Source organism: Sus scrofa, chromosome 11 (genome assembly GCF_054392235.1).
Source record: "Sus scrofa isolate SSC_HxYL_T2T_F1_AM1 chromosome 11, Sscrofa_HxYL_maternal_Yorkshire_Landrace_v2.0, whole genome shotgun sequence".
Classification (NCBI taxonomy): Eukaryota; Metazoa; Chordata; class Mammalia; order Artiodactyla; family Suidae; genus Sus; species Sus scrofa.
In genome coordinates, this window is record NC_139393.1 from 66372109 (window position 1) to 66444197 (window position 72089).

The window sequence follows — 72089 nt, forward strand, 5'->3', positions numbered from 1 at the left end:
AGTTATGTACAGGTATACCTTGTTTTATTTTGCTTTGCCTTACTGCGTTTTTTACTAAATGAAGGTTTGTTGCAACCCTATGTTGAGCAAAGCTATGGGGGCTATTTTTCCAACAGCATTTGCTTCACTTTGTATCTCTGTGTCACATTTTAGTAATTCTCACAATATTTCAAACTTTCTCATTATTATTATACTTGGGATGATGATCCATAATCAGTGATCTTTGATACATTTACAACTCACTGAAGGCTCAGATGATGGTCAGCCTCTCTTAGTAATAAAGTATATTATAATTAAGGGATATACATTGTTTTTTTAAAAATGTAATTCTGCTGCATACTTAATAGACTACAATATACTGTAAACATAATTTTTATGTGCACTGGGACTCACTTTATTGCAACATTCACTTTACTGCAGTGGCCCAGAACTGAACCTGCAATATCTCTGAGGTGTGTCTGTATTTGATTGTTTTACCTCCATGCCTCTGTGATCCTTGACTGTCTGAAGATGGATAACCTATGATGAAGATTAACCTCTCAAAGTTATTTGACTAAAGTAGGCTTTGTTCAAAAAACACCTAATGTTATATAGAGTCAAGAGTTTCTCAAAACATTTCTTGAGAATCTTTTGCCTAGATAAATGTAAAACAACTACTTTCTAAAAATTCTAGAAAATCTTAAATACTTCAAAAATTATATTATATCCTATAATTTGCCTAATTCAATACAAAAATAAATAAGACAGATATTCTCATGTGCACAGAAGTTGTATAAAAACTATACATTTTTATTTGGTGACATTTAATGAATATCATGTATGCAATTAAGACACGGACTATGTCATACATTGTTAAAAGTTTAGAATATTAATGATTAAAGTATAATGCACTTTGTTTTCCACATTTTCTACATATTCGTATGTTGTAAATTAATCTCAGTATTTCTATATTAGCAGTACTCCTACAGGACAACAGAATATTTTTAAAAATTTGGATCTAAAAATAGAAAATTTCAATAAAATATACATTTAGTTACTACATAAAATATACCTACAATGACTCAGCTCAGAGCCCATACAAATATTTAAAATAAAACGTTGATTCATATCTTTATTTGCTTGATTAATAATTTTAGACCTGAGCTTTGATATCTTTGATGTATTTGATTTTCCTCCTTAAGATTTCAATAATCAATATATATTACAATATGCCTAATTGGAATTGGGCCTTATATCTTGATGTGTTGTGGAAAGAAAGACTAAATATTAGAAGTCCAATGCATTATCCATAGTGCAACATAGTTTGACACTAAATATCAAGAAAAAGTTCACATAATGAAAAATGTATAAAAGAAATAGAAGAGGAATAAATGACCATTATAAACAGTTACAAAACATATAATTCTCAAATCAACCCTAAAATTGAAGCACATATAAAGGGGTTTCACTTCTATGTATTATTTTTATCTTGGGTTTTATAATGGACTGGTCAATCTAAGTCATCTATCAAGAATGGCTAAAGATACAGGCTTTTAGAACATATTACTGAGTGAGAATTTCAGGCAGCATGATGGTAAAAGGCATAGTTTGGAGGAGGAGGATCTACTGAATTCCTTTCAGGTTGTCTCTTCCATTTTTTATAAAATATTGGTCACATTTAGATGGTTCAACGTCTTTCTTAATTTGGTGGTAATTTTTTTTTTCAAATTAGAGGCAACTCCTTAATTACTCTAGAGGTGGATCTTATTTAACAACATAATGAGTATATTACTGATTCTTAAGGGACTAAAAAAAAATAAAGTATCTATAATAATTTTATGTATTTATTTTTTTCTTTTTTGTCTTTTAAGGGCTGCACCTGTGGCATATAGAGGTTCCCAGGTTAGGGGTTGAATCGGAGCTACAGCTGCCAGTCTACACCACAGCCACAGCAATGCCAGATCCAAGCTGCGTCTGCCACATACACCACAGCTCATGGCGACACAGGATCCTTAACCCACTGAGCGAGGCCAGGAATCGAACACGCATCCTCATGGATCTTAGTTGGGTTCATTAACCACCGAGCCATGATGGGAACTCCTATAATAATTTTAATGCATTAATGTATATTTCATCATATATGATCTACGAATATAGCCAGTAGTGTTGGATTGATGAATTAGTGATTTTCTGATATGTTTCTATTCTTATATAAACTTTACTTTCCATTGTTTATGGGTTAGATTCATTGCTATTACATTGGCCTGTAGCTAATGAAAAAGACTGTTATATAAAAATACTTTCATAACCCCAGAAGAACTTTATTTTGAGAATTTTAAGACACAAAAGCATTATTAAATACTACTGGGATATTAAGCAAGGGTAACTTATCTGTATTAACGGTGATGCAGGAGAATCATAATTCACAGGTGTCCTCTGGGGTGTCTTAAATTCTGTTGTAGACCCTCTGAAGACCAGTGGAAAACCACAACCATTGCCCTCAGGCTCTAGTGAGAGATTTGTCTATTTTTGGTGTAATAAACACCTATTTTCTGTAGCTGACAATTATCCTTAGAAAAAATGAAGCAAAATTCACAATAAAACATTTTTAAATTTCACCATATACAATGACTCTGAATCTTATCAGCAATAAATGCTGTGATACCCCACCTGCCTAATAAATAGTACCATACTAATTTTTAAAGTTTGTCTAATATTTGCTTTAAAAATAAACTACCCTGAAAATACATTGAACAAAGGTTTTAAGAATTGATCATTATACACAGAGTTTCATAAGATGCATTTGTAAGATTAAATTAGCAGAAGTCTATTGCACTTTACTTGGAAGGGAGTGCTTTGTCAGGCATGTTTATCTGTTATCTCTTAGCATAGCAATTGTCAAACAATAGGTATCTTGGTCACAGCACTGCTGAAAAGGGAAAACATCCAATTAACATTCCAAGGAAATGTTTTTACTGCTGCCAAAAGCTAAGATAAATGTATAATACTGAAAACAACTTTTCAAGATTTTTTTCTAAATCATTCTGTCTCTGTTTTAAGGTGATCAAATCATGTTATTTTAATTTGCTGATTTCATTTTTTTCTGCTACTTGTCATCATTATAATTTACCATTCTGATTAGGTTAGGTTACAGTCCAGCAAGCTCTAAGAGTTTCAATTTCTTTTAATCTCAATTTGATTCCTCGGGAAGTTGAGGACGGACATCTGATATGTATAGTCCCTGATGGTATTTTCAGAAAATAGTACTTTCAGAAAATCAACCAGTCTAATGCACTGCATTTTTAAATTTAATTCTGTTATCCCTTCTGTTTAATAGTTAAGAATTAGACTGGTATAAAATAAAATCCTTATCTGACAGTCACTACGATGACGTTTCAGAAACCTACCAACCAACTCTCATGACACTGCTCATAATGATCCACATATTTTGCAATTCAGGGAATTCAACACGCTGTGAACAAATATGAAATGACCAGCAAAGTTTATTACTTTCTTAAGATATTTAGGAGATTTATATCAGATAATTTACAAAATTTGAAAAGTGCTTATTTAGTAAATTTAAAATGAATATTAACTGTAATTATTTTATATTTCTCCATATGTATCTTTGTGGTGATTTACTTTAACTGAACTCATTGAGGAAAAGATGCTTTTCTAAAAATATAAAGGTCATTTTACCCAATGTATTAATGTTTTCCATTGTTCCATGAAAGAAGAGGTTTCTACATAAACTATTTCACTAAATATTGCACAGATCCATCCATCTATCTATCTAAAATCTCACATGGAATTTTAATTCACACAAATTGCCATTGCATCCTGCCCTGCTATATATAGAATACAGGAGTATATATGAACACAGATGGATAAAAGTTCTAGTAGCCTTCCAGATTCAGAAAAATGGTGGTGATGATGATAATGATAAAGTATCCTTTCTATTTTCCCAGTAATATAAGAAGCAAGGTTATACCTGAGAGATATGGCGGGAGACTTTTATGGTGGTGTAAGGAGTCAGAAATATTTCAAATGTGTAGTATATGAGTAGGAGAGATATGATAGTAATAACTTGGGGGGGAAAAAAAGGACAAGTCTGCATGGCTAATTTTTCCTAGTCATTTTTAGCTATTTGTAAGCAGAAAGTAGATTCAGTCATGACTGGGGGGGCTTTACCAGGTGAGGGCATGGACAGCAATAAAGACAAGTGAGCTGAGAATATGCACAGAACTTTGGAATCTAGTGAATTTATAGGCCAAAGCAGGCTATGGAGAATAGAAAGTCCATTAACAGGTTGTCCAAATAGGGTCAAGGAATTTTGGAAAAGGAGTTAACAGTGACGGAAAGCTGGGATTGAGAGAATGAAGTGATTATAATCTAAGTACAAGTAAGAATGTGATTATTGGTGTTGATATGGTCTAGGGTATTTGTTGGCTGAAGTTCACTAAAGGAATAGACAGGATGTTCTAAAGTTCATTAAAGAAATAGAAGTTCACTAAAGGAATAGACTTTGACCTTAATACAGGTCAAAGTATTAAGAACCCAGGGTTTTGGAGTTCCCGTCGTGGCGCAGTGGTTAACGAATCCGACTAGGAACCATGAGGTTGCGGGTTCCGTCCCTGCCCTTGCTCAGTGGGTTAACGATCCGGCATTGCCGTGAGCTGGGGTGTAGGTTGCAGACACGGCTCGGATCCCGCGTTGCTGTGGCTCCGGCATAGGCCGGTGGCTGCACCTCTGATTAGACCCCTAGCCTGGGAATCTCCATATGCCACGGGAGCGGCCCAAGAAATAGCAACAATAACAACAACAACAACAAAACACAAAAGACAAAAAAAAAAAAAAAAAAAAAAAGAACCCAGGGTTTTGGAAAAACTGTAGACGCTGAAGCTACAAAGAATGATGTTAGGAACACGGGATGTTTCACCATCTATTTAGGAAAATTCATCATGTTTATGAAGAGGCCTAACTAAAGTTTCTATAAATCATTCTTATGTTGCATTATTTCCCTGTTTACTAAATAATTCTTGTTTGCATAAGGCTTAATAATTCCCCAAAATATTTGAAATTCTTTCATTTACTCAATTTTTTTTCAAACCTACGTAGTATATGAAAAATAATTTTAGAGAAAAGGATATAAAGATTCAGTGCCTGACTCTATATTTAAATGAAGTTTGTTTGTTTTTAATTTTTGTAAGATATTTGCTTTTTAAAATACTGCAGGTTAATATTCCCAGGGTGTTGAGGTACTAACTCTTGTTTGAAGAATCATGTTATCTTGAAAGTCAGACTTTTGCAACATGGTGCTAATGAACTCCATCTAACTGAATCCTCTCTAAACCCTGAATTCAAATTCCTGCTGCCTTCTTTACACCTCCTCTTGCATGTATGCCAAATCTCAAGCAGTTGGTGTCCAAAATGAAAATAATTGTTCATGGAATTTGTTCACCTCCCACCCAATTTGTTTTCCATTTTCATAAGTGCATCTTAATTTATTCTTTTGTTCAAGACATAAATTCAGGTGTCATCTTTGATTTCTCCATTTCCCTACCTTTCAACTCAAGGCCTGATTCAAAAAATATCTGAGGTTAGTTAAATCTAACTTTATTGCTGCCACCCTAGGCTGGGCCCACATAACCTAGATCCAGGATTTTTACAAAAGCTAATAACTAGTCTCCTCAATTCTTTTTTTTTTTTTTTTTTTTGTCTTTTTGTCTTTTGTTGTTGTTGTTGCTATCTCTTGGGCCGCTTCAGCGGCATATGGAGGTTCCCAGGCTAGGGGTTGAATCGGAGCTGTAGCCACCGGCCTACGCCAGATCCACAGCAACGCAGGATCCCAGCCGCGTCTGCAACCTACACCACAGCTCACGGCAACGCCGGATCGTTAACCCACTGAGCAAGGCCAGGGACCGAACCCGCAACCTCATGGTTCCTAGTCGGATTCGTTAACCACTGCGCCACGACGGGAACTCCTCAATTCTTATATTAATCCATTCACCACTGAGAAGTGTGAGGGAGCTTCTTAAATTACAAATTGTATTATATACTTATTAGGAAGAAAAAAAAAAAACCTTCTGTTTTCCGCTGTGACCTTAATGTCTTGCATAATCTGACCCAGGTCTACTGAAGCCTAAGGAATGAAAATGTTAACCCTTGTGATGCCACCTGTTACCTCACCATCAACCAGTCACAAAATTGTGCATGAGCTGATCATATACCCTGAGACTCTCCTCTCTCATCTTGTCTTTAAAAATACTTTGCTGAATCTCTTGGGGAATTTGGGCTTTTTGAGCCCTCACTGTCATGAACTCCCCGCTTGGTGACCTGCAATAAAGGCTGCACTTTCCTTCTCCACAACCCAGTGTCAATAGATTGCCTTCAGAGTGCTAGGGCAGCAAATTCAAGTTTGGTTTGGTAACATTAGCATGTCACCTACATTTCTTAACTTATTTTTAACCCTTTTATTCTTTATGTGTTTCATTCTGCTTCATTCTGAACTTATTTCTGTATCACAACTTAGCTCCTGTCTTTACATTTAAATCTGTTCACATTTCTGGAATTCTGCTTGGTGCTTATAAAAATTCACTTGTCCTTTTGTCCTTCTCTTGTCTCTTTGTTTTCATATCCTCATTGAACATTTAAAATTAATTTAAATTTCTATTATACTATTCAATAAACTGATTTATGTTCCAAAACAATGGCATAAGCCTAACATCTATTTGATCATAATTGAACAAAGATACTGGAATGTGGAGGCCATTTATGATCACGGCCACAATAGGCAATTACTATAATTATGACTTTAGGTTCTGACACTCTTAATCAGTTCTGCTCTGTGCCCCCATATATCCTTATGCCCCCTTCTTTTTCCCAGGATCCTTTCATTTATACCAGGAATTGATAAATCTCAACAACGGTCTATGGAGTGGTTGATTTCATGTGTCAGTTTCACTGGTCATGGGAAACCCATACAAAATATTAGTCCTGGGTGAGGCTGTAAGGGATGTTTCTGGGTGAGATTAGCATCTGAATGGATCGACTCAGAAGACTGCTCTCCCCCAGTGTGGGTGGGCATCATCCAATCACTGAGGTCCAGAATAGAAAGAACTGAAAGCTGAGGAAGGAGAACTTTGCCTCTTTTTGCCTGTCACACTGCTGAATGGCCGTATCTTATCTTCTCCTGCCCTGAAACTGGCATTGACCACTTAGGCTCCCCTTGTTCTCAGGCCTTGGAACCAGACTGAATTATATCACTACGTCTATTGGGTCTCCAGCTACCAGAAGACAAATGGTCCAATTTTTCAGCCTCCATATTGTGTGAGACAATCCCGCATCATAAGTAAATAAATAAATAAATAAACTCTGATTCTCTGCGAGGGAATAGAAACAGAACTCATTTTTGTGTGTTTACATGACACCCTGCAACTTCGTTTAATTTATTTGCTAGAACTAGAGTGTTCTTGTGGTTTCTTTTTTTCATTTTCTATATACAGAATCATGCATCTATGAAGATAATTTTTTTTCCCTTCTTTTAAATGGGTACTCCTATTTCTCTTTCTTGTCCTCTTGCTCAGGTTAGAATTTCCACTACAACACTGAACAGTAAGTGTACAAAGGGGTATCTTTGTCATGCTCCTAATCTTAGGGGGGAAAGCTTTCAGTTTTTCACTATTAAGTTTGATGCTAGTTGTGGCCTTTTCATAAATGCCTTTTACCATGAGGTAATCTCCTTTTACTATAAGGTTTCTGAGTGTTTTTTTTCAAGAAATATTGTTGGATTTTTTTTTTTTCCAAGTGACTTCTGTGTCAGTTAAGATGATCATATTTTTCCCTTCATTTTATTAATGCAATATGTTACATTGTATTGGTTTTCTTATTATGAATCACTCCTGCATTCCTGGAATAAATTCCATTGGACATGGTGTATAATCCTTTTTATATTCTAGTGAACTCGATTGTTTGGTATATTGCTGAGGGTTTTTGACTCTGTATTTAAAAGGGATAGTGATCTGGAAATTTATTTTCTTTGGTAATGCTGGCCCTATAAAATGACATAAAATGTGCCCTCCTCTTTCAGTTTTTTGGAGAAGTTTAGAAAATTTGCTGTTAATATTTCTTTAAATGTTTAGAAGAATTCAGCAGTGAAGCTATATGGTCCTGAACTTTTTTTTTGTTGGGGATTTTTGCTTTGTGATTCAATCTCTTTACTTGTTTTAGATCTATTTTTTTTTTTAATTTCCATTTGAAATTTATTTTCTACTTCTTGAGCCAGTCTGGGTAATTTGTGTGTTTCTTAGAGTTGTTCTATTTCATCTGGTGTATTTAATATTTTTGGTATCCAAATCTTCATAAACTTTTCATAGTGTCCCATAAACCTATGCTCAGTTTTGTTTTTGACATTCTTTTGTTCTTTGCTGTGCTTCAGTTCATAAAATTTGTATTAACCTGCCTTTGATTTCACTGATCCTATGTTCTATTCTAAATTTATTAAGAAGGGAGTTCCCCTTGTGGCACGTCAGAAACGAATCTGTTCTTTTTTTTTTTTTTTTTTTGTTGTTGTTGTTGTTGTTGTTGCTATTTCTTGGGCCGCTCCCGCGGCATATGGAGGTTCCCAGGCTAGGGGTTGAATCGGAGCTGTAGCCACCGGCCTACGCCAGAGCCACAGCAACGCGGGATCCGAGCCGTGTCTGCAACCTACACCACAGCTCACGGCAACGCCGGATCGTTAACCCACTGAGCAAGGGCAGGGACGGAACCCGCAACCTCATGGTTCCTAGTCGGATTCGTTAACCACTGCGCCACGACGGGAACTCCCTCTGTTCTTTTTTTTTGCTATTTCTTTGGGCCGCTCCCATGGCATATGGAGGTTCCCAGCCTAGGGGTCAAATTGGAGCTGTAGCCACCGGCCTACGCCAGAGCCACGGCAATGCGGGATCCGAGCCAAGTCTGCAACCTACACCACACCACACACACCACACCACAGCTCACGGATCTTAACCCACTGAGCAAGGGCAGGGACTGAACCCGCAACCTCATGGTTCCTAGTCGGATTCGTTAACCACTGCACCACGACGGGAACTCCCCAGAAACGAATCTGACTAGTATCCATGAGGATGTGGGTTCAATCCCTGGCCTCCCTCAGTGGGTCATGGATCCGGCATTGCCATGAGCTGTGGTGTAGGTCACAGACGCAACTCAGATACTGTGTTGCTGCAGCTGTGGTGTAGGCTGGCAGCTGTAGCACCAATTCGACCCCTAGCCTGGGAGCTTCCATATGCTGTGGGTGTGGCCTTAAAAAGCAAAAATAAATGCATAAAATTAAGAAATAAATTTATTAAGAAAAAAATTTTAGTAAGTCCCAACAATGACTTGTTGATTTCAAATATTTAATTTTTTTTTCAGTTAGAATTACTCTTTGGTTCTTTTTTAGAGGTGATATTTTTGTTTAAATTTATCTTTTTTATTCACTCAGTCTATCTAATAGTCAATGTTCTTTTGTCTAATTCCAATAACTTCACTATCTTGGAGCCTACTTGTGTTGTTGTATTTGTTTCTCTTGATTCTGAGTAACATTTATCTTATTCACTGTGTGTTAGCCTTTCCATATGAAAGAATTTTGGAGCTAAAGTTTTGTGATTTCTTTCCATAGAGAGTGCAAGTATTTCTATTAGGAAAATAGAGTAAAGGTGCTAAATACTTTGATCCATTTGGAATTTTGCCAAGTCAGGGCTGGGTTGTAGATTTAGTTGACTTAAGTTCACCTGTGGTTTTAAATGACTTAAAGACAGAACTGTTGGATAACTGTCTCTGCCTCTCCAACTCAGTCCTCATCCACAAGTGTTAACTGAGCACTCAGCAGTATCTCTGAAGGTGAAAACCAGATGGAAAACAGTCACATGTTCTAATCTGGTCACAGGCCATTAAAAGCTTCTCTAGTTTTACGTTTCCCAAGAGTCCTTTTACATGGTGCAAGCCTGATCTTCCAGTAGTGCTCAAGATTAGATCTGCCCACAAAAAGGAAAAGAACCACTGCTCTCAGTGTGAGCAATGGTAACTTTCTACATCCGAAACAGAAAGAGGATTCCTCTTCACTTTTCTGACATGCATTATTTTTCACATTTTAACATCTTTGACCATGAGTTGCATCTTAAATCCATGCTGCAATTGTTGCTGGCTGTCGGTCAGAACATAATTCTATCATCTAAGCACGAATGTGATATATGAACTTGATTATTATTTTCATATTTTTGAAATCTCAATTGACTTATGTGTACTGTTGTTACATATATGTTGTATTTCATTGCTTTTCAAATGTCTTTTAAAAGATGATATTATAAATTAGATTGAAATACTAAGTCATTTTAATGTAAAAAGGCACTAAAACAGACTTAGGGGCAGCAACTTGCTATTAGTGAAGCAAATAATCATTGTCAGAATAATCATTACAATTTAATCATTTCTTTCAAAGAAACCACCAAGTGCCTAATGAAACCAAGGGAGATGCCTGCAAGCAGATGAAACTTTGTTACATTTTATTATTGAGATATGTGCAAAAATAAGGCTTATTATAAACTGAGCAAAGAGACTCAAAACAGAGGAATTGGCAAAATTCCACAAAAGAGATGAAAGAGATTTTAAAGTCATGAGAGGCTGGTCATATATTGCTCAGGACCATCGCTAATGCATGAATGTCAATTTGTCAGAGAATTCCTGTGCCTTAGGCAGAAGGGGCTTAAAGTTTAGATATATGCAAATCTATTGAGAGAAATGATGAAGTGTTAGAATATAGGAAGTACCAGCATCCAAGTTTAAAGAATAAGGGGTCAGTGTCTTGGAAAAGCATTCTGGAAAAAAAAAAAAAAAAAAAGGTGAAATGCCATTTTAAGAAATGCTACATCACTAACAATTGTTGGATTGCACCAGAAGGTATTGTGCCAACTATACTTTGATGGCACAAAGATTATAAAGTTAGGACAAAATATCACTAATGACAACAAGCAGGAAATCATTTAGAAAAGTTATTCATACTCAGTGTAAATATTTTAAAGACTTCTTTCCTTCTTATATATGCACAGTGTCTATGTGTTAAAAGCTTTCTAAATATATCTAACCAGCACTTTCTATAAATAGGAAACATTTAAATAATAAAGAATAGTGTAAAAGTTTAATTTGCAGACATTTTCTTTCTCAATGTTCTTGATAATGTGAAATTACCTATTATCACATAATGATAAGCATATACACTTCATATTTTTGAAAATGAAGTTTCCTATTTTAAGTCATATTTTCTGTTAACGTCTGCCTCAACTAACAAAGTATAAGCTCTGTGAGGGAGGAAATGAGGTGGTATTTTTCAACGTATTATGACTAGAATTTAGCACCATCCTGATACATTCCAGGTGCTACATAAAGGTTTAAATAGTGAATTAATGTGCACATTATGGAGGTTTGGAGAGGACTATTGACTACTATATATGGAGAGAAGAGTAAGAGGGAAGGTACGTATAATTGAGATAGTGTTCACAGCCTCTAGAAGATACTGTTGGTATGGTGAGTAGAAGCTAACATTAGGGGAATGTGCAGAAAAGAAGTCTTTTTAAACTATATTTAAACTGTTAAGAAAACTAAACTATGTTCCCCAAAGAAAATAATGCATATATAGTGTTTGTATGATTTCATGTCACTGTCTTTTCAAAAGTATTACTAGGAAATTAAAATCATTAATCTCTACTCATATTCCTTTAAAATTCCTTATTATTGCCTTAAAATTCCTCAACTGTTCCACAGTATTTTAGAGATTGAATGATTCCATGGAGTAACCTGAGAAGAGAATTTGTTTTAGCTTCTGAAATGGAAGTTCTTATATTGTTTGAATCAAACTCCTCGATTTCTTAAGTGATGAATTAAATTGACTTCATTTTATGCAAAACAGGGATACACTTACATAACTGAAACAGCCCATGCTTCATTCATTCATGAGCCTTCAAAAATATTTATTTAATACCTAGAGTTCCCTTTGTGGCTGAGCAGAAACAAATCCGATTAGGAACCATGAGGTTGCGGGTTCAATCCCTGGCCTCACTCAGTGGGTTGAGGATACAGCGTTGCTGTGAGCTGTGGTGTAGTTCACAGACGTGGCTTGGATCTGGCATTGCTGTGGCTCTGGCGTAGGTCAGTAGCAACAGCTCTGATTAGACCCCTAGCCTGGGAACCTCCATATGCTGCAGGTACAGCCCTAAAAAGATTTTTAAAAAAATGGCAAAAAAATTATTTAACACCTATATCAAGCACAGTACCAGACACTGTTGTTTTAATGGAAAATAATGAAGACCAAGTTTCTTACTTACTTTATATCATTTTGTGTCTTGGGGGACAGGTATGAAAATAATAAGGCAATAGAAGTCAATGAGAAGCATTATTAATGAAACCCAAGGTCTGAGAAAGACAACTATTGGGAGAAAGAGTCTACTTTACTTAAAATTTATGCCAGGGTAGGTCTCCTGGTGAAATTTTATATTTCAGTTGACATTTAAAGGATAAAATGTAAAAAGCTATAGGAAGAGCTAGGTAAGGAGGTATTTTCAGGAATAGATGCCACACATAGGCAAATATCACAATATGGAAAAGGCCTAATATGTTTAAAGAACTGAAAGAAGATCTAGCTATAGAATAAGCTATAAAGAATATCATAAAATTAGTTTGGGGAAGGGGAAAGATTAAAAAAAAACAGAGTCTGATGAAAACAAAGCCATCATAGCGGATATTTTTAAATGTCTGACAGTGCTTAAGCTTTGAGGTAATAGGAAAAAAGAGTAGACTAATGTATCCACCACTGAAGCAGATTTAACGGTGAAAACAACTGTCTGAATATAACAAAAAGCTTCCAAGGCAGCCTGGACTTCAGGGGCCAGGTGACAATGTGAACAGAAGCTCATTGAGCTGAGTGCAATTTTCTGCACACCACTCTTCCTCTTGCGTATTTTCTCTTTCTTCTATGGAGAAAGAGACTGAGAGAATCTGAAAAGAAAAGGGCTTCTGGGAGACAGAAGCAAGAATAGTTTAGGCTACCCAAGAGGAAATAGAAGTTGCAGTTTAGGGCTGTCAAGGCAGCTAGGTCTTGAGTGACCAAGATATTGGAGGTAATGGAGTAAAATGAAATGTCTGACACTCAGTATCAGTTTTCCCCTTCAGAGATTTTTCTGGTTAAGTTGCAAAGGCAAAAGGTTTAGTTAGTATTGTTAGGATTTTGCTATTATAACTGTGGAAGTAATATTTAGGATTTTGCTACTGTAAATATAAAAGTAATAGTTTGATTTATAAGTATGCGCACATTTACAAATTGATATATATTTATATACACATATATATATATTCACACAACACCCCTTCCACATTCTTTTGACTTTCTCTAAGTATAACTTGCCTAGCCACTCTAAGGTAACAACACTTTCCCTTCTGTGCTTTATTCTCTTCACAGCAATTTCCATTATCCAATATACTATATATTTCAGATACTCTGTGTGTGATTTCTTTCCATCCACTGTAGAGTTTCGCTGGGTTGCATAGTGCCCCCACAATTCATGTCCTTCCTGGAGCCTTAGAATGTGATCTTATTTAGAAAATAGAGTCATTCCAGATGTAATAAGATTAGGTGATACTGGAATACAGTGGATGATTAATCCAATATCCTTGTAAGAAAAGGACAAAGGACACAAATAAAATGTGAAGTGAAGATGGAGGAAGAGAATGGAATTATGAACCTATGAACTATTTTCAGATGAGGAAAGTATTTTTTTTTTTTTTTGCTTGCTTCTTTGAGTCACATAGTTTAGTCTTGGTCTAGAATTTACAGTAGCAGTTACATTTTTTAAAGCCTTTGTTTTTAAATAATTCTACATTGTAATATTTTCCTTTCTCTTCCTTCTTTCCCATCCTCCTCTTTCTCCTCTTCTTCCCTCTCTTCCTCTCTTCCTTCCTTCTTCCCTTTCTTTCTCTTTCCCCTTCACTTTCTACTTCTGTCTCTGACCCTTCCTTTCAACAAAACTAAAGAGGGAATTCACACTTGCAGGTATTAATGAGTTACAATCTCTTCAACATTTTTGATCAGCTTCATAGTAACACTAAACTTTTCCTCAATTTTTTCATACTTATCAAATAGCATGTTACATTCCCTTTCAATTTTGTCAAATGCTTTTTACCAATAATTTTTTTCATAATGAAAATTCAGAACTTTAAATAGTTCAATTTATCATTATCTCATTTATGTTTTCAAGTAACACAACATCAACTCTTATGTTACTTGAGAAAACATTAATTTTGCATTCATTTTATGACTATGCCAAAAGTTATTTTGAACTTCCTATATATCTTTCTTAAAATTGAAATATGATTTTTGCAAAGCCTAATATTTAATTTACTCATTTTCTTACCACCCTCTCCTCTTAAAGACCATAAACGTCATGTAAAGTGAGTTAATAGAACATTTTTGAGAAGTGTTAATCAATAATAAAATCATTATCAAGTCTGAGAAGATTAAATTTTATTTTTACTCAACAATGAACAGTATAATTTATGAAATTTTTATTATGTCATGGTCAATGGATTTATCTTCAAACATTTGCTAAAATTTCAGTAGAGGCTATTTGCCGATTATTTAAATAGACCAAGAGTGCAAACTTAACATACTTCTATTTCATCTGGCTAAGCTCTTTCCCACCCATTATTAGAAGCAAGTGCCTGGACATTATGCATCTTTAATTCATTTTTGGGGGATATTATTTTAGAGGCAGTGAAGCTGCTCTGTGAAGATAAAGTTTGGACATCCTGGCTTATAATATGCTGTACCTGATTTTTGTATTACCTTTTATGTCTACAGAGATTTGCATCCATTATTATGGTAGAATGCCTACAGATTACCTTTGAATATCTAACAGTGACATGTGCTTTTGATACATTATGGGTAGGAGATTTAATAGACTTGAAAAGCTTAAATTGTATTAAACTTTTATTAACTAAGGATTTTCTCTATATAATTGAATAAGTCACAGCTCTGACAGCTAACATGACTTAAGAAAGATTAAATCTTCACAGTAAGTTAAAAATAACTTTCATATTTTAAGTTAAGGAAATAAGTAAGGGGAAATAAACTTTCAGTAACCATCATTTCATATTTTTGTTGGGAGTTATATTTACCAATATAATTTGTGCTCTAAATGATCCTACATAAACATTATTTTAAGTACTTGTCTTCTTGAAAGTAGGTTTGGATTATGAATTCTGATGTACTGTAAGCAACACAAACTCATTTTTATTTTATATTAAGCATTTCTGAAAATTTTTTTGTGCAAATAACTTTGGCATATTTCAATGTAAATCATATCATATTTTCTGATTTTTTTGCTATTGTCTGTTAAATAAGTCAAACATTACCTTACTACATTCATTGACTTTTTTGTTGTTAATGCATTTTTATGTTACTTAAATTCTAAATTGTATGTGGATGAGACCAAGAAAGCCTTTGCAAAAGCTTAATGTGTTTAATTGGCTGCTGAATTTCTGAAATCTCATATTGAGTTGCAATTTTACCGCAAAATACCAGGCTCCATTGTTAGTTACTAATTGCCTTTTAGGAATTATGTAATATAATCTGATACAGAGTTTGAGTCAGCAATTATATATATATAATGAAGAAACAGTAGTATTAAACTACTCCTGTTATGCTTTTTCATGGATTGAATTTTCTTCACATGAGATGAGATCTCCCTTGTTTTTTTATTTCACATCCTTCTCATCATATTCATTTTGCTCTTTTTTTTCCTTATCTTTGGTTTTTACTCTCTTAGCATTTAACAGTGAAGCCAGCATTAACACCAGTATTGATGTCAGACATTCCACAGCTCCAAACTTTTCCCCACCAATATTTATCTATTTAAATTTGGAAAAATGATTCTATTCCAACAGAATTTCAAGTTCAATCTTAATACTACCAATTAGTGATACTTATTATTATAACCATTTCACAGACGAAGATTAGAGAAATAAAGTGAGTACCCCATGTCACACATCTATTAAATAACAAAGCAGATTCTAAAAGCTATATTGTCTTAAAAATATCGTTGTCTTTTGGTATCTGTGGGCGATTATCTCCAGGATCCCCCATGATACCAAAATCCAAGAATTCTGCTCAAGTCTTTTATGTAAAATTATTTTATAAATAAAAACATAATAGGTAGTTTCCGTTGCAGCTCTGCAGTAATGAACCTGACTAGTATCCATGAGGATGTTGGTTCAATCCCTGGCCATCATCCCTGGTAAGGATCCAGCATTTCCATGAGCTGCAGTGTAGATTGCAGTCAAGGCTAGGATCCTGCCTTTCTGTGTCTGTGGTGTAGGCCGGCAGCTACAGCTTTGACCCCTAGCCTGGGAACTTTCATATGCTGCAGGTGAGGCCCTAAAAAGAAAGAAAAAAAAAACATAATAAAAAAGTATTTGCATATAACCTATGAAATCCTCTCATATACCTGGAATAATTTCTACACTAGTTATAATACTTAATACAATACAATGTGAATGTCATGCAAATAGTTACAAATACACTGTAAGTTCTATGTAAATTGTTACCAGCACATGGAAAATTCAAGTTCTGCTTTATGGAACCTTCTGGAATTTTTTTTCCAAATATTTTTGCTCCATGTTTGGTTGAATTCATGGATGCAGAACTCAGGAATATAGAGATCTGACTGTACCATGCTATTTCTACATGATGAGGTATTTTTAATTAAATTAAATGGCAACTTAAAGATGAAATATATATTGTATATAATTATGTCAAAATTATACATTATATATGCTGAAGTGTTATTGGCCAGTGATCATGTTTTGAGTCCTAAGTGTTATGGAGGAACAGAAAGAGAGTAAAGCTGTTTGTGGCTATACTTGAAGTCATAGGAGCTTTATCTGGAAAGCAACTCACTTCCAATAATGACATGGGCACCAGAGACAGTCTCATGGAAATGAGATGCACACACAGGGCACAGTGTTTATAAATGCGATTGTGGCAGTTGAAGAAGGAAGGGGATTGGAAGTGAAGAAGTCAGAAAGATCAAACTAGAGATAGTATGTTCCCTGATGGATGAATCATCCTGTGATGGGAATCCCATGGCTAGCATAAAACCAGAAATCCAAAAAGATAATATTTGGAATTTACGAAAGCCTATCAGATATTGGCAGGGATTTTACCACATGGTGGAGGATACAGACTTTCTGAGGGAAAGAGCATGACTTAGGAGGTACGATAAACACATAACAGAGCACTTCACTGGCATGAAGAAGGGAGCATGAACATGGGCAAATGAGACATAAATACACTGGCAGTTTCAGAGCATAAGTTGGCATTGTGAAAACTGAGCAGATATGGAGCTGGTTAAAACTCCTTGATTTATCTTCTCCTGAGCCAGTGATTGGTCTAAAATCTGAGCCTGCTTACAGAGTTACTTCTTCATGCTCACACAATACTAATTAGAGGATACAAAATTCATACATTATCTTTTAAATCATTTATTCACCTGTTTCAATACAAAATATGTATTGGTCAACCTATTCCAGTCATGTATTGATTTATGCTCTTGGAGCCTGTAAACGTATTAAATGCAATACTTGTTTTTAAGAAGCTTATTATTTAATAAGGTATCCAGAGAAGAATGCCTTGGGACAGACCCATACAATATAGTGTGATGCATTTAGATACAAGTTCAAGGAAGACAAAGAAGAAAGGGCATTCAATCCAATCTCTGGGAGTGGCTAAGCTATTTGGAGGTGAAACCTGACCAAGGTCTTGAAAGTAGACTATCCATTTTCTATTTGAAAGGACTAGAGAATGCAACCTTGGTAAAAAGATCTAAAAATCAGACAGAATATACTCATTTGGGAAGTCTGAGTAGTGCAGTAGGTCTGGAGAACAATCTACTAATGATAAAAACAAAAGAATTGGTAAAATATGAGGCTGAGAAATTATCAGCAACCAAAAAAATGCCATAATTAACATACCAGTTAATTTTTAATCTCTCTAAAGACAAGGGGAGATACATACATAAGATATGGGTTAAAGAAAGGTTTCTTTGCCCGCCAAGTGAAAGGCAAACTAAGGAAGTGTAAAATTAAGAGGGGGAGAATACTTGGTGAGAGTCTAAAAATGGTACTTAGAACAGATGCCACATAGATAATGGTAATGATAGATAGATAGATAGATACATAGATAGATAGATAGATAATAGATAGATAGAGACAGACACACACACAGATGGAGACAGATGCTGTCTGTACCAAGCCTCATCCCTCTGTGACTGGAAAACAAGGTCCCATTTCCTTCCATAACCAAGATATAAATACTTGAGCTTCAGACAGCCTACTTGTCAAAAATAATTCCACCAACAATTTCTACTCCAGCAATTTGTGAGAGTTTTCAAAGGTTTAGCCTCATGCGTGTTCAGAAAAAGAAATCTTTCAGGTTGTTCTCAGGCTTACTTATTATCCACAAACTTGATGTTTTTGTTGTGACTCAACAGCCCAGTCACAGCAACTCTCTCTCTCTGTCACTGCTGCTTCTATTTCTCCATCAGAACCCAGAGAGGTGACTGCTTGCTTCTATACCCCTCGGTACAATCAGAACTCTCTCCCAATTCCCCAAAGCACAAACTGGTAGCTGCATATAACTTTTAATGAGTATTTTCTGACAGTCCAATGATGATGAAACAGCATGCAGTACAGAGAACCAGTTCTCCAGTGTTAGCAGCATAAGAATCACCTGGAGAGCTTAAGACAAAGATGTCTGGACCCCCACTCCCAGTAACTTTGTTTCAATACAGCTAAGGTAGACCCCAACATTTCTAGTACGCTCCCAATATAGTCCACAGAACTTATTCTGTAGATCTAGAGTGAGGATCTACAGAATTAACGTCCACACAGAGCTGTAACCTCATGTCTCAGAATTCTAAGACCATCTTGTTCTATCTGCCCTTAAATCTCACAGGAGATGTAGATCCAATTCTAAACTTAACTGACCTTCTCTATTGGAAATCCTAGTAAAAAGAGCTCAATCCTTGTCCCTGATGGCACTCCTCCCATTTCATGCCCCAAGTTGTTATTTTTTAAAGATGAATTCTAATAGAATGTTCAATTTCCTTCAAGGAAACCCCTACCTCTAAAGGTATACTTTTTGAATGTAGTGGACTAGGACAGCCACAGATATTTTGTCATTGGTACAAATTTTTATTCCATTTATTTGCTCAAGTATCTGTTAATGGTGGTATAGGAACTACCACATGCTTCCAAACACTGTATAAAACTTAATTCATTTAATTTTCATGTATATTTTCTGAAGTAGATAATAAATTCCATTAACCTTTGTTACAAATATTAAAAATGAAATACAAAGAGAATTAACACATTTTCCAACCTCACACAGTTATTTAATGACAGAGAATATCATTTGGTTCCATACTTCATTCTCATAGCTATTATCTTATGATCTCTCTTAAGTTTGGTTTGTGGCCACTCAAAAAAAGTGTATTATTTAAACTTTTCCATAGTTACCGTGTGTTAGAAGGTAATTGGTAATTTTGTGCAGAAGTTAGAAGGATGATGGCACCAAGGAACAGAGCCAAATTGGCAGAACAAGAGGAAGGGCTGCCATGGAAGTTGGATATCTGCTGTGTCGCCAGCATTGTGAATGCTGAAATTTTGTTTGAGGGGTTATTGTGACATAGACCATAGGGAAACAAAGGTACATCTCATGCATGCATGGTCTGAAAATGAAGTATAAACTACTTCCCCTCCCTCAAAAAAAAAGTAGGGAATATCTGTCTTGGTGGAGGGAGTAGTTTATAACAGAAGGAAGCAGGACTTGAACCAAGAGGAATATGGGAGAAATATTTACCAAGGATCTGCAGCTGGTGTTTCTGGGTTAGTGTCACCAGGGAGGATGGCTGCAGATGGAAAATGTAATTGGGAAATGCAAGCAGAGCTACTGGGAATTGAAGGCAGGTCAGGAGCATGGAAGGTTTGTTCAGGAAAAGAGGAAAGCATGAGGAGGAATTCCCCAAACCTATTTTGAATTATCCCATACACATGTGTAGCCTGCAGTTTGGGGTATTACAGTTTTATTTTGTTTTTGTTCAGTATCTGGATGTGAAAGGTAGAAGACAGTTTAAATCACTTAAGCTGTCACAGAGAAACAATGTCACAGAGCGACACTGGCCCTTCTTTTTCCATTACTCCTATATCCCTGCAATGTTTGAATTCTCCATCTATGAATTTCAGGCTGAATTTCAGGTCTACTGTCTTGGTTTTTCAGACCCAGGTCTTACAACTGCTCAACTGTTTTTCATCTCTGGATTTCATCATCAACCATTGTCATTTGGGCCCCGCCTGAATGGAGAGTTTGCTATTTATTCTGAGACAACTCTTGACTTGGGGAGTTCTTCTCATCTCTAACACTCTTTTCATCATTCATGGCACTGAATTATATCAAATATTTTTTAAGGAAGACAAGAAAAAGATACAGAAGACAGATCCAGTACAACTAGAAGATTTGAAACACAGAAAACAAATCAGCTATACTACCTGCTACTGCCCCCATTGTTTTCCCGACTTGATTGGGAAAAAAAGGACTGTTGGGTGGACAATGTGATATTTAACCACTGATGTGGAAATAACTTTGCATAGTATTTATTTCCATTATTAATCATTCTTTTTCAATGTTTATGTCTATATCCTAGTTTTAGTCCCAAATTCCAATGATTATATCCTGATCAAATTGCTTGACCCTTATCACATACTATATTAACTATAGCCTTTCAGTAACATTTTATATACTTTTATTGCGATGCACATGGGTATTGGTTTCAAGATAATCTGATTTCACATTTTAACTCTGCCAAGTATTTGCCTAACCACTCCTTCCCATCATCAATCTACTTACTTATAAAATGGGGTGAGCAGCGATCTAATTTGGTTAATTTTGGATCTTTTAAGATGGTATGCAAAAAGCCATTTAAAAAAGGGATAAACATGAGGAAAGATCATTAACTACATGCATTTCTCTTCCTTTATATATTTCATGCAGAATTGGTGTGTAGAATGACAACTGCCATCTCTTAAAATATGATGTCAAGTCTGAGTACAATAACTGGGGATGGCAGTGCTGAAGCTAGAAATAGCTTTGTGATTGATGGTATCATTGAGCTTTTAATGAATCCTAGGCCAATCCATCTTTTTTTCTCCTTTTTCTTTTGCCCATGGCATGCAAAGTCCCTGGGCTAGGGATCGAACTGTAGCCAGGGCAGTGACCCAGAAGCTTTCCCAGATGTCAAAGAGAGAGCTGCAATAATAAAATAGGAGCTAGAGAGATGCAGTGTGAGAAGCACTTGACTTCAATTATTGGCTTTGAGGATGCAGGAAAAGGGCCCTGAGTCAATGAATGTCATGCCCTCTAAAAACTGAAAATGACCCTCAGATGATGGTCAGCAAAAAACAAGGACTTTCTTTCACCTTGATTTTAGTCCAGTGATACCTGTCCCCGATTTCTGGCTCAGAGAAATATGTATAAAAAAATGAGTGTTGTCTTAAGCCTCTAAATTTGAAATATTTACAGTGGCAGTAGAAAGCTAATACATTTAAAATTTACAACATGTATTTTTATCTTACTGCATTCGAACCTTAAAAGATATAACATTTTATAAAACAAGACCTCTATTTCTTCTCCTTCATACTTTGTATTATTTTTGTTGTATATTTTACTTTATTACATTTTAAACCCAGTATACATTTTACTATTTCATTTTCAATTCTTTTCCTCACTTTTACAATTTCCAATATTTTCTGGTGTCTTTTGTAAGTTCACTGCTTTCTTTTTATATATTTCATAGTTTAATATATTTTTAAACCTTTGTAGTGAATTTATAATTTTAGGTATTTTAGGTTTTTCTTTTAGTTATAGAATTCTTACTTGGTTCTTTGAAAATATAATTTTCAATTTTATTTGATATTCTTTTTTCATTTTGCCTTTATATTATTGAATACACATAATGTAGATGTTGGAATAGCTGAAAGTTCTGGTCTTTTAATTCCATTTCTCTATCATTTCTTGTTTTTTTCCTGTTGACTCTTCTTTTCCCCCGTTTATTGTCGATACTTTTCTTGCATTCTCACACTGATTGATTTGTGATTGGAAGCTGGCATTATGAGCATTATGTCATTGAATGTCTAGACTTTTACTGTCTTCTTAGGACAATATTCACTTTTGTTCCAGCAGGTAGCTGGCTCTCTGTTATTAGCTTGATCCTTTTGTAGCATATATTAAATTTTTTTCTTTCATGTTTTAAGCATTCTTTTAAGGCTATATTAGCAGTACTCCTAAAGCCTTTCTCTAAATGTTTCTGAATGTCTATATTGTTCAACAATGTTTCTCATCTATGGCTTTTTAGACCTGTTGGCCAAATATGAACTCCTGTAGATCTTCAACTTTTCATTTCCTGGTATTTCTTCCTTCCCCAACATTTGTTTCTTCCTGGTACCATGGATTTCCACTCAGAGTTTGCCCAGTTTAATATGTGGCCAAAGTATCAAATGAATGCACATGCAGATTTCAGGAACTCTTTCCACACAGTTCCCTCTTCTCTGGCCCTGCTACTCAAATTCTGCTCACTTCAGTACTCTGAACCTCAGTCTTTGTCTCCTCACCTCAAGGCGACCACTGTGTTCTCTGGGCTTCCCCTCTCTTCGTTGCTGTCCCGAAAGTGCTTCTTGCAAGGAAACTGAGGCTTGATAGCTCTTGGATTGTCTGCGTCCCTTCTCTTAGGGATCCCAGATTTCGGCTTCTTGTTCTTCAGATTTTCAAATAGTTATCCTACATACATTCCCAGTTTTTAAATTATTTGTAGTCACTATCCTGCCATGAATAAAAATGAAAATAACACACACACATCCCCCTATGAGAAATTAAACTTATTTCCACTGCATAGTCAACAGTTACTTAGTTTTACCCACATTGTAAATATTTCAATGCTCTTTGTCATTTTCTGCATCTCTATATTCCATTTTGGATCCTTTTATCTTCTGTCAGAGGAATACTTTAGTGTTTCCTTTACTAGGGCTCTGCTGGTGACAGATATCTGTCAGCTTTGTTATCCTTAAAATATCTTTATTTTCATTTTTGAATGAAGCTTTTCATAGAAGAGGAATAATGAAGTTATGAAGTAAATGAAAGGTTATTTTTTAGGTTGCAAGCTTAAACATTAGTTTACTGATACAATGGCCTTCCAGGTAGATGAGATAAAAGATAGTTTTAGGGCAATTTATGATTGACTTAGTCTCTATGCTTTCATCAAAGATTTTGAAGCTTTATATTCCTACTTTCTTTTCATGTGAGCAGCCAATTCATCCACAACTTTTATCAATGTTTATTTCTACCATAACATTATATAAAAACAAATCTTTGCTCTTGTGCCATGAGACTAAGTTGTGCTATATTTATTTTTAAGTTTGAATTATTTTCCAAAATTTTTCCAATGAAATGTTCAAGCATATATAGAATTTGAACTTTGAGTACAATGATTAATCATATATTTCCTAACTAGATTAAGCAGATTTTAAGAATTTCTGGCCACAGCAATTAGACAAACAAAAGAAATAAAAGGCATCCATATAGGAAGAGAAGAGATCAAACTGTCACTGTATGCACATGATATGATACTATACATAGAAAACCCTAAGGACTCAACCCCAAAACTACTTGAACTGATTCATAAATTCAGCAAAGTAGCAGGATATAAGATGAACATTCAGAAGTCAGTTGCATTTCTGTATACCAGCAATGAAACATTAGAAAAGGAATACAAAAATACGATACCTTTTAAAATTGTACCTCACAAAATCAAATACCTCGGAATACACCTGACCAAGGAGGTAAAGGACCTATATGCCGAGAACTATAAAACTTTAATCAAAGAAATCAAAGAAGATGTAAAGAAATGGAAAGATATTCCATGTTCCTGGATTGGGAAAATCAATATTGTAAAAATGGCCATACTACCCAAAGCAATCTATAGATTCAATGCAATCCCTATCAAATTACCCATATTTTTCACAGAACTAGAACAAACAATCCAAACATTTATATGGAACCACAAGAGACCCAGAATCGCCAAAGCAATCCTGAGAAACAAAAACCAAGCAGGAGGCATAACTCTCCCAGACTTCAAGAAATACTACAAAGCCACAGTCATCAAAACAGTGTGGTACTGGTATCAAAACAGACAGACAGACCAATGGAACAGAATAGAGAACCCAGAAATAAACCCTGACACCTATGGTCAATTAATCTTTGACAAGGGAGGCAAGAACATAAAATGGGAAAAAGAAAGTCTATTCAGCAAGCATTGCTGGGAAACCTGGACAGCTGCATGCAAAGCAATGAAACTAGAACACACCCTCACAACATGCACAAAAATAAACTCAAAATGGCTGAAAGACTTAAATATACAACAGGACACCATCAAACTCCTAGAAGAAAACATAGGCAAAACACTCTCTGACATCAACATCATGAATATTTTCTCAGGTCAGTCTCCCAAAGCAATAGAAATTAGAGCAAAAATAAACCCATGGGACTTCATCAAACTGAAAAGCTTTTGCACAGCAAAGGAAACCCAAAAGAAAACAAAAAGACAACTCACAGAATGGGAGAAAATAATTTCAAATGATGCAACTGACAAGGGCTTAATCTCTAGAATATATAAACAACTTATACAACCCAACAGCAAAAAAGCCAATCAATCAATGGAAAAATGGGCAAAAGACCTGAATAGACATTTCTCCAAAGAAGATATACAGATGGCCAGCAAACACATGAAAAAATGCTCAACATCGCTGATTATAAGAGAAATGCAAATCAAAACTACCATGAGATACCACCTCACACTAGTCAGAATGGCCATCATTAAGAAGTCCACAAATAACAAGTGCTGGATGGGGTGTGGAGAAAAGGGAACCCTCCTGCACTGCTGGTGGGAATGTAAACTGGTACAGCCACTATGGAGAACAGTTTGGAGATACCTTAGAAATCTATACATAGAACTTCCATATGACCCCACAATCCCACTCTTGGGCATCTATCCAGACAAAAGTCTACTTAAAAGAGACGTGCACCCGCATGTTCATTGCAGCACTATTCACAACAGCCAGGACATGGAAACAACCCAAATGTCCATCGACAGAGGATTGGATTCGGAAGAGGTGGTATATATACACAATGGAATACTACTCAGCCATAAAAAAGGATGACATAATGCCATTTGCAGCAACATGGATGGAACTAGAGAATCTCATACTGAGTGAAATGAGCCAGAAAGACAAAGACAAATACCATATGACATCACTTATAACTGGAATCTAATATCCAGCACAAATGAACATCTCCTCAGAAAAGAAAATCATGGACTTGGAGAAGAGACTTGTGGCTGCCTGATGGGAAGGGGAGGGAGTGGGAGGGATCGGGAGCTTGGGCTTATCAGACACAACTTAGAATAGATTTACAAGGAGATCCTGCTGAGTAGCATTGAGAACTTTGTCTAGATACTCATGTTGCAACAGAAGAAAGGGTGGGGGAAAAAATGTAATTGTAATGTATACATGTAAGGATAACCTGACCCCCTTGCTGTACAGTGGGAAAATAAAAAAAATTATAAAAAAAAAGAATTTTTGCTGTGTCTTTATTATGTTACTGAAATTTGGATAGAGGCTATGCTTGTAATAGCAGACAGTTTTAATGGAAAATAGAAAATGGAAAATAATTTACTTGGGGAGTTGTTGAATCTGGATAGTGTGTTGAAAGTAACTACTGGATTATTCTCACTGCCTATGATAAAACATGAGAATTGAAGGTGAACCTGGTAGGGAAATGTTCAGTTTTAAACAGAATTTATTGGCAATGCAGATAGTCTAAGACAGTCTGGCCAGAAAGCAAGAACTTCTCAAAAGAAAGTAATGGCATCAAGCAAATCTCAAATTCAAAGCATAAAGGTAGAGTTTAAAGGCAAAGAAGTCAATGGAGGAATGCAAAACTCTGCTCAGACTACAGAAAGATTTAGGGTGTTGGGTCTTTGACCCTCTCAGCTTTATGAAACTCTCTAAGAATCATAAGAGTGAAGCATTATAGACTGGCTCTGTTAAATAATAAACCACCTAAGAATATTAAAGGTAATCTCACTGCCTATGATTAAAAAAGTATCATATTCTTACTGCCTATGATTAAAAGTATCATATCATCATTAATTTTTAAGGATCAAAAAAGTAGAGAAGGGCTTTAAGTTGATTTGCATACTTTTTGCTTTTTGTTTTTTCTAGTAGGGTACATTGTTATTTGATACACAGACAGCTACTGATATTTTTAAAGGAAGTAACTAAAATAGGACTGAAAAATGAAGGACACAGTTGTTCAAGATGAAAATAGCTCTTTGTACCCACAATCTGTTACAGATAAGACTAAGACAATTATGTAACTCCGAAAATAAAACAAAAAAATAATTGTTCTTAGTAAAGAATGGTTTGTAGAGGGTGGAAGAAAGATCATAGAAAACAGACCTAACAGCTATGGTAACTCATTTCTAGATAGCGAAACTGGGTCCAAATTAAGGAACTGGAATATATAATATACAGGCAGGGAATTCAGAACTGCTATGAAAGTGACTGCTGTAGGCTTTCTTTTATCCTTCTTATTGAATAGGATTGTCATTACACTTTATTTCAAGCCAATATTTCCATTTCATTTTCATTTCAAAATTAACATTATAAAACTTTTCTTAGTTTCTTTTATGTCTGCAGTTCTTTTTTATAATTTAAAAAGGCTTATCTCAACTTTAACTCAAGTATTTGTATATTATAAAGCATAAATATTTTCAAAATTGTTATACAAATATTCTAGAAATAAAATTCCTTTGTGAAACTCAATACTTCTCTGCAGTTGCTTCTGGGCAAAAAATATACTACGATTAGATAATTACTATATTCAAATTATTTGAAAAAATGTTTTCTATGTATCTATATTTTTAAATTGATTTAGAGTTAGGTAAACTTGTTTCTGCATACAATTTTAGAATTTGCTTTTGCTCTTGGTTAATGTTTATTTTTCAAATAAATTATTTGGATGGTCAAAAATCAAGGTAATAATACAAAAAAAATATAGAAGTCTCACATCCTTTCCTAGTCTCGCCACCCAGTTTCCATTGAATACAACTGCTGAATCATTTTGATTAGTTTCTAATTTATTTTCCTATATTCTGAATACCTAATTTTTTAATTTAATGATTTACAATCATTTATATTAAAATATATAATTTAATATTAAAATTATCAAATTAATATTTAAAATTGATGTTTTACTACTACATGTATGTGTGTACATTAGTATGTGTTCATGTGTACATGCACATATTATTTATTGACTTTAGAATATCCTTATCTATGTACCTATAGACAGATATAGACATACCTTTTATTTTTTAAAGGGGGTTAACAGGTGGTAAATATTTTGCTGTGGTTTACCATGAGCTAACATTATAATAATCCCATTTTCCTGATGTTTAAATCATTATGAGGTTTCATAGCTAAACCTGTAAGATAAGATAACTAGGTCTGAAATTTTCTTTTCTTTTTTTTTTTTTTTTTTTTTTTTGGTCTTTTTGCCTTTTCTAAAGCCACTCCCGTGGCTAGGGGTCTAATTGGAGCTGTAGCCACCGGCCTACACCAGAGCCACAGCAATGCAGGATCCGAGCCGCGTCTGTGACCTACACCACAGCTCATGGCAAGGCCAGGGATCGAACCCACAATCTCAGGGTTCCTAGTTGGATTCGTTAACCACTGAGCCACGATGGGAACTCCCTGAAATTTTCATTTTTAAAGGTCTGCTTTGTGGAACATATATTGCTTTAAAACTGCTTCAATAAAGATTCCATCAGCACACCAAAAACACTTTAAATATTTAAGGAGATATCTATTGATATCATTGATAGATGAGTTTACGTCCTTAAATGTATGTATGTATGTAGCAGTTCTAAAGCATTTTCAAATTATAAATGCATTAGAGCCTTAGTAAAAAGTTTTTGGAGGTGATAAGTTTTGATTCGGTGAGTTTTCTTAAATCTATATGAAGAATAAATCTGAAAATTTTGTAAATATTTTATTCTCTTAAGAAAAGCAAAATAAACCCATTAGTTGTCAGCATATAAACATATTTTTAAGAAAAATAATTGCATTAAAAAAACATTTTTAAAGCCAAAAAATAAATTACTGAGAAGAGTGACATCAATATATATATTTTATAGACATGTTTTTATTTTAGCTGACAATAGAAGGCAGCTATATTTAAAAGGGAGGAGTATTATAAAACCTTTAGATAATTGCTAATATTCTTCTTTGGGACTACACCTAAACATGATAAATTGAGGCTTCTCAAGGTTTATCTGTAATGTGGAATCTTCAAACACAACTGAACTTTTTCTAGTATACTTACACATTAAAATTTATTGACTGAATTTGAACTTTGAAAAAATTGTTTTTCATACATCAACCTTTTGCATCCTCATGCATTGGTCATTTGAAACACGTTGGTTCATTGAGTTATGGAGATGCTCTGCAAGTTGACACATTTAGTTATTTAATACAAAAATGTTGCCAATCTCATCAAATAATTCTTAAGTATTGCAAATTTGTTAAAGCTATAGTGGCAGATACAAGTATTACAAAATTATACTATTCCTCAAAGGTTTGATTTTATAATTGGGAGCAGAACTGTCAGTTCTAAAGTTGGATGGCTCACTTTGGTCATTCTCAAGAAACTCCCCAGTCCATAAATCTGGTAGCTTATACTCTGTTCTTTTTTCTTTTTTTTTTTTTTTTTAATTTTTTTTTTTAGGGCCTCAGATGCGCCACAGCCTCATGACAGTGCCAGATCCTTAACCTACTGAGTGAGGCTAGGAATAGAACTTGTGTCCTCAAAGATACCAGTCAGGTTCCTTACTGCTGAGACATGATAGGAATGCATGTTACTCATTCTTTTGGGCAAAACTGGATTTCTGTGAAAAAAAGCAGCTACTTGTGTTTTAACTCAATCACTAAAATGCTTTTCATGAAAATAATCATTGCAATTTTATAAGGATGTCTCTTTTGTCACACAGAATATTTCTGTAAAGTATTCCAGAAGTAAGAGGTAAGAAAATACTAATTTTACTATTCCATAAGGAATACAGTTAGTTGAAAGTGTCTCTTCCACATCCTTCTACCAGCAAGTTCAGGTCAGTGCAGAATATAAACTCTAAACCACTTTGGAAAGGCCACCATTATCAATGTCAAGATATAAGCAGTTTTATCTACCATGGATTTCACAATAACTTTGCAAGAATCAATACAGTGAAAAAGATGAATACAGTCTTACTGTTAGTATGAAAATGACCTTGAAGTTCTCAGGGAACTCTGGGGTTGCTTGAACCATATCATGAGACCTGATGACCCCTGATTATTTCTCTGTGTGTTTGTAATAAGTTTTTCATATCTTGTACCTTTTAAACTTCACAGAAAGTTTGTCTTGCAGTTTTATTTGTGGCTTGAACACTTGCAAAATAAATTTTTAATTTCATTATCATCATCTATGCTGAAGAGGATTTGTACAGATCACTTAATTTGCCCTTTCCAAAATACTTCTAATCTATAAAAACTCAACTGGCTAGACCCAGTTTCAAAGTATTACTTATCAGGATTCCAACAGCAGGAACTGCTGTACTCTTAAATAATTCAGAATTCATGGCAAGTCCAATTTCAAATTTTCAAAGTTTATGCCTGAAAAATAATTAAATTAATTATTGACTATCTTCACTGTATTAAGCTCATAACTCTCTTCTCAAAGTTATTGGTTTATATTTCATTCTGCATTGTTCTTGCTTTATCTATTCACTTGAATTAAATCAGTAGGGAGCATTTTGATATTATTTTCAACAAAATCCTTATGAGAATTAAATCTCTAGGTATAAATTTCTCTTATATTTGTGAATTTCACATCTGCAAAGATGTATTATTGTTTTTTTAACTTTTGTTTCCTTATTATCTAAAAGGATTTTGTTCATTTGAATAAACACATGAGAATTAAGTTCAGAAGAGGATTATTCTATTGCCCTATTCATCTTGATTATAAGTTGTTTCTTCAAGAAATATTTATTTTCCCCAAGTTCTCATTGTGGCACAGTGGTTAACGAATCCAACTAGGAACCATGAGGTTGCGGGTTCGATCCCTGGCCTTGCTTAGTGGCTTAAGGATCTGGCATTGCCATGAGCTGTGGTGTAGGTTGTAGACGTGGCTCAGATCCAGCGTTGCTGTGGCTGTGGCATAGGTGGGAGGCTACAGCTCTGATTGGACTCCTAGCCTGGGAACCTCCATATGCTGTGGGAGCGGTCCTAGAAAAGGCAAAAAGACAAAAAAAAAAAAAAAAAAAAAAAGAAAGAAAGAAAAGAAATATTTATTTTCCCATTGCTGACTGGGAAATAAAAAAGTTTGGAAGTTAATGGGAAATATGAAGGAATTTTTGTTATTTGCTTTTTCACATTTATTTAGTCATGCTTCCTTGAGCTTGATTGTTTCAGTTCTTATCTTTAGGTAGTTAACCCATTTGCGGTTTATTTTTGTGGGTAATATAGGATAGGGGTCTAATTTCATTCTTCTGCATGTAGTTATCAGGTTTCCCAACACCATTTGCTGAAGTGACTATCTTTTACCCATTGAGTATTCTTGGTCCATTTCCCAAATATTAGTTGAACATATGTTCTCTATTCTATTCCATTGATCCTTGTGTCTGTTTTTATGGCATCACCATACTGTCTTAATTACTACAGCTTTGTACTATAATTTGTAATTAAGAAGTGTGATTCCAGCAGCTTTGTTCTTCATCGAGATTTTTTTAGCTATCCAATATTATCTGTGGTTCCAAAAGAATTTTTAGATTTCTATTCTATGAAAATTGCTATTCTGTGAAAAATGCTATTAGAAAGTTAGTGAGGATTGCATTTACTCTGCAGATTACTTTGTGTAGTACAGATGTTATAATAACACTAATTATTCCAATCTATCAACATAGACTTTCTTTCCACTTATGTGTATCTTCTTTAATTTATTTCATCAGTGTTTTGTAGTCTTCAGTGTGCAGATATTTCACCTCCTTGGTTAAATTTATTCCTAAATATTCAATTGTTTTCAATGCCATTATAAATGGGATTGTTTTCTTAAATTTCTTTTTGAATAGCTTGTTTGCATACTGATTTTTGTATGCTTATTCTGTATTCTGCAACTTTAATGAATTTATTGGTGTAAACATTTTGGGGAGTGGATTCTTCAGGGTTTTCTTTATATAAGATCATACCATCTGCAAACAGAAAAATTTACTTCTACTTTTATGACTTGGATGCTTATTATTTTTTTTTTTTCTTACCTAAATGCTCTGGATAGGACATCTAGGACTATTTTGATTAAGAATGGCAACAGTGGGCACTCTTTACCTGTTCTTGCTTAGAGGAAATATTTTCAGCTTTTCACCATCAAGTATGATCTTAGCTGTGGGCTTCTCATATATGGCCTTCCTTATGCTGAAATATGTTCCTTCTAAACCCAATTTGTTGAGAGCCATATTATGAAAGATTGTGAAGGTTTTTTCACATTTTTTTGCATCTTTTTAAAGGAAATATTTCCTTTAACATTTGGAAAAATATATTAGTAACTTGCAAGAGTTGTTGTTGAAACATTTTTAGATAAGCAGTCTTGTAATAATGATATTGACAAATTCTCCTGGGCAACCATAGGATATCTTAGATTTCTTTTTAATAAAGAAGCAATGCTGAAGAATCCTCCAAGGGGACCCTGTATATTTGCCACTAATAGATGTGCACTTATAACAAGAAAACTTTTAATATTTTACTTTATAAAGTCTTTAAGAAAAGAGTTGTCAGAAATTATTAAGGGTCCAGATATTAAGACACTGAGGGATTTTATTGTGAGCTTAAACATCAAATATAAAAAATCTGTATGAAATTCAAATTATTACACTGACTTTAAAATTGATTTTGATTATTAATTAACTGTCTACAGAGTGGCAGACTGCAGTTTATTAAAAGATAGAACAAATGTTTTAAAGGCAGCAAAAGATACTGAATAAAATAAAGAATAACTCATAACTCATTAGTATAAGATATATAAATCAAGTCAACTATTGTCAGTAAAATAAATCAAAGTTGTAAAGATCTTTATGATTTGAAACAGAAACAATCAGTATTCTGAAATGTAAGAACTAGGGTTAGCAAATCTCTCTAACATAGCTCTATCATTTGCACAATAATTATTTTAAACAAAAGTCATTATCTGAGTGAACATTTTCAACATCAGAATGTGTAGCTCTGACATGATTTAACATAGCAATGTAAATTTAATAAATATAACTGTGATTTTGTTATTTTGCATTACTCTAGTGATACTATTACCATTGAAGCTAAATGTTCCATTTAGGCAACATGTGCATGGAAATATAATTCTGAAAAAAACCTCTAGCATTAAATGACAAAATAAATTAATATTTTGAAATATCTTTAAAAAAGACAGATTCTATCATTGTAACATAAAAATGAATTGAAATGTGAACATGAGATGAAATATGAAATGTTAATTCTTTTCACTGATACAGAGTTAAATATAAAATGTACATGAGATATTCAGAAAAATCAGAATTATATAAATGTTAAAATGTATCCCAGGGGAGTTCCCATTGTGATGCAGCAGAAATGAATCTGACTATTATCCATGAGGATGTGGGTTCCATCCCTGGCCTCACTCAGTGGGTCAGGGATCTGGAGCTGCCATGAGCTGTGGTGTAGGTCGCAGATGCAGCTTGGATATTGAGTTGCTGTGGCTGTGGCTGTGGCCAGCAACTACAGCTCTGATTTGACCCCTAGTCTGGGAACCTCCATATGCTGTAGGTGTAGTCCTAAAAAGCAAAAAAAAATGTTCATCTTGCTTCTTATGACAAAGTTTCTTATTGCTAAGTTGAGAATTTTTTTTGGGGGGGGGTGTCTTTTTTGCCACTTCTTGGGTCACTTCCACAGCATATGGAGGTTCCCCGGCTAGGGGTCGAATCGGAGCTGTAGCCGCTGGCTTACACCAGAGCCACAGCAATGTGGGATCCGAGCTGCATCTGCAACCTATACCACAGCTCACGGCAACGCCAGATCCTTAACCCACTGAGCAAGGTCAGGGATCGAACCCGCAACCTCATGGTTCCTAGTCGGATTTGTTAACCACTGTGCCACGACAGGAACTCGAGAATTTTTTTAAATAATTGTCTCTAAATATGAGTCCATAGGAAAAGGCAACTTCACAACACTTTTGGAAAATATGAGATAAGTGGGGGAGAAAAATAAAAGGCATTCCAAAATGGGTATATGCAAGTTAAATTGCTTTACACTTATGTTTCAGAATCTAGTGTAGTCAAGTTTTATGGGTCTCAGGAGACCTTTCTTCAGCCAAAAAAGTAGTGGCCTTAGACTTTACATCTTTAAACTGAGAAGAAACAGATTTAATCAAATGTATATCTTCTTTCACAGATCTTGAGGCATTTAATAAGTGTGCATTTTTTAAAAAACCTCCTAAAGATCTCACATAAGAAATCAAGCAAGACTGGGGAGAAGCAGAGAGCAAAGTAAAATAAAATGAGTGTTTAAATAAACTACAATGTGTTGTTCTCAACCATTAGTATACTAGAAGTAACCAACACTTTAGGAAGTTTGTTGCTTAATAAGAACAACAGGAAAGTACAGAATGACCAGTTGGGTCATTGCTATAATATCTGAACAAAAGACAAGCTATAGATAGAGCTCATCACAGTTTTCTGTATGAGTACTAAGCATAAGGAAAGAGTGAATTTTGAGCAAATTAAAGGCACTCTGGGGAAATGATAAAGGAGAAACGGACGTAGGCCATATTCTCTTAAAGCTTTTTCATTAAAACAAAGGATTTTTGTAAGAAAATCTGTATTTGAGAGACACTAAAAAATGCTTGTCCTTGAACTTAATGTTTCAACAATGAAATCTGAAAAAATGTTTTAAATTGGAAACTGAAAAAAATACAAAAAATTCTGCTTCAGAGTTACAAAATTAAAAAGTAATTTTGAATTTAAGAATCAATATAAATAAATTCTCACATGACTTGAGCTTAGATAAATGCAGTTATAAACTCATAGTGGCCTACAGAAAATTGTAAACAGTCTTACAATTTAATAAATTGGAGATGACAATGGATTTTGGGGGCAAAATTTTGAATGACTTCAACACTAACAAAAAACTAGTTCATATGAATATTTCTAGTGATTCAGGTGTATTCATCTAATAAAAATGATTAATTTATTATTATTTACTGTATCATAAGTCCTATAAATGTAAGTAACATAAACACATCTCCTCAAGCCCTACAACTAAAAGTGACACAGCACAGTGAAATTACGATAGTCTTTGAAACCAAAAGAACCTGAATTCAAATTTCATTTCTAAAATTAAATAGAAATTATTGGATTACCTAAATGCACTGAGACTTCCTTTGCCTTTCTATAAATTGGGGACAGTAATATGTAGCTCTTTAAGTGGTATAGGATTATATAAGAAAACTCTCTTGTATATAACAATGATAATAATGCTATGTTATTAAACAACTACTGGCTTTAATAGGTTCTGAATATCTTGAAATAGGAAACATTTGATCTTTTTTTTTTTTTATTCCAGTGTCTAAAACACACCCTGAGTATGGAAATTTTTTGAATTTAATTATGTTGTACACACTTGTTGGATTTAATTATTCACTGCATCTTGGTTCATATATTACTAGAATACTAAAAACTAAGCAAACAAATAAAAAATAAATTAAGAATTCCATAGTCTTGAAAATACAGCAAATGCTAAAAAAGTCACTTACATAAACATACACTGATTTTTCCAATACCCTCCCCACGTTAAACTATACAGCCCCATAGGGGTAATGGAATAACAGTTTTACCAGGAGCTATAGAACCCTGACTTCTAAAGTGCCAATCTCATTACCCCATTATTAAAAAGAGTATAAAATTCAATAATTTTTTGTCTCTTAGAAGAGGATGAGGTGAGATGATTGGCTATCACTGTTAAAATTGTATTATTTCTCAGTCTGGAAGCAGAAGTACTTATGGAAAATTAATAAATTACATTCTTGGTCTCGATATTTAGTCCCTTTTCGCCAAGAGTCTAATTAAAGTGGTTTTCAGATCTTGTCTGTATATTAGAAATATGTCTTTGCTACATTCCAAATCAGTTAAATAAAAATCTCTAGATTATTAGGGCTCTGGTATCAAAAGTTTCATAGGTTGTTCCAATGGACAACCAGGTTTGAAAACTGTTTGACTGACACAATGTGTCTTTTTCAATTACCTCCATTTCTTTCCATGAGCTTGATCAAGATTGTCTGGAGAGGTAACATAAAAACTGTTAATGCTGGGTGTGGTTACCACCTGGTATCATGGAATCTTTACTGCCATTTGCTTCTCATGGCTTATTCAACCCCCTTTATTTTCTTGGCATTTTTGCTGAATCGTATACTCATCATAATATCAGTATTTTCAAGCTCACTGAATGTGGTAATTAGAAAATAGCATGTATAGTAGATTTCCCAATAAGACACATGTGCCAAAGTGTGGGAGAAAAACTCCACCAGGATTCATGGACTTTCCACAAGGGTGAGGTTTTTAGGAATCAACTCATCTGGAACATGCCAGGACATGTTTACAGTGTAAAGGAAGAAATATATATGTCATACCTCTCTGTAGAAGCAGAACAGTCAAAGGATCACTTTGGGTTTTTGAGGGAGCATTATGACACTTGAAAACGGTTCTGCAATGTGTTTATCAGTTGGGGTCTAAAAAGCAGGATTTGTAGTATATCAAAGATAGAAAGAGATTATTCCATTTTTGCTATCTTGCCCAACATGTATAATTGTTTAAGTTGCTTCCAGTGGATGAAAATGCTTTGTGGAGTTTTTAGTAAATCCTAAGAGAACTGATATATGTGCACCCCAATGATTCTGGAACAGTGCTACACCTTCTTTAGCAGAGAACTCTGCTTCATATGAAAAACTACTTATAGCATCATACCAAGTGATTCTATATTCAGTTATTGTTGAAATAAAACCATGAGTCACAAAGTTTGGTCAGGTCAATTTGGTGTCATCCTTAATGTTAACTGGGCGGAAGGCATAAACACACTGCAAGAAGTAATGGCCTTGGAGCCCTATCTAGGTTACACTGGAATTTTTTTTCAAGCCTATGTCCCCATAGGTGACTTCCTTTAGCAACACGGAAGAAAGAAATTGAGCATGGCCTATAGACATGTAACTCATTAGTGCTAGTTGAATTACACGTTGCGGAGTTCCCATCATGGCTCAGTGGTTAACGAATCCAACTAAGAACCATGAGGTTGCAGGTTCAATCCCTGGTCTCACTCAGTGGGTTAAGGATCCAGTGTTCCCATGAGCTGTGGTGTAGGTCACAGATGCAGCTCAGATCCCTTGTTGCTATTGCTCTGGCATAGGCCGGCGGCTACAGCTCCAATTAGACCCCTAGCCTGGGAACCTCTATATTCTACAGGTGCGGCCCTAGAAAAAACAAAAAAAAAAAACAAAAAAAAAAAAAAAAGAAGAAGAAGAAAAGAAATTACATGTTGCCACAATATAGCCATTTTTTTGAGGTAGACCTAAAGAAATGCAGTAAAGAGGGAGCCCTTCAGTGGGTAGAGATACACTGGCCAGTCAATACAACATTTATATAAAGGAAGTATAGCCTGACCTGGGAATAAACACTGACTTCAATGCAGGGGGAAGTGATTGGTCATGGTTCAGGGGTCTGAAGGTAACAAGACTAGGGCATTTGGAGAAGTGTCATGTGTATAGAACACATGAGAATGAGAAAAAAGATGTGGGAATTTGTGCCTCACATTAACGCTTTCCAGAAGATACCCACTGCAGAAAATAGTCTTGTCAACCCAGTGGACAGATTGACTCTATGAAATCAACTATTCTTTCTCCTTAAAAACTGCAGTGCTAGCACAAGGTCCTCATCAGGAGAGTGGTCATGATAATAGCAATAAGGTTCCATTTAGATGCCAAACATCAATTCTTTTCCACTAAAGCTTATCTAGCTAATTAGATCTAGTTGTTAGCAGCAGGAACAGACACTGAGCCCTCAGTATTTACTATTTCTCAAGTGAAGCAGCCAGTAACTTGTGACAGATCTATTACAGATCTTCTACCTTGGTAGGTCAGTAATTATTCTCAAACAAATAAATATATATTCTAGACATGAGTTTGCCTTCCTTTCCCTGGAGGTCTCTACCTACACCACTATTTAAAGAATGACTAATGAATCAACTTAGTACCCCATGCACGTTGGCACCAGACAGAGAAACCATTTTATAGCAAAGGAGTAGAGCCAATGGGTGCATGATTATAGAACTCACAGAGTGCTGTTACAAATTACCCCAGTATCCCAGGTCTGACCAGTGATGAGCATGGGTTTGCATGTGAAAGCATGTTGGGTCTGGAAACCAAAAGGTAAGACTGACTTTTCTCTTCATTATTTCCAGTGCCCCACTTGTGCAATGTGTGCTTCTCAGCTCCACAATCGTAGGCCCTGTGGTGAAGGGAACCTGGTTGTGAAACTGTCCTTTCAAGGGAAAACATGAAGATTTCACTGCACTGGAAGATAAAAATGCAACCTGGCTTTTCTGAATTGTCTCAGCCAGAGCACTAACATGCTAAAGAAAGGAATTATTGTACATGCTGGAGAAAACAACTTTAAAGGCCTTCAGTGATTTAGTTTACTGATATGAGTGTTAATATTGATCTGAGAATGAGTGGGGAGGAATATTTCTGGAAACTAAACAATGCTCTTGGGTATGCTTTGATGATTTTTATAACTTGAATAATGATAAAAAGTCAATGGTAGCAAGCATGGCTCAACGATCATAAGGCACATGGAGTTCTGGATCATTTGGATCAAAAGACCAGCACAGGTGAGGGGATGTATAACAATGAAGTCCCTGTCTTGGTAAGAATTAGTTTGGTTCAATTATCCTTTTTAATCTTTCAAGAGAATACAACTGGCCTTGATGCTGAAGGACTGCACTTCTACCAGTCTTCTTAGGGAAGAAATAAGTGCCTTGACACACATATATTCTTAAAGGATGTGTGGGAACATCACCTGATTCACTCAGGAGATGCTTCATCTGGGGTCATGAACACTTGCTTTTCTCTCTTGCTTAAGTGGCATTACTCAGGGAGCATGGTTTCAGTCTCAAGAAGCAGGTTATGCAGCTGCCTCCACGTCAATTACAAATCAAGGAGCCTTTCATGCCACCAGCTGACATGGAAAGACTTCTGTTTCTCTTCACTTAATAGGCATGAGCTGTAGAAGCTCAGGCAACCCAGAAGCAAGGAAGAGTGAGTTCTCCATGGGTTGAGAACTCACTCTTCCTTTGACCACAGCGAAACGAGAGTTTCCAGGGATCTATGGGTTAATTTTCTTCCCTCTTCTTCCTCCAGCAAGATAAATATTCTAAGATACAGTCAGCTCATTCCACCTCTATGAAAATGTCATCTGAGACCAAGGACTCAGTCATGTTTGTTATAAAAAATAAATAGACCAGACGAATGTATCTTTTTCTTTCTGCTTTTTCTGCTTCTCTTTTGCTCTTATACTCCTGCTTCTATGGGACTGCAGGCCCCCAGAGAATTTTCACATGTAAGGTTTTCCTTAGGCTCTTTTTTCTGAAGAACCTAAACTAAAGCATCAATCATGCACTATCTGAAAAAAATATATATATATTTAAGAACAAATTGCACCCTAAAATAATAATGTAGATCAAAGAAGTCATTAAAATTTTTCTTACCATTACTTACAGTAATCAACTGATGGTTTAAAGCAGCTAATATATCTGCATTTAATCTAAAACTCTCAAAAATAAATCCTCTATAATTAGGATATTTCTGTTTCTTCCTCTTTTAAAATCAATATGCATTTCAGGAACTTTTTTTTTTTCCCCTAAAATATGACCATATCTCCAGTTCCTATATTGCTCACTAGGGAAAACATGAGATCCCCAAACACTGAGTCATCATGATAAGATCTCTTCACCTCTCTTCTTTAACATGCACAACCCCATCACTGCAGAGAGCATGTGTACTAACTACTGATGTCAGTGACCACAGTAAAACTGAGACCCTCATCACGAAGGCTCTAAGTATCATGGGGTTCTGCACATCTTCTTAACCTATTTTCCAGTTCCTATCAACCTTGAAACCTTTTAACTAATGCAAGAAATTCTGGAGAAAATTTACTGGTTTTGAAAGACCCTAAAGAAAATTCATGTATGAAAAGAGGGTCTTCATGAATTGGGATGAAGAAAGATGGTGATTCCCCCACATTTTCCTAAGTGGCTTGGTGTTAAGCTACACATCTCATGAGAGGTGTCCGTATTATTTCTGCTTAAATCGTACTGACCCCAAATTTAGTCACCTAAGCTGGTTGGAGGAGACTACCAGAGGACTTTTGTTTAGACAGTTAAGATTATAATCATGAGTCTTAGCATTGGCAAAAGATAGCCTGACTCCTTGGGTAGATAATTAGATCTATAACAATATTTCTAGTAGTCACTTCTGACTTTTTTTTATCTGATTAAAAATCCAGGTTATCTAATAAGCACTTTATTACTTCTTGAGAAACTATAGGAAAAATAAGTCTCCAACTCATAAAAACAACTAAATACAATATTATGACTTGTTCTGGAAAAATAGTAACATGTATATTTTTCAGGAAAAATAGTAAATGATTCTTTTATTATAAAATAATGCATTATGCATAGTCACCAAGCATAAATAATTAGTTTAACAATACTATGTTGCCTTTTTTACACCATCATATTTACAGTTTGGTGAGAAATTCTATACACTTTTTTGTCATGTTTTATTTATACTGCCATATAATATACATATAGGAAAAACAAAATATTAAGCAACACAGGTTTTAATTAAACACAGTTTAACTTATTTTCTGTGGGTAATACATTATTTTAAAAGTGGCATAAATGAATATTTCCATTCCTAAAAATAGGGACCAACTCCATATAAATGTGTAGTTTTAAAATTATAAATGACCAAGTTACTCCTTGGCCAATTTCTATTTTCTATCACTACTATGATGTAGCACCATAATAAATCATTACTGGGACACCACTGTGAAGGTATCCCATAATAATGCATCATTTAGAACTACTGTAATAATAGCTGCCCTTGTGATGATGCATTGGTCTGACTCATAAACACATATTTAGAACATACTTGCTACAAAATTAGGAAGGCTCTTTGAAGAACTGAAAAAAACAAAGTGCATAGATAATAAGGAATACTGCATGTTCAACTGCTATGCAATTATTCATGCAAACAGCAGCAGAGTGGAGAGATGATTATGTAAGGGTCATTGGAGGAAAACATCCTATAGCATATTTTCTGAATGAGTTATCTTTAGAATTTTTCATTTTAAAGGTTATCGAGAAAAGAGGAGTACAAAAATATTCACTGAGAATATTTTCTAATAACTCAAAGTTTCTAGTGCCTAAGAAGTCTACTGTATCTAAGAGAAAGATTGACTGACTGATTGATTTATGCATCTTCTTAATAAAAGAAATAATTAATACTTAAACCAATTAGTAAGTTGTTTGTCAGTGACAAAGCCAGGATTCAAATAGAGGTCAATTTATATCCAAAGCCAATGCTTAAAATTATTATTCCCTAAAGTCTTTCAACAGTATGGTAAAGAAACAAACTATTTTTTTATTTTCTGCCTTCAGTACTTTATTTGCACTATATCTGTTAAGTCATTATTAAATGAATTCTTGAGCTTACTAGAGTCATATTGGTAGGTATCAACAACTTGCTTGCTGAATTTCTTAGAATATAATAGATATTCTTGATTTTTGACTCCCTGAATAGTAAGAAGTACAGAAAGATTATTATGTTATACTTTCTGATTGGAGGTCCCATCCCTCTAGAAATACTGACAACAGAATTAAAGGTAAGAAATTAGAGAAACTGGTCAGTTTGCTGAGAGGTTGATGCTAACCTGCCTCACAGCAGATTCATTTCCTCATTTTTCTAAGTGCTTGCTTTCTGATTGACTGAATGATTGTCTGAACCACCCTTCCTTACTTCACTTGAAATATTCATATATTTTCTATATGCCAGTACCTATGATAACAGCTGAGAATAACGGAGTAGAATGAACCTGGTTCTCTGCTTAAGGGTGTCACAATCTATAGGTAAGAACAGAAAAATAAGTCTAGCAACATGAAAAATTATAGAATAAATATGTTAGTACAAAGAAGATTTTTGCTTTCCAAAATTTAAATTCACAGATTTTAGTAAAGAAAATTATCATTTCTTTACTTATTCCAATATGAGATATTAATTTTACTCTATCATGGTGTTTTGTTTTACCATAAAAAAAACCCAACTATTACATTTTTGATAAATTAGCTTTAAATCCCTACAAAGATATGGAAGTAGTGTTGTGCATTCTATTATCACCATAGGGAGTTGGGTATTAGTGGTATCAAGTCAATAATAATACAGAGATTATTGCCATAGGACAAGTAATAGGAAAAAGACTTTACAATTTTCAGTTAGTAAAAAGGTTTTACTCGCTGTTGTGTTTAAGATGTTCCCTATTCTGTGTTCTCAAAATAACTAGTTCAAATGTTTATGGTTTTGTCACTGCAGTTACTTGTCTGCCCTTACCTTGAGATTAGGTAAGGGCAAACAAATAATTCCTATTTGTTTCTATATAGGTTCCTATTTGAATCTTCCTATTCCATGTATAGTCCTTTCTAACACAGCAGCCAGAATGTTAAAAAGTTAAATCGTTTGAGTGGCCTTGGAGGACCATCCTCCACTGGCTTCTCATCGTGCTCAGGTTAGAAACAAATATTTTATAGGGGCCCACATGACCACCTGCAATCTATAATGTCACTTCCTGTAACAAATTCCCTTGCCTTCATCACACTAGGACTACTCAACCCCTTCCTCTTTCTTGACCATTCAAAACGAACCCTTGACTTGGGGCATTTGTACTTGCCATTCTTTTGATAAGGGAGATAATACAAAAGAAACATGGAAAATGTTTTCCATAAAATCAGTAGTAATCTTTCTTTTTTTTTTTTTTAGCCATGGAAGTTGAATTCATGCCAGAGCAGTGACCCTAGCCACTGCAGGAACACTGCTGCATCCTTAACCCACTGCACCAAGAGGGAACTCCAATAGTAATCTTAATTTACATGGTTCTATCAATTGCACATTATGAAACCAAAAGACACTTTCAAGTAAAAGCAAAAATAAAATTTGATAAACCACACTAGAGAAAGACAACTATTTTTCTATCTTTTAAGAAAATACCATAATAATTTTAATTTGAATAAGTGAAGAAGGACTATGTGGATTAAAAAAATGGAAAAATTATTATAGAGACAGATCAGGTAATTAATTATAAATATTGGCAATGTATTATAAATTATGTTTATATACAAATCTATGTAATTAAAATTATATATTACTTATCAAATTTGACATGTGGTATTTCCAGACTAACAGTCCCTTCAATTCTTTTTTAGTCATGTGTCTCCAACGACCTAAATAAAATGAGATCCTCTCCCTTCTGTGTGCTTCCTACCTTCCCTTTATTTTTTTCTCTTATTTTCATATTTGAAAATCCTATAAATATGACATAAATCTGACCTGTAATAAATATTGAAATTGGAGTGAACAGAACACAGAGCTGAAAATACTTTTATAAATGTGTGAAATTTACTCATAGATAGAAGAAAGAAGACACAGCTACTCTAACCATCTTTGAATTCGAGAAAAAATGAGCATAAATTAAATATACCATCTTCTTTTAAACTTAACAGTCCATTAAGTATAAGATTCGACCTAACAAATAATTACATGGTCAAGATTTAAGAGATAACATATTTACTCTTTTTCTTTTGTGTCATACCAACATTCCTAATAATTGCCAATTACATCTTTATATATTGATAATTATTTTCAAAGGACACAGAGTTCCATTCAGAAGGATGACTTTCCTTCAGTGAACTGCTGGGTGTACCATTTGTCCTTAGCGAAGAGGCACTTACATGGTCACATCAATCAACCTCTATTACTTAAAATACTTCAGAAAATTTGCCATGCTAAGTCTTCCAAAGAATGTTAGCTAGAGCGAGTAGGGATTAATTCAGTGGCAATATATTAAATGTTTGTTTTTAATTAAATTTGTGCCATTTAGCATTTGTGGAATGAAAAATGACGTGGCAAGTATAAATCAATAAAAATAAATAATATTTTTTATTCTCTTATAGGATACTGAGTGCTAAATTAAATAAAAGCAAACTAAAAATAAAAGCTCAGAAACACACTTTCCATTTAGGATAAAATCAATCCATTTATCTGGCCAGTGAAGAAGGAAGTGTTCAATATTTTTTATTAAAATGTTGGTTTTAGAATTTGACTCAATATTTATAGGAAATAAAAATGTTACCATGATCTCATGTTACGCTGGTTTTTTTTCATTTTTTTGGGGGGTAGTAGCCTCAGCTCTACTTTGAATTAAATAATAGCTCAACTATAATAAAAAGTACTTAGCTGTGTCATAAGTTTACTCATCTTGAGAATTTTATGTTAATATGCATTTTTAATTGGTTTACATTTTTTTTTTTCTTTTTAGGGCTGAACCTGTGGCATATGGAGGTTCCCAGGCTAGGGGATGAATCAGAGCTACAGCTGCCGGCCTACACCACAGCCACAGCAAAGCAGGATCTGAGCATTGTCTGCAACCTATAGCACAGCTCATGGCAACACGGCATCCTTAACCCACTGCAAGGCCAGGGATTGAACCCACAACCTCATGGTTCCTGGTTGGATTCATTTCCTTTGTGCCATGACGGGAACTCCCAGTTTACATTATTTTTTAAACTTGCCCTTATCTTATGGTTATTGACAAGACTGAACTATATCCAAGACCTGTGATTCTACAAAATGGCTATGGTTAAAGAATCTTACTCCTATCATCTTTTTGTCTTCTGGAAAAGGACTGCCAAGAACTACCCTTTCTCATAAGTCTGGAATAAGACTCGCTAATGCCTCCCCCACTCCTCACCCTGTTTACCTGTGACAATGCCAGACACAGTTCTTCTAAATATCCACTTGTCACCTCATAAATTATCAACTGAGCTGTTTTGTCCCCACTTATCAATTGGAATAAATGCTGTACCTAAAGATGAGTTAGTATTTTTCTCCTTCCCCTGGGGACTCCTGAACTTTACCCTCAGAGTGAGTTAGCACAGAGCATTCTCTTAAGGGCCACTCCTGGGTTACAGGCTGGCCTCAGCATAAACCATTTTCTCATCTACTCTCCAATGATGGCAACTTTTTGTTTCACATCTTCATCCCTGGTTCTTCCTAACCTTGTTTGCTCCTCTCTATAAAATAAATATCTTTTTGCCTAACTCCCGTGTAACGTATAGATCCTGTAGTCGGAGTGCTCTCTTTACTACGATAGTCCTTTCAAATACAGTCTCTCCTCACCTAGGTCTGGATGTGTTGTTAATTTAACATAACATGTTTGCATTAGGAGAAGTTCTGCTAAGGATACCTGGGAAGTCCCTGGATTATCTTTGCATCTCTTTCATCAGTCTCTTGAAAATAAGAAAGTTGAAGAAACAGAGGGATTATTTCTGAGAGTATATATCCTAGGACGCTCAGAAACTTTTTTTTTTTTTTAAATAAACCTGATAGGTTGATCACTACTGAGGACAAAATGATCAGAAACTGAGATAGTTTGAAACATGACTTGATATTTGGCAATATCCACATAAAGATATTGACCAGGGGAAAGGGCATAAGCTGGCTTCTGGAAGCACCTCATCTCAGTTCTTGGCACATCTGTTTCACCAGTTTGCTTTTATACATGACTACAACCCGGATGCTTTTACAAAAATTGGTTTTTTTACTGGAAACTTTAGAGGGTCTTGTACTCACAAATAATAAAATTTCAAAAGACTACTTTAAAAGGAAAGCTGATAACATACTTGTGAAAAAAGGTAAACAAAATTGGGGTTATATTTTTTTTAGATATGGAAAGAGGTTATATTTGTTCAAACAAATGTTAACGCTCAGAATATTTTTGGTTTTTGAATTTTAGACTATGTATATGGCATGTCCATCTTGTAGTAATGAAGGGGTGAATTCCTTCCGCTCTACTCTTTCTGCATACAAGTATCATATTCCTGGGATTTGTCCGATACGCAGTTCTCCTTTTCTTCCTGTTTCTCTAGGCAATTCCTCCACCCCATGCTCGTTGCTTCTCCAGCCACGGACCCTCACGTGTTGTAGACTCTCTCAGCCCTAGATAATTCCGTTTCCATATATACTTTATGTCAGCGTCATCTTATCCCCCAACAATACTTTCTCTATTCCCACATCACAGCACTTTACTTTTTCCTTTTTTAAAGGACATATTAGACATTGGTCTACAAATATATGTTGTGGAATTCTAAAAACTGTTTTTATGGTGGTAATGCAAATTGGAGTAGCCAGTTTGGAAGATAGTTTGGCAGTGTAGGGAGGGGAAAATAATTTTCCCTCTATCTGTCACTGTTTTTGGTCAAGGACCCCTGTGTGTGTGTGTATGTGTGTGTGTGTGTGTGTAGATAGATAGATAGATTGATTGATTAACAGAAGAGAATAAATTCAGTTGTGACCCTATGTACATACAAAAGCCAAAGATAAGAGGAACAAAATGTGGTCAGATGATTGAGACTTATACACCATCCTTAGCTCAAGAAAGGTATCAAGGTCTGGGGCTTTAAACTGAGGAAGACAATTTGTGGGACAAGGAGAAGAAAACATGTTTATTAAATAAAGGTTGCACTGCCTTTCAGGTAAGTCTCTCATTTGAAATAGTTATCTCTGGCACTAGGTCTCTTCCTGGTAAGCCTCCCTTTTAAATATAAATTTCCCTTACAGAAGGTTAACTTCTCTGTTTACAGAACTTCTCCTGTGTCTGTAGATTCTCAAAAAAAAAAAAAAAAATCAGCTCAAAATAATCCTTATGATCCTTATGCTGAAGAGGTATATTTTGGTGTGGTATAACCTGGCATTCTTCAGAAGTTTGTTACAAAACTAAACATAATCTCAACACATGATCCACATGACCACATTACTTTTTTTTTAAGGACCACACCCACTGCACATTGAGTTTTCCAGGCGGGGAGGTGAATGGGAGCTGGAGCTGCCACCTATGCAACAGCAACAGCAATGCCAGATCTGAACCATGTCTGTGACTAACACCTCAGCTCGTGGCAAGGCTGGATCCTTAACCCACTGAGCGGGGCCAGGGATCAAACCTGTGTCCTTATTGGTACTAGCCAGGTTCATTACCACTTAGCCACAATGGGATCACATACATTCCTTTGTATTTACCCAAAAAACCTGAAGGTTAGCCGTGCAAAAACCTGCACTGGGATGTTATAAGAGCTTTTTTAATAACTGCCAAAACTTGCAAGCCACCACTAAGATGTCCTTCCATAGACGAAAGGATAAATAACTATGATACATTCAGACAATAGAATATTATCCAGCACTAAAAAGAAATGAGCTTTCGAGCCATGAAAAGACATGGAGGAAACTTAAATGCATGCTGATAAGAAACCAGTTTGAAAGGGTACATATGATTCCAACTCTATGCCATTCTTAAAAAGGCAAACTATGGAGACAGCAAAAAAAATCAGAGGTTGGCAGAGGTTCATGGGGAGGCAGGGATGAATACAGAGCATAGAGGATTTTTAGAACATTGAAACTACTCTGTATGATACTATAAAGACGGATTCTTGTCATTACATTTTGCCAAAACCCAAAAAATATACAACACCAAGAGTGAACCCTAAAATGAGTTTTGGGTTTTTGGTGATAATGATGTCATTGTAGGTTCATCAATTTTAACAAATGTACCACTCTGATGGGAGATTTTGGTTATGGAGGAGGTGATGCATGTGGGGAGTGGGGGGTAGGGTGTATACTGGGAATCTCTGTACCTTCCTCTCAATTTTGCTTATGAACTTAAAACTGTCTCAAAAATAAAGTCTTTAAATACAGAAAAAATAGGTAATTTTAATGCAATAGTTTCTAATCACTGCTATAATTATAGACTTTGTATTTTACATATTCCTTACCTAAAATTTGTTTTGAAGTTTAACTGATTTTTTTCTTTCAGAACACATGTGGCTGATGCTTGCTAAATCCTCTTTATTATAAACTAGATTTTTTTTTTTTTTTTTTTTTTGGTCTTTTTGCCTTTTCTAGGACTGCTTCCGCAGCATATGGAGGTTCCCAGGCTAGGGGTCGAATCGGAGCTGTAGCCACCAGCCTACGCCAGAGCCACAGCAACACGGGATCTGAGCCGAGTCTGCGACCTACACCACAGCTCACGGCAACACCAGATCCTTAACCCACTGAGCAAGGCCAGGGATAGAACCCACAACCTCATGGTTCCTAGTTGGATTCGTTAACCACTGCGCCACAACAGGAACTCCCAAACTAGATTTTTAATAATTTCATTATAAAAAGTATATAACAAAATTTCAAATTTATATAACTTTAAAAAGTCATGTATATTTTACATAAAATTAGGAAAGGTGGTTTATTATTATACTTCATTTATTTTATTAGTATATCATCATTCACTTTATTTTCTTAATAAAAGAAAAACTGATTTTTTTTTTTTTTTTTTTTGCTTTATAGGGCCTCACCTATGGCATGTGGAAGTTCCTAGGCTACGGGTCAAATTGGAGCTGTGGCTGCTGGCCTTTACCACAGCCACAGCAGCTCAGGGCAATGCCAGATCTTTAACCCAGTGACTGAGGCCAGGGACTGAACTCACATTCTCATGGATACTAGTCAGGTTCCTAAGCTGCTGAACCATAAGAGGAATGCCCAGAGAAAGCTGATCAAGCAGAAGTTGCACAAGCCTGTGAATGGCAGACAAGAGGCATGCTGACAATAAAAATAAGTGAAAAGAGTGCTTGAGGCCAGGTCCAAATAATACCAGAAGTGATGGATTTCAGAAAATGTTATTTAATATAGGCAGGCCTGGGCTGAGAGCCTCTAGAGGTATGCTTTTATGGTAGGCCTCAGGTACTTCCCGAAGGAATTCCCTATGAAATGTAATAGTATTTTAAAATCGAAAGTGGTAGGCATTTAATTCAAATACCCCTAAGCCACTATGGGAGACAGGGAAATTCAGGAAGCACTGTCTGCATGGTGGAAAGCAAGACAGAAATTCAAACTTTAAAAGTTAATTCAAGACCATCTTGCCCTGATTATTGTTCAATGTATGCTTCTAATTAAATAGCAATAATTGAATTCCACAGCGTCTCTGTGGGATATCACAACATGTAGGAAAAAAAGACAAGAGGTTGTCTGGCAACTGAAGAGTAGCAGAACGTGCGACCCTCAAATTACACTCCTATAGAACTGTAGGGGTTCAGGACCTGCTACACAAAAATATGCAGTTTTAGTTTATTGCTTATTTTGAGCTGTCGTCATTTATGACAAATACGGGCAGGGGTTTTCTCTGAACCCGTCTTATCTGCCTAACGATACAACCTCCCAAAGGAACTCAGTTGTCATAAATCCATTCCCCAGGAGTTTCACCAACCAGGGAAAACTGACACATCTCACAAAAGAGGGGATTAGAAGTCCCTACCGCACCCAGACCTAATTTGTCACAATCTGTCATGCCTTTCATCTGTTCCTCTAAGAGCCCATTCATTTTTTTCTAAAAATTCTTTACTCTCCCCTAGGAGGCCTACACCCCTCTTCCCTTCCCCTATTAAGATGGTGAGGCAGAATATTAACTCAGGTAGTCAGTGTAGGAACCTGGGCTTTGAAGCATTCTTTGATATGGCTATTGATTAACATTTATGGTTTAAGGGCTCCAGAGAGTAATTCCCCACAGGCCTTGTTTTATTATAGAAAGCAATTTCCCACAGGCCTTGTTTACTGCAAAAAAATGTGTCTTCCCCAAAGATCATAATCTCTAACCCACTCCTCAGCTGATAGAAAAGGAATGAGAGGAATGGTGACCTAGTCCAAGGGAAGAGAAAGACAAAGAAGTCATCAAACTTATGGGGACACTTCCACCCCTAAAACCCCAATTGGACAAGGACTTATAGAGGTAACTGGGCAAGGCCAATGGGAGAAAACCACATCTTTCTGGAGCCTACAATGGCAACCTCCTATCTTTAAGGAATAAAAACCCCTATAGGACAATAGAGACGGGGGCTCTTCTCCCCTCTCCCAGCAGCCCTGGGAGCTATTTGCTTTGCTTTAATAAAGACTTTGCATGCTTGCTGCCTCTGTGTTGGCTGAGTTCATTCTTCGACTGCTGTGAACAAGAACCTGGATTCCAATATCATCTTTCTGGTATCAATGGGATTTAAGCCTGAATTCTAAGCCACCTTGGGAATTTACTCATTTTCTTCCATGTATACAGAAGGTATACATGCTAACAAATTTTTGAGTTTTTTTTCTTCTCTTGTTAATCCTTCTTTTTACTCAGAAGAATGGAGAACCATTTTTCCAGACCTGTACCAATCAATCACATTTTAAACTTAAAATTTCAAAGTCTGATTCAATATTTATAACCGGGCATATGGGACAACAAAGAATATAAGAAAGAGAAACACATTATCAGAGAGTAATTTTTTTAGGCATACAAACACAATATTAAGTTCCACTGAAAAGGTGAATAGGAGTGAAATGTTTTTGTGTTTCCAAGAGTTGCAAGCTGAATAAAGTAATGTGAAACTATTAAATGAAATGACCTGACCTGCTAAAAGCAATTTAAATCTCACTAAAGGAAACATTCAGCACTTTTCACATGTAGATAGAAAGAGTTGTCTTTCAAAGGGTCAGTTGTGTTAGAAACACTAAAACATATGGGAGAATATCAGAAAATTGCCCTTTGGATACTTAATGGAGAGTATTATAAATGACCTTGTGCCAAGTGAAAAGATTCAGTCAGCTTGCAATGGTGAGCATAATACAATTTTTTTTAAGTTTAATATCTAGTTATTTTCAGGCAGGAGGCAATTATTTTTGCCTGGCAAAGTAGACATTTTCAGGATCTTATTTTAATTTGTGATTACAGAATATATCAGTTTTTTAAATTCCAAACTTGAGCAAAACCTGTCAAGAATAACCACTTTTATATATTTACCCAAAACATAACTTACTCTAAAAAAACACATATCATGCAGAAGTGTTTTTGGTCTTTGTTGGATAAAATACTGACAGTCTTTATTTCAAATCATCTGAAAGGAATAGTATGCATGAAACTTTTATTCTAAGGAAAAGGTAAAATAATTAGTTCTAGTTGTAAAATACATAATAGTATACCTATCCAGGAAAAAAATCAGAAGGCAAAATACGAATTACTGAAACGAAAAATTTTCATGACAAATATCTATATCATAATGTATCTGCAAAGCTAATTGTGAAAGCATTCTTTAACTGAATGAAAATAACAAATACAACTTAAATATTAAACATTTAGATTTCTGCATTTTATTACATGAGGCAAGACATATGATTTGAAATACAGTTAACACTCTGAGACATCTAGCTTTTCAAATTCAAATGTGCATTCTAGATTATGTTTCGAAAAGTATATACAATTTAGAACTAACTCGTGATATCTTAGAATAAAGGCAAGTTTATTTTCAATACTAGACAATAATCTCTGTAAAGGGCAGGGAATTTTGCATATCCAGAAGAACTGGGACAAATGAAAATTTAATCGATCAATCAAAAATGGAAATGGAAAATTTTACTTGAGCCACATTTGAAGATTTTACTCAGGAAGAGCATCTTCGAAAGCTCTGAAAACTATTCTGCCTATTAGAAGTCAAAGCACAGCTATCTATATCTATCTATCTATATATATGTATTTTTTGAGACAGAGAGCTGTATATCAAATAACATATTATTGACAGTTTACATAATTCAGATCTAAGCACAATGTGACCCCGTATTAGATCAAGAAGGGATGTTATCTTTAAGGAGTTGTCTTATTGAGGCTAGCAGAATATTGCTCTTTGTGGCTGAGCAGATAGCTCTGTCTCTGGGGAAGGGTTGGTCCATGCATAATGCAGATACATAATGCACAGTGTGGGGAGAGAGAAGGCCAAAGACAGAGAAAAATTTTTGTTTAAAATTTTCTCATCATAAAATATGAATTTTATTTCACACAAGGTAGGTGTTCAATATTTATTAGCTGAATGTATGAAGTATATGAAAATTTTTCAAATATGCAAAGAATTATCCTTTAATATCAATGTTTCTTTGAGATAATATATCATGTAATAATGGAAAAAAGAACTGGGATGTAACATAGTCATTTGAATCTGTGTCTTATTTCTAAAATGTGGCTTGTATTAATTTTTAAAAATTCTATTCTGTCTTCCCTAGGTTCCTACAGGCATATGTGTGAAACTTATTAACATAAGGCCCCAGAAACTGGGAGGGAAATACTCAATTTGAATATCCTTGAAATTAAAGCTTAAAGTACAAAATTTAAAAAAAAAACAACCTTGCTGTTTATTGCACAGAATAATTAACTTTATATGCTATATAAAAGTTCTTACAAAATTCTATTATCAACTTTATTGTTGGGTCTGACTCTAGATATAGTTACTTATAAAAATATACTTATTTGTAAGCTCCTTTAATGATTGCCTGAGGTTCAAGGCAGTTTTAAACTAAATAATTTTATATCATTTCCCGCATTCCTCACCATCATGGCCCAGATGTTTTTGATAGCAGTGTCAACAGTTTGAAGAAATAATGCCATCTCAATTTTATAATTATTACCAGGCCAAGTTGATATTTAGTACATTTTATAAACACTTTGATTTCTGGAAAAATTCACTTTTATACTCCTAAGTTTATTTACGTGTTTTTTTTTTTTTTTTACAAGTATGAGTTTGGTAGAGATAAGCACTCATTAATTTTCTTTATAAAGATTTGCATCTAAGATAATTACTAATGGTGTTCTGTCCACAGCACTGCAATCTTCTTCTATGACTACTACTCTTTTTGAATGTAAGAGGATGTCAGACTTCTTAAACTTATTTGTTTCAAAATTTAAGCTTGCTTATGCGAGAGTTCAAAAGAAGGAAAAACGAACATCTGCATCATAAGGACAAACTTATTAATATCCCTTTGAATCCACAGACTCTAAACACTTGCACCTGCCCCCTTCCTCTGTTAATGGTGGAGCTGTTGGAGAGTAGGAAGGGGTTTCAATACTGGAGTGCTAGCTAAAATATTGAGTTCGATTAACAATAATTCACTTAAATATATTTGTTGAATATGTCCTCTAAGCTAAGCACAGTGCTAGCTGCTAGAGAGAGAGCAATGAATGAAAGAAACTTTTTCTCTGGCCTAAATGGTAGCCCATAGTTTCCAGTGAAAGACAAGTATGATGCAAATAATTCAAAAATTTGTTGTAACTGTAATAAATTCTAGAAAAGGCAGATACGAGATGCTTAGAACATGTACATCAGGAACACCTGGCCTAGTCATTCTTAGCAGCAAGGAAGTTTCCCCTAGAACAGTACATATAAGTTAAGTTTTCCATTGATTTTTATGTTGTGATGCAAATTATCACAAATATTTCCTTTAAAGCAATACTGAATTGTTTTGCTCAGTCTTAATTGGAATCTCTTTATCCATATTCAGTAAAAGTAATGTATTTAAAATACCGTTTTTTTATGCAAGCCTTTAAAAATATATGACACTTCACAAATTACTACAAACTCCATTCTCAGGGGCAAAAAATAAAATCAAATAAACCCAAAACGATCAAGATTTGGTATTTCACTATAGGAGCAGACTTTGGATATTTATTCCTGGTTGTGAATCTAGATCACTAACACAATAACTCCATGATAATAATCAATACATAAACCTTATTTATTCAGTAATTGACTCATTTACTTAAGCTGTGCATTAATTTTATGTTCAAATAAGAAATATTTTTCCTTTATCTCTGAAACTAACTCTAGTTCCTGAAACTTGTGCATGTATCCATTTATGTGCTCCTTTTAGGAATACTATTTGCAAAGACCATTTTCTGCTATTTCTATCCATGTGAACTTGGGATGAATCAAACCTATATGCCATTAGATTTGGTTGGCTAAAATTTTGTTGAGAATGTTTGCATCTATATTCTTCAAAGATATTGGCCTGCATTTTCTTTTTTTGGTGGTATCTTTGTCTGGTTTTGGTATTAGGGTGATGGTGTCTTCATAGAATGTCTTTAGGAGTATTACTTCTTCTTCAACCTTTTGGTAAAGTTTAAGAAGGATGCGTATAAATTCTTCTTTGTATGTTTGGAGTAATTTGCCTGTGAAGTCATCTGGTCCTGGACTTTTATTTGTAGGGAGTGTTTTTATGAAATAGAGAACTAATATTTCCATCTTCATTATTAAAGCATATAAATTCCACATGGGATCTTAAAGGATATGAAGTGTCAAACGTGTCATGAACCATTCAAGAAAAATAGCAGGAAATGTTCTTTGGAAATAGTATTCCTAAACCTTGGAGTTGCTCATAGCTTGGGGCTGATAGCTTTTCTTCATAGTTTGGCAGTACCACTTTGTCACCATGTTTGGCTATGTATTCTAATACATTTTCTAAAAATGTTAATTTATCTACCAATATCACAATTTTACCAAGACTTTTTTTTTTTTTTTTCTTCTTATTCTTATTAAGTTCAATTGCTCCGGAAAATGCTACTGGGGATGCCAGGGAAAAGAGAAGCGACAGAGTCAGAACTACTGGGAGAAATACAATTGGAAATCAGATGTTCCTTTGCATCCCCTTTGATCTTAGACCTTCTCCTTTTATTTTTAAATTTACTTTTTATTGTTATTTCCCCCAACACACTTTTTTTTTTCCACTGTACAGCATGAGGGACCCACTTAAACATATACGTATACATAATTTTTTCTCCCATTGTCGTGCTGTGTTGTAAGTATCTAGACATAGTTTTCAGTGCTACACAGCAGAATCTCATTGTAAATCCATTCCATGAGCAACAGTTTGCATCCGTTGACCCCAAGCTCCCCATCCCTTCCACTCCCTCCCCCCACCCCGGGCAAACACAAGTCTATTCTCCAAGTTGTGGTTTCCTTTTCTGTGGAAAGGTTCATTTGTGCTGTATATTAGATACCAGATATGAGTGATATCATATGGTATTTGTCTCCCCTTGTAAAATATATTTTGAGGAGTTTCCATGGTGGCTCAGTGGAAACAAATCCAACTAGGAACCATGAGGTTGCCGGTTCAGTCTCTGGCCTCACTCAGTGGGTTAAGGATCCAGCGTTGCCATGAGCTGTGGTGGAGGTCACAGACACGGCTCAGATCTGGTGTTGCTGTGGCTGTGGTGTAGGCCAGCAGCTGTAGCTAGAATAAGATCCCTAGCCTGGGAATCTCCATATGCCATGGGTGTGGCCCTAAAAAGACAAAAGACAAAAATAAAATAAAAGTCAAAAATAAAATAAAAATAAAATACACTTTGAGGACAAGTGTTCTTTATCTTGTCACCATAAACAGGCTATAGATACATAGATAGACTAAGAACATTTTGAAAGATACACACAGATGAATATAAATACTTTACCGGGAAGAGGCTACAAGTACTTTATGTGTTTCTCAAAGGACTTCTGTGACCCAAAATTTACAAAGTAGGAGGAAAGAAGGAAGGCAGGCAAGAAGGGAGGGTCAAAAAAAAGTAAACAATATTAGAAGGCAGAAATAGGATAAAAGTTTTAAATAAGATATGATTAGTTGTAGCAAGTACCTCAAACTTTCAGATGAATCTAGTCATTCAAAGGTTATTTTTGAAATTTAAAGCAATTTCAGCCAAAGAAGAGAAGACTTGTTGAGAGGGATTTAAAAATAGAAGTTATATTATGACATATTTAAGACATATCACTTTAGTCACTTATTATGGTTCTGAAATAGTTCAATTATGATAAGATTATTCTCACTTTACATATGGGAAAGTAGAATTTCAGAGGCGTTTAGGAACTTATTCAGGATATAGATGAGTAATATACAACCAGAAATAAAACACAGGTCATGTGGCTATTAGTTTCTAGCTTATGTTACTCCAGCCCTCATCCTGTTATTACAGTCAGATTCTCAATCATTCAAATTTTTTTTTTGTTTAATTCAATTTACTTAAATTGACAGTAACTTTCACTATTGAGGGTGAATGCCAAAATAATAGTCTATTTTTTTGGCAGTACCCATATGAACAGACTGCTTCTTTGATAAAGCAGAGCAAATCGAAAGGGGGAAAAAAAGTGTTATTTGATCAGAGTACACTTGGGAGAAGTTCACAGTGCCAAAATAGAACTTTAAATCAGGTATTTCAAACTTGTACAAATGAAACCTCAATAGCATTCACTCCATTGAAGATAAAAATCAATAAAATATGTTTAATCTGGAAGAACTATGCCCCTTTGATTGTGTTACTTCAAAAGGTGTTGAAATTATGCAGAAGCAACAGTTTTCATACATTTTTAAACTATTTTCAGACGTATTCATGCTTTGGGGTTATCTGTTCTTCAGATTTTTTGAATCATTATCCAAAATGTTTAGTGGTCTTCATCTTTCATCCTCTTGCCATGACAGTTCCTTTATCACATAGTTAGACACCTGCTCCAGGCACAGCTTTCCTCAGGAGTAAGCTGCCACCTAAGAATTATTTGAAAGGTAACAGGCAGGCCACCTTCATTTAAAAACAAAAGCCTCCCTATTTCTTGTGACAAATGCTTGGATTCCACTAAATCATTTACTCAAATTACACACCACTAAAAATGAAGACTGATGGGCACATTTATAAGTCATTTATCCACTGGCATGAAAGAGTGGATCTTTTTTCCCTGAAAAAGTATCATTTATAAGGATTAGAAGGCCCTGAATACGTGGGGAATGGCGTTAGAAGTTATTTTAAGATCAGATGTGTTTCTGAAGGCTATGCTGTATCAATCAACCACCAAAATAACCCATGAGAAATTAATTTGCATGGCTCATGAAATAACCAAAAATATGAAGAAATAGGGAATACCATTTTAATAATCTTGACAACATTTTTAAGGATTGTTTTCTTAGTTCCCTTAAACTCTAATTCATTTGAAAAGAGCAATCAGCAAAATCAGTACTACAGAAAAAAGGAGAAAGGCAAAAATACAACAAACATTGGATGAACCCAATAGGTCTATATTAATTTTATATAACTTGCCAAATCAATTCATATATACTGAATATTTTTGAGAGGTCAAAGGTTCTTCAGGAAAGAACTGTAAGACTGGTGTCAGAGACAGTTATTTTTCTATTTAAGTCTTGCCTTTGGTGTTATATCAGGCAGGAAGGCTTTTAATCACAAGTCACAAGAAAATGAATTAACAGAAACTTAAGCTTTTCACATGTAGATGAGGAAAAAATAATTTTCTCCCTACCATTCTGAGTTCTTAGCTTAGCCCCTTATAATAAAAGATAGTTTGACAACAGGAAAAAAAAATCTGAATTTTGTTAACATGTACACCTCATGAATACAAGGGACTTAGGGAAAAATGAGTAACTTTCCCAGTTGGCTTAGAATTCAAGCTTAAATATCATCTTAAGAATGAAAGAGGAAAAAGGGTAAAGGCTTATTAGGTGAAAGTAAACGATTTTTAGGAAAGATAAATCGGTCCTTTGAAGAACACCCGGGAAGGGTGATAGATTGTGACAAAGCATGCCTGGGTGTGGTATATAGACTTCTAGTCTCTTCTCCTTTAATAAGAGTCAACCTTGCCTGGTTGCTGAAACTTCTGGGGAAGGGATTTATGACAACTGATTGCCTTTCAGAGGATATATATTTAGGCAGATAAGGGGAGCTCAGAGAAAATCCCTGCCTGCATTTGCTATTTTTCAAGTACCTATAGCTCAAAATAATCAACACGACAAAATGGCACACTGTGGGGATGGGATAGTCTACCACCTTTCACTCACATGAGGTTTACCAGCAGGTATTACTAGTTTGAATGTAGCTGCTTCATGAGGCAGTGAAGGTACTAGACTCCCTTGAAGTATTTATTCTGAAATCATGAGAGACTTGGCAATTTATCCTGTTACTTCAGGATCACGAGAAGGCTGTCATCTCCTGGTATCACACTCCTTACCTTGTAGTCAAAGAGGAGAAGCAAAGTGGGCTGCAGAAGTCAGTTATCCTCATGATACGTCTGCTCTCAGAAAGCAAACACTTCCCTACCAAAGACTCCCTTTGCCCTGCAGATTTCCTTATATGCTATGCTGGATAAAACTCTGTCACATGGCCAGCCTTGGGCATTAGGAAAACTGGAATCATGGGTATCAGGTGGCTATCTGGCAGAGCAGAGTGGGCTTAACAAGGACTGGCTAAGATTAATCAGGATATATCCCTGTAACCACGCATTGAGCATCCCTAAACTAGATTGGGGTTTTGTTGGCAACGAAGAGAGAGCAGTTTTACCAAAAATGATAAGCTTAGAGGAAACGTATGGATTTCTATGCTAAATATTACTGACACATATATTCTTCTATTGTCCCTGTAAATAATATAAAATATGAATAAAAGTAATTCTAAGTCAAAATTTAAGGATCACTAAAGCTGATCTGGCATGATAGGCTATGGTAGGAATGTTCAACCCTATCACTCCATCATGCTCTTTCACAAGTTTATTTCTCCAAGATGAGAGAGACGCTGATAATAATGTCTCAATCAAAAAAGGAGAATAATGTTTATCAGCACCTATAATTTGGCAGTCAATAGAACTTTTACATGTTTCACATGTAATTCTCAAAATAATAAGTGAGATATCTATGAGTATACACATTTCACATGTCAGTAGAGACTCAGAAATGTTGTCATTCATATGTAATATTTTATCAGTAAAAACATCAATGAAATTAGAAGAGCTTCAATATACGTTTTTCTCACATCATTAGAAGAGTTTCATGTTGCAGTAACAGGTTTAACATTAATACAGATTGGTTTCAGTGTCTCCTGAATTCATTAAGATATGATATAGGTATTGGTGTATAAACATACAGAATATGTTCATTTTTTTCTCCATGCAATGAATGACTTTTGAATATATATGATAAAATCCCATTTCCAAAGAGGTCCTCAGTGTAGACAGGTAAATAGACAAAGATATGATCACTGCCATGTTTTACATTCTGTTATGAAAGAGGCATTCCTATGGTAGCATTAGAACAATGACAGTGGGCCCGTTCTATACCTGCCATGGACATCTTGGTTATTTTATGTATCTGAGCTGAGTCAGCTTTGTGTGTGTAGAGGGAACTAGAGATGTATGTCCCTGGCAAAGGCAAGATTATCTGAAAACAGTAAAGAGGCTAGAGATCACATGGCTCAGATATCATGAAACAATAGGACATAAGTACAGCTGAAGTATATATAGTACAGACAAGGACATGAGTACGGACAGGCAAGAAGGATCTAGCATAATGTGTAAAGATTTTGGACTTCCTTTTTTCCAAGGATAGGCAGAATCACAGAAGTCAGCTCTATGATATTTGGGTATTAGCTGGATCACTCTTGTTGTGGAGTAGAAAACAGATTTATAGTTAGCAAGAATGTAAGCGGGGAGACCAGCCCAGAAAATCGCATCAGAGTTGATGATAATCTGAACGAAGATAAAAGAAAGAAGGATTTGTAAACTAGACATGTGGATGTATTTTGGAAGGGTAGAATTGTCCAGGTTCAGGAGATTGTCTATACAGCTCTATATATTATATTTATGTCTATAATAATTATTACATATTAATTAGTATATGTTAAATAATGATATAATGATTACAATATATTAAATCATGTTTTAAATTTTATATTCTAGTATTTGTGTTGCTCTTGCAGTAGCCCTAGCTCAGTGTTCCTGCTCAGAATTCTATGTGTTACATCAACATAAGCAGTCATGTCTTTGTTTAGTTCTGAAAACCTCTCAGCCTTTCACTCTTAGAATGTCTGTATTCCTTTCATTCTCTCAGAATGGAATTCTGCTCAACAAATATTTAACAGTTATTATAAGGCTTCCTAATGCTGCAGTAGATTTTCCTGAATATACTATGATAAGCACTGAACTCCAGAAAATTTTTCTAATTATCAACCTGCAATACTTGAGAGTAGTGGATATTTTCAGGCTTATTCTTCCTCCTCTGTAGGACATTTTTAGATGCCATATAATTTGGAGAGCCTTCTAGAAGTATTGCTTTTCTAACTTTCATTACAGATTGGATTAGAACAATTTCATGGCTGTGTAACGCAGAAGTTACGTGTCCTACTACTATTTTTGCTTCAATATGTAGGATGTGGATTAAGACTGTCTCAACTTCATGTCAACTTGAAGGTGTGCTATAAGTGTGGTCATACATTTTATTCTACTTGGGTCTGAGACTAAGCCCAGCCCCGGTCCAAGGCTAAGTGTGTGGATTTCTCTATAGCCATATAATTATAATAGTAATTCACAAAATTCCAAGCTTACAAATTCAACATAAGATATATACATATTTTTCTACTTGAAATGAATAACACCATCTCACACAATTTTTGTAATGGAATATGTTTAGGTAGCCATAAAAAGAGTTTCCAAGTGCAATTATCTGATATCCACTAGCAGCACTACACAACACCACTGCCATGTGCTTCAACGAACCATGTGGCCTAAGAGTTGCAACATTTACCTGGCATGAATTTATTCTTGTGAGCATCAGGCCTCTTCACCATTTCCTGAGCTTTCTGAAATTTTCTGCAACCCAGGAAGCCTGGCATGGTTTCCTTTTTAGTGCCAATATTTTTTTGCATAAAGTCTTTTGGTTATCTGTGTCACTTATATTTTTCTTAGCTCTCTGCGACTTGGAACTGGCAAAAGGCAGCACCTCCCCACCCACCCATACCACGCACACGTACTCATGTATTTTACTTGAACGCCTATAGAGCCACGGTCATAGTTTCAAACTGCTGTATTAATTCCTCTGCAGTAGTCACTATTATGAATATAAATGTAAAGAGTGGTGCATGCCAGAAAATCAATGCAAACTAGCTCAACTTCAAAATGAGATATATTGGTCCACATTGCCAGGAAGGGCAAAGGTGAAACTGATGTTGAGTAGAGCCAGGAAATTAAATGTCTTCAGGATTCTCTCTATACCAGTCTCTTCTGATTTTCTTCCTAAATTATTTTAGCTAGATTCTAGGGCAGTCAGGGCTATCTACACGAGGGACATGGGCTGGGAGGTCTAGATTCACATTTACATTTCTGTGGCCTGTCAGGTAAATTATTCCCCACTAGTTTGTAGTTAAAAAAAAAAAAATGTTGGAGGGAGTTCCCATCATGGCGCAGCGGAAATGAATCTGACTAGGAACCATGAGGTTGAGGGTACGATCCCTGGCCTCACTGAGTGGGTTAAGAATCTGGTATTGCCATGAGCTGTGGTGTAGGTTACAGACGTGGCTCAGATCCCATGTTGCTGTGCCTGTGGTGTAGGCGGGGGAGCTACAGCTCCAATTCGACCCCTAGCCTAGGAACTTCCATATGCTGCAAGTGTGGCCCTGAAAAGGCAAAAAAGAAAAAAAAAAAGAAAAAAATGTTGGAGAATGAATTAGGGGTCCTGGTTTGGGTCATGTTTATTACCTGGGTTTGTATTCTTTGAGAGAATAAGAAATGGAAGAAATGTGGGATAAACCACACGAATACACTCAAATGCACACACATGTGCACTCACATCTACACAGGAAATACTGTCACTGGCTCCATATGTGTTGAAGTTACCAGAGCCTATATATTTTCTCTGACTTGGTTTTCATCTTTTTATGTTTTGTGTAGGATAATAAGGACAGCATGAAGACTGTTCGAGCTTTGTTTTTATTAAAGTGTGCTTTTCAAAAGCACTGCTCTCAATATTAATACTTCCTTGAACTTTCTCTTTTATCCTATCTTCTACTGCAGTATCTTCTACTTCAATACAAGAAGGAATTCCTTTTTTCCCCTACTGTCTTATTTGTGGTGAGGGCAAGAACAAAGACCTACTTTATTTTGACATTCCTACATGAAGAGTTGGCACATATAGCTGTGCAAGTTAGAAATGTCACAATTGTAGGAAAAGCTGCTCACCTAGACTATGAAGTGACTACTTTCCCCATGAGTTCAAATATTCTCAAATAGTTGTCCATTGTTAACAGAAAATGTGTATACTATAAGAATAAAATTAACTTTAAATGTGGGATATTGAAGCTTTCCCTAGAACACATTGAAGTTTCTCATGTAACTCAAACATCACTTTACTTTATTGTTCAGCATTGGGTCTCTGATTCTTACAACAAACCCAAGTTTAAGGTCCTCACATTCAAGTTCTTAGATGACATCTGTAACAGATATAAACATTGTAGAAATTAACCTTAGAAGTATGAAGAAGTAAAAATATCTTCCCAGTTTTTCATTATTTTTTATGGGATCAAAGAATAACTAAGATGATCAGGAAATTCTACCAAGGCTAAGTTCATATTCTCTGTATGTTTGCATACTCAATGCAGCCCAGCTAATTCAAGCCTATGCGATAATGTTGTTTGGGTTGGCATTATTAGCAGCCTCAATACTGTTCACTGCCATTCTAAAGCCAATAAATAATGAAAAGAACACATCTGTTCCTGGATACTGATTGTCTCTGTTACTGTTATTTTCCTACTTAGCAGTTACTTCAGCTTCTAGTACTTAGTATGTAGTGAAGATGTGTACGATTTAGTTATTCACGAAAGTTTTATATTTGGCCTTCAAACATAACATACTGTACAAAGGCTTATGATCTAAAAATCTAATATTTCTTTAATATTTATTTGAAGGTATTAGCCTCTCCAAAAATTTCAAATGTTGGCAAAAGTCAACAGGTAACATGAAAAGGTACTCAATATCACTCATAATCATGGAAATGCAAATTAAAACCACAATGAATTAGCATCTCACTCAGTGGTTTAACAAAAAATTAGGAACAGAATTGCCCTGTGATCTGGCAATCTCACTTACAGGTATAACTGAAGAAAACAAAATCATTATCTCAAAGAGATATCTATATTTCCATGCGCCTTGTAGCAATATTTACAATAGCCAAGTTATGGAAACAACCTAAGTGTCTGTTTACAGATGAAAACAATATGGTACATATAAGCAAGGGATATTATATTCAACTTTTAAAAAGAAAGAAAATCTGCCATTTTTGACAGCATAGTTTAACCTGGGAGGCTTTATGCCAGACAAAGAAGACAAACACTGCATGGTATCACCTATATGTGAAATCTTTAAAAAAAAGTAAATATGTGTTAAATAACTGGATAAAGACAGAGATAAAACTTTCATAATGTAAGTGTATTCAAACCATCACATTGTAAACTTCAAATATACTACAAATTTATTTGTCAATTACACCTCAAGAAAGCTGAGAAAAATAAGGAAACTAAACAGCCAAAAGAAAACATTCATGGTATATAAATTTTTGAGAACTTTTATCTAAAATGTTTTCACTCTAATATTCAATCAATCATTTAGTTTATAAGCATAAATTAAAAGGTGGATCAGAGGAGGATAAGCATGTCTGGCCAGCTATTATGTTGGGAAGAGGTTTTTAATTTTTACGGGGTAGTAAGAAATGGTGGAGACCCTCTGGGACTCCTCTTAATTTGCAGTTTGAGTGTGCTTGCAGCAAGGCTTCTAGAATCTTTTGGAGCTGAAGCACTGAAGGGCTCTTTGTTGATCTAAATTTAATTTAATTTTTCATGTTTCCGTTTCTTCTCTTTAATAATTTAGAAAATGATTATTTACATTATACAATTGTGATGATTGAGATAAGATCATATATGGCACAAGTATGGCATATTTGGAGGTTGTAGGGTATATTGGTTAAGAACTTGGGCTTGTAGCATCAGGATTTCTGGATCTGAACCTCAGCTTTATGACTTGCTTGGTGGTATGACGTTTAGCAAGTTATATAACCTTTCTAAGCCTCAATGATTCATCTGTAAAATGAGGATAATAACAGAAATATGCTCATAAATTTTTGCAATGATTTTCATATGAAATAGATTTATATGTAAAATATTTAATACAGTGCTGGGTATAGAGTAAAAACACAACAGTTATTTATGAAACACAGTCTAGGCAGAGATAGATACAATACATCAAAAGCATTTTTTTTTTAAGTTTTACCATTCTATATTTGTTAATATTTTGAGTCCCTAGCCATAACTGAAAAGCTAGGTAATACTCAAAATTAAAAAAAAAAAAGGTAGCCTTAATCAAAATACTGTTGTGAATATTCTTGTCAGTATTTGATGTGGAATAAAATTAAATGAACACTACTTTAAACATTTGAACTAAATGTGTAAAACTGGATGAAAGCAAACTAGAATTTCATGACTACCATCGCAGAAAAACTATGAAACTGGTTTTTAACTACCCATCATTTGATAGCTCTTTCTCGAGGAAATTGAAGACTGACAACCTTGTTTCCATCTGGAAACATCTAACATCTGTGGCTGTAAACACTGAAACCCAGCTGGTGCAGTTCTGAGTAAGCACTCCAATTTATTTATTTTTGACTTAAAAAAGACTTTAGTTTTCATCAAACATCAGTTGTTAAGCCATGTTCTTGCAGGAGGAGGAAAAACAAGAGAAATCACCACATCAAACATGTAAGAACAGTACCCTTTCTTGTATTTTATTTAGAGGAGATAGAATTGCACTTCAATTAAAAAGCATATTTGGTGGGTGTGATTGGTGTTTTTAGAAACCAAAGAATTTAAAGCTACAGGGATATTAGAGATCCTTGAGTGCATTTCATAGTTATAGTATTATGAAAAAAGTTTTTCAGTGAGGCAAACTGGGCTACTCAGGGTTACACAGGCAGATAAGGAACAGAACATTGTTCAATTGTTTTTGTACATTGCACCTGGGTGTTTCAGATTAATTTCAACAAGAAAAGTTTTTACTAAAAATTTAGAGTGCATCTTAGTGTATTTCTGATTTTTAATGTATATTATTCTAAAAATTATTCCGTATAACAAATATTTTATATAAATTTGTATACATACTATACACACATTGTAAATAACACTAAAACTTGAATCATTTTCCCAGTTCTTAACATAGTTCTAATTCATTTTAAGCTAGATTAGCTCCCTTAACTGCTACTTCCCCATCAGTAGCCAGGGAGACCCGAAAAAATGTCCTGTAGCTTCAGTCCTTCAAAGAGGCTAGCCAGATGGGATTCCTCATGCTCAAGTCAAACTCCCTGAAAATTGATGTTTTTCTGACCTCATATTAGGTATGCTTTCTCCATTTAAGCCCAGGACCTTCTGATTGATTCCTTGTTTGGTCTTCTACCCACTTTGCCTCATACTAGCAAGCATTCATCTCTAGGCTCTGCAGTCTGAAGGCAAGTCTTAGCAGAGCCTGGAATATCCTAGGCCGCCCAATACCCATCTGGAAGGGAAGGATGGGTAGATTCCCATAACTTAAAGAATATGGGATCTTTCTGTGTTCACAACACGGCTGAAATAGTAACACCAATCCAGTAAAGTCAGGTTTTGATAACCAACTTTATTGATTAATATGTGCAGATTTTATGGATTGTGGTTTAAACCTCAGTCTTAAACCTTTGAGGTTCTTGAGAAGCCAAGTTCAAAGTCAGAAGATTCTGTCCTATGGTGCAAGGGTGACTCCAAGTGGCAGAAAATTAAGGTACTTTGCATAGAACTGAAACTAAAGGGCACGCCAAGGTCACCTGAATGTCACTAGAACACAGGCAGTAGTTGTTCTTGCCATAAATAATATAACAGGTCTTCACGAGTGATTTAATAACATTTTCCCTTAGAATACGGCTTATTTCTGATTTTTAATAGAAAAGGATAATAATATGCTTTGCATAGCTCTTTCAATCTTCATCTATAGGATTTGGGCAATAAATATTCCCAACTCATAAGATTGTTGCAATAATTAAATAAAAGCACTTATATAAGGATCTAGTATACATATAGTTTGAAATTTTAATATATAGCATTTATGTGGTATAAAATATGCTGTATATACAAAGTATCATGATATATAGTATATACCCCATGTGTAAATACATAAAATATAACATGTCACATAAAATGTATAATACACAGTATGCAATATTTGTAATGTGGAATCTAATATTTAATATATAATAAAATATAAAAAGCTGCACAAATATACTTTTCTCTCCTTTCTGGTTGGGGATTATACTTCAAAAAGCTTTAACTCTTTCCTTGAGATATGTCCAAGAGAGCTGTCTATCAATAGTTACAGATTCAGTGACCCATTAATTATGGATTTTTTTGGCATCTTAACATGGAGACCAAGCTGCACTACTGCAAGTTTCTTGTACAGCTAACGGCCCCAAATGGAAGCCCAATGTTATAAAATGACACAAAATTTTGAATTCTTCCTCTCTTCATTAACATTCCAGTAGACTGGAAATAAGTTGCTCAAATCTTTTAGAGAAAGAATGCTCTTTGCCCACTCTCCAGAGAATATGGTGCTAGTATAAAAACAGGTATGCCAATAGGGAACAGAATATAGAGCCCAAGGATAGATTCATGAATCTATGGCCAACTGATCTAGGCTGCAAAGAACACACAGTGAAGGAAAGTCTCTTCAATAAATGGTGCTAGGAGAACTGGATATCCACATGGAAAAGAATGAAATAAAACTTCTATCTCACACCAGACACACACACAAAAAAAACTCAATGAATTAAATACTTAAATGTAAGACCTGAAAATATAAAACTCCTATGAAAATATAGGGAAAAAGCTTCTTGATATTGATCTGGGCTATATTTTTTTTTGCAATAACAGCAAAGTACAGTTAGTTAACAAAAGCAAAAATAGACAAAATGAATTGGGTCAAACTTAAAATGTTTCTGCTCAGCAAATGAAATAATCAACAGAGTGAAAAAGTAACCTACAGAACTGGTGAAAATAGGTCTGAAAAGGGATTAATATTAAAAATATGTACAGAATTAATGCAACTCAATAGCCCAAATACCAAGCAATCCAATTAAAAATGGGCAGAGGACTAAGATATTTTTTTAAAAGAAGACATAAAAATCACCCAACAGTTATATCAAAAGGTGCTCAACTTCTCTAACAAAGAAATGAAAATCCAAACAATGAGATATCACCTTACAAGTGCTATGATGGCTATTTTGAAAAAGACAAGCAATAATAACTATTGGTGAGGATATAGACAAAAGAAAATTCTTGTACACCATGGGTAGAAATATATAATGGTACAGTTATTAGGGGAAAAATATAGAAGTTCCTCAAAAATTAAAACAGATCTACCCTATAATATAGCAATCACACTTCTGTATATATATCCGAAGAAAAGGAAATCAGTATTTTGAATACATACCTGCACTTCCATGATCATTTCAGCATTGTTCACAATAGTCATGACAAGGAACCAACTTAAAAGTCTGTCAGTGCATGAATGGATAAAGGAAAATATAACACACACACAGAAACATTTTTCAACCTTGAAAAAGAAAGAAATTCTGCCATAGGTAATGGCAGGTATATACTTTGAGGATGTTATCCTACGTGCGATAAGACATTTGTAGAAGGACAAATACTGCATTATCTCACTTTTATGGAATCTAAAAATGTCAAAATTAATAAAAACAAGGAGTAGAATAGCGTTTACCAGCAGCTGATAGGAGAGGAATACAGGTAGATGTTGATCAAGGGGTACAAAATTTCATTTACGCAAGATAAATTCTGGAGATATCATGTACAACAACGTGACTACAGTTACCAATATTATATCATATACCTAAAATTAAAAGGGTATATCTTAAGTGTTCTCAACTACACATACAAAAATGGTGGCTATGCGAGGTGATGGCTATGTTAATTAGTTTGTGAGGAATATTTCACAATATATACAATATCAAATCATCATGTTGTACACCTTAAACACTGACATTTTAAAATTGTTAACTATACCTCATGCTGTTAAAAAATAGTAATAAATGTAGGAGTTCCCACTGCGGCTCAGTGGAAACGAATCTGACTAGTATCCAGGAGGAAGCAGGTTCAATACCCGGCCTTGCTCAGTGGGTTAAGGATCCAGCGTTGCCATGAGCAGTGGTGTACGTCCAAGATGTGGCTTGGATCCCCACATTGCTGTGGCTGTTTGCAGGCTGGCAGCTACAGCTCTGATTCAACCCTAGCCTGGGAACATACATATGCTGCGGGTACAGCCCTAAAATGACAAAAAAGTATATTCACTGGCTAATGATTAGGTAAAGATGTAATCTATGATAAATTATCAACATATATTTTACTAATATATGATTTATGAGCTCTTGAAACAATTCCATAATAAAGATTCATATTTTATATAGGTGTATACTATGCTTATCATTTTATGGTTTTGTAAAATCACATTCCCATAAATCTTCAACACACATTGCCTGCTTTTATTTTTTTCATTCATCTTTTTTTAGAAAACAATAAATCTGTGATCAGAAACAAAATCAATATGCCATTGTTATTTCTTTTTTTAAATTTTTTTTGGCAAGAAAAAGTCAAAGTGAACATGATGCTCTTTAACAATGATAGCTAATTACAAGCAGTGAAATATTGATATCAAATATTCAAAGGAGACTTCTCAACAGCTGCCCAATTAATCTCCTCTAAACCTAAATTCTGTTCATGTTATTCTCCTGCTCAATTACCATCATTTGTTCCTCTGTTGCTTACCAAAGTAATTAAAATTGATGCATTTTGGTATTCAAGGCTGAATTATGCTATCTTTGTAAATAGTATTGTGTAAGGAATTTTTTTTTTTTCCCCTTAAGGAGTTTGTAATTCTACCTGGGAAGGAGATGTATTGGGGAAATTCTCAGAGAGATGACAGGCATTGAAACTGGCCACAAAAGTGAGTAAAATCTTTCCATGATGAGAACAATGGTATATTTAAAAATATTATTTTTATTGAAACTGACTTCACATGTATAGGCTGTGATACAATGCTACTTCCACATTCTATATGTATCTCTTGACCACTTCTCAGTATTTTATATATGTTTTTATAAATGTTTCTTATACATTTTCAATAAATATGCAAATGTGAAATCCCCTTTAATCTTATTTTAATAAAGTGATTCAATAGCACCACAAATTTACTTTTCATTTTAAACCTAACTTTAAAAAAATTATCTTCCATCTATCATTTACACATTTTAATATAACTGTAAATATTTAATATTAAAAGAATTGCCAGTACCTAGACTTTGAATAAAATTGGATTTCTGAACTCCTTCTCAGATTGAGAAGCAATAACTCTTACATCATTTTAAACCTTCTACTCTTTTTGGTCTGCTTTTTACATCTGTTTTGAATATCACTAGAAGTCATTGCCATTTCCCCCCCTACATTGTGATTATTTCAGACGAACTGAAGTTCTAAGAGAATAATCTGTTTTCCTCTCTTCCTCCCCATTGCCTCCACCCTTACACAGTTTCTTCAATGTCTTAAGACGAGTGATCAATATCATCTCTAAATCTAAGTCCATTCATTCTATTCCACGTAGCATGGCTTCTTTTATTTTTTCTGTGGCCATTACTTTTCTCAGTATCAAGATAAATAAACAGGAAGATAAAGTCCATGCTTCTATCACCTTTATTCATTATGAACCCTTCACTCAGTTCCTTGTACATTCTTATCACAGCCTTTGACTGTCAATGTTTCCTTCACTGTGATCAGATTTTTAAAAATTAATTTTGCTCAAGGTCCATCTTGACAAAGAACTTTTAAATTGAAAGTGTTTTTTGAGGTAATATATAGGATTGCACATATTGGGTGATGTGTAGGGAATTATTTCCTGACAAAGACACACATGTGTCGACACACACACTGATCTTAGTATTTTTTTTTTTAATTTGTAATTCATTGATTGAAACCAAAAGGAAATACAAGAAATTAGAACTATGGAGAACATAAATCTTATTCTCCCCAAATCAGCATTTGCAAAATATCAATTTCTGTTTTTTGTAACCTAATATCTGAAAAGTAAGAACTTTTTTAAAGAGCAAAAGAACTGAGAAGAAAAAGAATGAGTACCGGACAGATACAACAGAAATAATGGCTGATCTTGTGTGAAATTCAACCTAAACATTATTTAGATATTAGTCAAAATATTATTTTATTTATTCATGTTCCTGGTCATTCTTTATTATTTTCCTCAATGCTTTCTTTTCACCTCTTTTTAAAAGTGATTTTTTTTCTCCCTATTCTTTCTGTCTTCTCTTAAAAATAAACGTGGTTTGGAATTCATTTTCAAGACTGGTAATAGGAAATAGAAATATGTAGGTTTTGAAAGAAGTTGTGAAATAATGAAATTACATATTTCATATTTATGTTGAACTTAAAAATAGAAGTAAATCAGCAAATCCAATCATGTATTAATCTCTATATTCTTTGAACAATTCTATTACTACCATCAATACATCATATGAACTCAAAAAATACCCGGAACATTTCAGGGAACACAAACTTTCACCACTTTTGTATCACTCAGCTACATAACCGCTATTTCTCAAACAGCAAATATTTTCCTCCTCTTATCCGTTGCAATCCACTGGGAATTTTCAACAGATTTCTTCCTTGTTTTAACAACATACATCCTCCCCAATGGCTAGTTTTGCTCTTCTAATTCCCCTGTGCTAAGTACTGGCTTCTCCAACTGGTATTCTTCCATAGCTTCTATCACTATTACCCTTTGGAATAGTTACTACTGTGGGTCTTCCAGTGGTACAACATTCAAAATATGACAAAAACGCTGCTTTCTCTCCAACCATCATAGCTAACAGAGAACTTTACTCTTGTATCAGAAATAAGGAGTTTCTTCTTTCTCCCTGTAGCCCTTTTTCGTTTTTGCGCATCTTGAAAGCAGCACCATGTGTGCAAAGAATTCTAGTTGCCTGAAGGGAAGTAGCTGCTTTTTTGTTTCCCTGTAACCACTCAGTCAAAGACCTCAAACAACATTCTGTGATAATGCCATCAACTCCCATCCCTTGACACCTCCAACTAGCATCTTATGTGCATATCACAAATCCTATCACAATGTTCTTCTTTTAGTTAAACATTTAAAATAACAATAAATTAAAAATACAAATATATGCTTCATAGTTATCATCTCATACAGAAGACACCAAGGGAAAAAAAAAAAAAAAAAAAGAGAAGTTACCAACTTAGCAAAGTTAACAGGATCATGCTGTGACTCTCATGATAGACGCAACAGACTCCTCATTGATTACACACACACACACACACACACCATTTTTATTTAAGCAATACCTGGAATCTCTTGTTTTTATAGAGAACCCTCCCTAAACTGGTCATTAAATAAAATTCCCTGATAAGCTATATGGACTATGATTCAGTCTGGAGTTTTGGGACACAGGATTTGATTTAGGAGCATATGGAACTAATTCACAACTAAAAGAGACTGAGTATAAATTAAGGATTAATTTCTAAGTCAGGTTGGCATTAACAATAGCGAGACATTTAGGAAAAAATCCTACTTTTAACATCCTACCCGAGAACAAAGGAATAAGGGAGTTTGGTAAAGAAACATGAATTCAGAAGAAAAAAGAAAAGATCAGCAAAATACACCAGTGATGAAATTCAAGACATCTTTTGCATCAATTTCAATATGTATTTGTGTGTGTGTGTGTGTGAGTGTGTGTGTTAGGGGATAGGGTGTATCATCAAAAGTAAATTATATAACTAATATTTACACATATTTCAAATCAATAAAATTATCAAAATAAAAGGAATCTCTGAAAGCTTTAAGAACATAGATTTGCTCATATCAAATTGACTTCTAAAAATCATAAACACTGTACCATAAATAAAATTTTAAAATATACATAAGTAAATTTGAAAAAATGTTGCTATATGTATTCAGATGTGTCATTTAATATATGAAAATTTCTTATAATTTGCTAAAAATTACGTAAGCAATCTCTCTTATCTGTGAGAGAGATGGATAAGAATAAAACTAGGCAATGAACAGAAGTATTAGCCATGTAGACAAGTTCTATATTCACATACTTTCAATTTACTAATGAGAAATTTAAGACAATGAAATATCAATTTTTAAATTTCAATTAGTTGATCTTTTAAAAATATACTATTTCTTAATTTGGGGCATTTTCAGATTTACTGAAATAAAATATTAAATATAATTTTTTTTAATATATATAAAAGGATATATAGAATTAAAGAAATGTAGAGACTATTGTCACCTTTCCTCTTTTATTTTAGTTTTCTATAGTAGCTATAATGAGCATATATTTAGTAATCAGAAAATTAATGTAAGATGTACAGCAGAAATTGACAGAAAATTGTAAATCAACTATAATAAAAATTTTTTTAAATTAATGTAAGAAAGCAATATATATATATTTAATTTTAAAACATATTTGTTTAGTTATTCAAGAAATTTTCATATATTCTAGTTATTCCTGATTCTAGATTGTAGTTTAGAAATATCTAGTAAGTGTATTTTCCTTTTGACTAATTATAAAGCAGCATAATATACAATATCAATTCAAACTTTTTATCTTATAAGATTGTGGTGAATCTCTTCTTTTTGATTTTTGTTTTTGTTGGGATGGTAAAACATCATCTTTTAAT